This window comes from Pseudonaja textilis, chromosome 7, assembly GCF_049901715.1.
Source record: "Pseudonaja textilis isolate UNSWEBS1 chromosome 7, rPseTex1.2, whole genome shotgun sequence".
NCBI lineage: Eukaryota > Metazoa > Chordata > Lepidosauria > Squamata > Elapidae > Pseudonaja > Pseudonaja textilis.
The window spans coordinates 31,431,170-31,498,688 of record NC_141996.1 but is presented as its reverse complement, the minus strand read 5'-3'; the positions used below and the strand labels follow the sequence as shown (position 1 = coordinate 31,498,688).

The window sequence follows — 67,519 nt, the reverse complement described above, 5'->3', positions numbered from 1 at the left end:
GATGCTATGACCTGTGGTTTTTTTTAATGTGTTGGACTAGTGAGGAAGTGTGTTCCAGCTTTTTTACTGCATTTTTGTGTTCATCAAGGCAGGTAGTTATTCTTCTATTGGTCTGTCTGATGTATGCGGCAGGGCATGATGTGCAGGAGACTTCATATATGCCCTGGTTTTCCAGGTCAATTTTATCTTTGTGGTTTCTTAGGATGGCTGTTATTTTTCTGTCTATTTTGAAGGCAGTCTTGTGATGTGATGCCTGTGTAGTATCTTACTGATTTTTGTCTGTTGTACCTCTTATGTAGGGCAGGACCGCTGTTCCATAGGTCTGTTCATCTTCTAGGTCTCTATTATGTCTCAGTGTGTTTTTGTGGATCAGGTCTGTGATTTTGCTTTTGTGGAAGCCGTTGGCTCTCAGTACTTTGGTCAGGGTGCATAGTAAAATAAAAACTGAATAATAACTGTAAAATAAAAACACATAAAAACTGAACTATGCACCCTGACCAAAGTACTGATGCATGGCTCAGGCTAAAAGAAAAAAATATATAAATAAATACAAGAAACCAAGAGCAATTGATTTAAGTATATTCTTTCTGTGAATTCACATGGAAACTTCAGTTGCTTTTATTTACTTACAGCTAACCATCAACTGCAAACAAACCAAACTGTCATGACACACAGATAAAAATGATTTAACCTCAATCATATCCTCATTCCATGCTGCCAGTCTTGACTTAAGGGCTGATGAAAGTACGCAAAACATGTATTTTCTATTATGCCATCAAGCATGTATTGTTATTTGCCTTCTCCCACAAGTGCTTTTGTATAACCCTGACAGCAGAATTCTAATAAAATCATTCCATTTTTTTTTATTAGTAGAGTTCAGAAATGCTACAGGTGTAGTTGTTTAAAGATTTTGTGCAAAGGAGATTTATTTTATAATATGAAATACCACAGTCTCAAGTAAAACAATGCTAAAAGTGGCACTAAAGTTTCATAAACCCACACTCAGTCATGATGACTAAAATTTTAATTCATTCACTTCAATTCCTATTTTTGCAAAATTTTAAAGAAATTATTACTCTGAATTAGGTTGCCACTTCTTTCTTACTTGTGGCAATTACCTGGTCTTTAGAGTTTCCATATCATGAAAAGAAAAGATATGGTCCCTTGCTAGATAGGTTAATTTCAGCATAGAGAAGGCAATAGGAAGGAAGAAGGGCGTGGGGGACAAAGATAATAATCATTGCTAATATATGTTATTAGAAGTAGAAATGAATATTTTTTCCATTCTCTAAGGCTAAGTCAACTTTTAGTATAATACTCTGCTGTGGTCTTATAATATTTAATCCTATTTTTTTCAGCAACCATCTAGATCAGGGCTATCAAACTCGCAGCTCCCATGCCAGATACATCATCCCCTGGCCATGGCCATGCCTGGCTTAGCAAAGGGGGAGGAAGGGGGGGAAGGTCACAATACATCACATGACAATGCCGTGATGATGTGAGTTTGACACCCCGATCTAGATAAGCCAAACAGATCTTGAAATCAATATACCTCTGCAGCAGCAGAGTCCTCTTAAAAATTTGATTTTCTAATATTTAGAATTTTTATCAAAATTCATCTGATATGCAATACCAAACACTTTTTCTAAATCCATATATATTGCACTTCTAGTAATGTGTGTGTGTGTGTGTGTGTGTAGTGCTCAATGGATACATTTATATTCATATTTTTTTGTCTTCACTGTGAGTTGTATTGTGTTGGGGGGGGGGGGTCACGAAGGGAGGCTCAGCCAATACCATTGTACACATGTCATACTCTGACAATAAAGGTTTGAACTTGACATCAATAGATCTCACAGAGAAATTATAATAGGTAATGAAAATCACATACCAAACACTTTTTACCTTTATTGACATTTTAATCAGAGCAAAGTTATCAGTTTCCAAAGGAATTAATAAAGTAATGTAAGTAAGTAGATAAATCAAGTATTCGACATTATTTTATACTGTATAAAATAAAATACAGGAAGTTTTTATTGCAAGTACTGTTTTATTATTTTTTTTCCCCTTTTTAGTAGATATTATATTGCAAAATAAATATAGTTAGATAAAATGTATTACTATCAAAAGGATTAGGGGCATACATTTGCTTACAAACAACTGATTTTCACATAGATACAAGCAACAATATATTAAATTTATCTTCCAAATATTAAAAATGTATTTCACTATCAAACCAGAACAAATTAATTTATCTTTATCAGTGGCTGCAATGTGGAGCAAGTAAAATTTTAGTTAGCTAAAAAAAAATTAGTTATTTCTCATTTTCTTTCTTTGACTTTTATAGATGTAATGGATCATCTATTTAATTTTTCAAATAAATACAATTATATTTTGCTCTCCTGCCAAAGAGAAATGATAATAATAATATGGGGCATAACCTCTTCAGTTATGTATATGATTTACAAGGATAAACATTTAATCAAACTTTCGTTTATAAATACTTTTTTAACATTTTCCAACAATTTATAACATATCAACACTTTCAACAATGTTACAGCATCATCAGCATTCATATTCATATATTAGTTATTATATTGCTTTTATATCTATTGTCTAACCAGGTGTACCAGGTGTTCCAGACTAAATAATATTCTGATTCACCTCTATCTTTTAGCTCTAAGGTCAGCCTGTCCATCTCTGTGCAATCCAAAATCTTTCTTATCACTGTCCCCTCAGATGGTATCCTGTTTCCAGTACTGTGCGTACACAATTCTGGCTGCAGTTGTTATATGTAAAATGATGTATTTTTCTGTCTTAGTATAATGTCTCCTTATTATTCCCAAGAAAAACAGTTTCAGTCTGAATCAATTTTTTGTTTCATTATTTCCTCTACCCACTTTTTAATTCTACTCCAATAACTCTTGGCTTCTGAACATGTCCACCACATGTAGAAAAAGGTGCCCTGTTTACTATTGCATTTCCAACATTTTAGGTTTCTGGTTGGGAACATCTTTGCCAATCTAGCAGGGGATAGGTGCCATCTATAAAACATGTTGTATATATTTTCTTTATACATTGCTGATAATGTTAATTTATAGTTCCCCCGCCACCCACATTTTTCCCAATATTCTAATTCAATGCTGTATCTCAAATTTTTAACCCAAATTATCATTGTTTCATTTACAATTTCTTCCTCCATTTAAAAGTTCAAAAGAAAGTTATATATTTTAGATATCATCTTCTCTTCCATTCCCTGAATTATTTTATCTAGTTTTTGTTGATCCTTATAAAACCTATATTCTTCTTTATCTTTTTTATATCTTGTCTGGATTTGCAAGTAGGGCCACGAATCAATAGGTATACCTTGTTGCTTTAGTTCTTGTGTTGTTCCTTGTAAGTCAATCAGTTCCTTGCATTTTCTCATTTTATTTAAGTCCATTGCATTGGGGTATATCATTGCCTCCATTGTTGATAGCCAGCCTGGTATTTTAGTGTAATGGGGTTTTTTCCCCCCACTCCTGAATAAGTGTGTCACTGATCTGATGTCTTAAGAGTGGTTTTTGCTTTTCCTTTCCCATAAGAATCCATGCCACCCTCATTGCAAGAGGTAATAATATTCTTTTATTATCCAAATTAACCCAATCTCTTATCCATGTCAGGGCCGCTGCCTGATAGTATAATTCCCAGTCCAGAAGTACAAAGCCACCTCTACTTCTTTTATCCTGCATTAATTTCTAGGTTTTTTTCCCTGCCCAAAACAAATTTGACTTTCAGTTAGCTTCAGTTGGCCATTTCCTTCTCAACCAGATATTTTAAATTATCTCTCATTCATTTCTAATTACATATTTGTTGTGTATTTTAAAAAGTTTTGGTTGCTTTTAATATTTCAAGTGGACTTTCAGATTCATTTCCTGTTCAAGCACACACTATTTCTTACTATTTCCAGTGGTGTTTCTTAAGAAGAATGGACAAAATATGTAAAATCTACATTAGAGGAAGATTATCTATGGAAGCTTAGATCATCTACAGTACATATAAGCATAAAAATATCACCATTCAATTATTTTTCATAGTACTTAACATTGAAAGATAAACTCCACTGCAACTCTTCCACAAGCATCTCAAGTCATATACTTTTGAAAATGCAGGCCATGGCCCTTGTAGATAGACTTTTTGCATTAAATAGAAAAAATGGACTTATGATTTGTGATTTTGATAACTAGGAAAAAAAATCCTATATAATAAAAATGAGGGTTTTTTTTTGCAATCATAGCACAAGAAATTACTTCATTTGTAGACTACCACTTATTCCTGTTACATTAAGTTTTACTGCAGTAAAACAATATAATGGCTGTGGATATAGTTTTTGTTTCTACTTTCCTGTATAAAACACTTCTTTTCTGGTATTCTTGTGCGTAGCTTGGCCAAATTGCTAGAAGCAAGCCTTTGCTTTTCCCCCTGCAATTACTTCTCATAATTACTGTAACTGCTTTCTCCTGCAGCTTAGCTTAAAGGTGTTATAACTTTCTTTTAATTCCAAGGCCAATCACTTACTGATGAGCTGGTACTTATGTTGCATAAATGTTTAATAAGAGTTAAATAAGAAGTATAAACAATAAGTATGGTTAATTAGAAGCATGAGATATTGCAATGGAATTCCATATAGGCTGGGAAATCCTTTCAAGAATGAGCTTTAGCATAGGCCAGCTTTGGAATGGTGCCATGCATTTGCTGTAATATTTGGGGAACATCTGCCACTGACTACTGGTGTGATAAGAAGACAGCACTTTCCAGTTGAAAGGAATGTTAGGCTGTTTATTTCAGTCTTATCACCTTTAGTTGATAGTTACTGCCTATACTAGACTTTGTCACTTAAGTTATACTTTTCCTTCGCTTTGCATCTCCCACTGTAGTACTTTTGCAGTCAATTATTCTTAATGTATCCTTTCATCTTCATCCTCATTTCATGCTTATCTATATCTACAAATCTCCTGTTCACATTTTACTGTTTCAAAACATCCAGGATACATGCACATCGCAGATAGGTCCATAGATATTGATACTAGCTTTAAAAATTAAGTATTTGTAGATCAAGGCTTCCGTACAGACAGAAGTGCTGAGTAAGGTACCAAACCAATCCTACCCATTTTGAATGGCAAATGCATGAAGATTTTCATTCTTTTTTTAATTAAAATAATTACTTAGTAACATGGATAACAAAATAGACTGGATTTATATCTATCCATATTCTTGTAATTAATCAAACTCTATTATAGGATTGTCCTAGAAGACAAGCTACCATGTCAATCAGCCCCATAGATATATATGTGAGTAGACAGTGGTGCAGTCTGAGAGTGCAAAAGACATTCTCTTGGACTTTGTGCAGTTAAGTTGTGAAATGTAACAGATAAACTGCTGAACCAGAGCATTTTGATTCAAGCATAAGGTAACTACTGGTTAACTCGAGGGGAAAAATAAGAAGAAAAATAGTTTCAGGAAAAAATATCTCTCGTATCACATTTCAACTGACATTGAATCAAGGAAACAGAATTGACCTCTTTTGACCTTGATATTGCCTAGTAACTTGCCTTTGGATCTTCCATTTCCTTGCTCTGTTGAATTCATCAACCAACAAAGGTTAGTTGATAGCAGAAAGCTGGGGAGTAAATATTTATCTTTATATCTTATAGAGGTGAAAATACAGATTCAGATGAATAGATGTTATAAATCTTCATATATTTCAGTTCATATTTTTAAAGAGAATTAATATGATGGAATTAAAAACCAACATTCCCTAATTATTTTATTTCAGCTGGAATGAGAAGCTACATAAAGTGACAGTGTAAATAATGTTTACTTTGCATGTATTAAGCAGTTATTGTCCCATATTTTAGTATCAGATCTTTGCATTAAACTCTACACTTGGTATCTTTGGTCTAACTAACAGTAGCAAGCTGTACACATATGTCATATAGAGTTAGATCTCTTACCTTGTTTATTTCAGTTTGCCAGCATCTATTTGTTGAAATTGATAGGTAATGGATGTTAGACTTCAGTAAACAAAAAGTAGATTAAAATGTGCAGTTATGATTTATAACACAAACGAATGTATGCTGATATTAACCACTAAGTAATAAGTAGAAGTTATTTAAAGCCATATTGGGTGCTTGTAATTTAATTTTTAAATAGAGTAGGATGAGAAGGTAAATACTCCATTTTAAAAATCTCTATCCAGTCTTTAGAGAGTATAGAATGAGTTCTACTACCTTATAAAAGTAACCAAGAGGTCCATTGCATTAATATACCCAGAAAGTAATTTACTAAATGCTTTTTTTTAATAGTTCATTTATCTTGCTGTAATGGTTTTTCATTTATACAAAAGACAAACACTGAAGTAAATAGAGTGTCCTTCTTATTGGTTATCTTTTAAGACAAAATACAAACTTATCTTTCTTTTGGCTTTATTTGCTATGAAATGTTTGTGGCAGTACTTATTATAAGGATAAATAGGTGGTTCCTTAATAGTGCTGAAATTGTCTCTTTATATCTACCATAGAAGTGTTTCCTTTTTATTCTGCAGTATTTCTAAATGGGAACAAATACCCCTTTGAGGCTTATTGGCTCTACGGGATATTCCAACTTAACAAAAAATTATGCTATCTTTCAAGGAAAGTTGTAGGATTTTAAGCAAACTTCCTACTCAATATACTTCATTGCCACAAATCCATCAGATTCCCTGGTGACTACCAAGAAGAGATGAGAAAATAAACTAAAGTTTTCACATCTGTCTTTTTGGACAGGTGTTTCCTCTTTGCTACAATTTTTCTTTTTCTTTTTTAATATATTCTATGGAAATGATGTTGACTGAAACCATCTGTTCTCAAAATATTAAATATGCTTCAGAATGTTGTTACAGTCACTTCATTTCCCTGCATGGCTTTACTGTAAGCTTCTTCATTCTTGAATCCATAACTAAGAATTTTTTTTAGTAAAAAATACCACAATAAAAGCTAATTCAAGCTAAGACCAAATGAAAAGAAAAATATAATGGGTAGAAAATGAAAAAAATGGAAAAAAGAGAAAAGAAAGAAAAAATAAAAATATAATAAAGAAAAATATAGATAGATATAGATAGATATAGGTATAGGTATAAATCAGTGGTGGGATTCAAAAAATTTTTACTACCAGTTCTGTGGCCTTGGCTTGGTTAGCATGGTGTGGCTTGGTGAGCGTGGCAAGGGAAGGATACTGTAAAATCTCCATTCCCACTCCACAACAGGAAAAGGATACTGGAAAATCCATTCACTTCCCCACCCCACTAACTTGCTTTCCAGCTCCGTTCTCCTGTGCACAGCAACAAAAGAAGACCTAGCCGATCAGCTGGGACTCGAGAGGCACAGAATAGATGGGGGTGAGGCCAGTTAGAGGTGGTATTTTCTAGTTCTCCAAACTTTTCAAAATTTTTGCTACCAGTTCTTCAGAACTGGTAAGAAACTGCTGAATACCACCTCTGGAATAGCTATAGGTCTAGATAGACATAGATACAGATAATACAGATATAGATAGAAATGAATTCCCCCATCATCACGAGTATAAAAAAGAATAAATTATAACAACTGACCTCTTCTTCCTATAGCCCATCTATTATCTGCAAACAAATCCTAAAATTCTCTACATTTCAGTCCTGATGTCAGCAAAAGTTTATCAAAGGTTAATAGAGATAAAACAATTTTGATCAAATAAACCCAATTTATAATTCTTCTCAAATATTGTCCTAGCATTTTTCCCTTTCTCACAAAATTTAGTTTAGTTTATTATTATCCATTTCAATTATTAAAAGTATTTAAATGTTATTCCCCTTCAATTATGATTTTAGTTTTTTCTAGGTATCTCTAGTATAGATAACTCCCATTTGTTACTGTATGACTGTAACTTTGTCGCTTGCATTCTTATGATTTATATTGACTGTTTCCTAGTATGATTTGATTGCTTATTGTATCCTATGACTATTATTAAGTGCTGTACCTTATGATTCTTGACTCTTGACTAATGTATCATTTCCTTTATGTACACTGAGAGCATTTGAACCAAGACAAATTCCTTGTGTGTCCAATCACACTTGGCCAATGAAGAATTCTGCTATCTATCTAGTGTACATTTTTAAAGTCTTTTAAAAATTCAAAACAAGAGCATTTTCTCATAAGAAGGATTATTTTAATTACTTTCAAAATCTTATTTAAAATGTATCTGGACCCTAATCCATTTGTAACTTTCTAATATTAAAGATTTAATCACCCTTTTGCTTTTTATTAAAAAAAAAGTTCTTGTATTTCTCCAAGTAAGGATGAAGTAAACTTGCCCAATGTTTATAGTCTTTTCAATCAAAAGATTTCTGAGCCTTGCAATACAGAGTTGCTTTAATAAATAACAATCAACAGCAAAAAGGTATTTACTATGTATTCATGCACATTAGTCTCATACAGTTAACATATGTGGTTAGAATTGTAACTTTAATAAATAATTAGATTTATGACCTGAGTTTTATGGAGAAGATCCAGAGAGTGGATGTAGTATTTTCTCTCTCAATTTTGATGCTCACAACGTTTTGAGGTTGTGCTACAAGACAATAATGGATCCAAAGTTTAATGTGAAATTAAACTGAACTCAACCTAGCTACTGTAGTATACTTTTGCATTTAAAAGGCTACTTTTCTACATACTTTCTAGGTACTGAAATGAGTGAACCTGAGGCTGATGTTATAGCTGAGGTGAAACTTATTAAATACATCTAATGGGAAATTCTGCAGTTTCCACTCAATTCTTCAATTTCCACCTCAAATCCATTTTTTTAAAACAAAAATCTTAATTTTTATAAAGGGAATACTGAAAAACTAACAGTATTCTTTTTTCCACTGTCTTATGCAGACTTATCCAACTCTCAGGAGGCACATATTTCACAGTTATGTATCATTTGTTTCCAGATCTTCCTGAATATGGAACTCTTTTACTGTTCTTTCACTGCTAAACTATTTATTGACCTACTTTAATGGATGTGCTTAAAGTTTAACAAATCCCTGATTAGTGCTAATAAGGACAACTACATGTTTTACTAAATGACTTGTCTTTTAAAAATAAAAATAGCATTGAGATTATTAATAGAATATTATTTGGGGTAGTGTTAGAGCAGTATTTCTTAACCTTGGCAATGTTAACGTGTGTGAATTTCAGCTCCCAGAATTCCCCAGCCAGCCATGTATTACACCATCCACAAAACCTTTGCATCATCAAGACAGAAACTAGCTGTTGGTCTGATGAGTAGCAACCATCTAGTCTCTCTGTCTTAATTTTATATATTATGTAGAAGTATGTGTTAGAGTCTTTTAAAATTCTGACATGTCAGAATGTTAACCAAAAGATGATTGACATGAATGAATTATGCATCATGAACAGTCAGCAAGGGGGGTGGGGGATCAGTTTTATATATTAGATTCTGGAAATGCAACACTATTGAGTTCCAAACTGTCATTAGACACAAAGCATCTATCAAATTAGTTTGCCCATATAATAGCTATATATTATCATTAATGCATTAGCATTTGTTTATTAAATAAATAATAGCTGAAAGTAATTAAGGATGCTGTCAGGCCATACCATAAGATATTTATATACTGTCGTTGCCTTCTAACCCCATCTAGTGGCCAGAGAGAGAAATATTTCCCAAGTATGTTGTTTGAAGCTGATCTCATCCATTTACCCATCAGCCCACACTCTCAAACAAGTGCATGCTGGAAAGTCAGACTCCATTTCCTTTAGCATTTGGAAAAGGCAGAAGCAGATGGTCATCCAAAGACAAACTCACATCCCACACAGATCATCACTGGTGAGATTTAAATTGCTTGTATTTATTAATTTTTATGTTCAGCAGTAACATAATACTGTCTATCTTGTATTTGGTTCTCATTGTATGTATCCCTATTTTCCCCAATTTCACCACATCCTGTTCAATAGCATTCAGATCTATGTACATGTCTGTTTTATTGGAAAATAGTTGGGTTTAGCGATATGTCGAGCTGCACACAGACTAAAGTGTAGTGGGGACAGAACAGATGCATAAGCATTTGGGGATGGTGTATCAATCTGGGCTCTAAAAACCTAATTGTGGATATTAGGTCTCTAGAGCCCAGTATAGAAAAATGGTTTTCACAATAAGAGGGTATTTTATACAATATTTTATACAATATTTTATGCAATAGATATTCACATAATTGATATCAGGTTTTATTAGTCATATTTTTTTAAAAAAATAAGTCAATTAAAACAAATTATTATATAGGCTGTTTGTAGAAAGCTTGGCCATTCAGCAAACATTGCACTAAATGGTTGCATACAAATTGGATAGTCTCTTTTTTTTTTCCAGAGATGAGCCAAATGATCTGAATATGAAAAGAAGTGTGTTATTTAATTGTCCTTTTACGACCTCATTAATTTGAAATTACTTTACTAATCATACATAACAGTCATCCTTATTCACCTCTAATAATAAACATCGGTCTAGATGAATAGAAACATCACTAGATGAATAAGAAGCCAAATTAGAGTTTCTTTGTTTCAAAAATACACATCTTTGCCTAGAACATAAATGGAATCATTTCATATTATTGTATAAAAATATAACACCCCCCCCAGCACCCATTGTTGAATATGTGTGTTGTGACTGATGATCACAGCACTTTTATTATAATATGATTAGTATTGAGTCACACTATTGCAAGCTGTGACTGAAGTATTTTTGACACTTTAAACATTTATCTTATTTCTGTTATTAAATTCTGTAAATTTTGCTTGTCTTCGTGCTGTGATTCTTCCCCACCCACCCCCCCATCTAAAGCATCATTTTTCAATCATGTAAAAAGACAAAGCTTTATATATTGGCTGGTCAATCTGAAAGTTATTAATCACATCCAGGAAATTCATTTTCATGTGGGAAAAAATTAACTGTTCATTACACAACTATGTATTCTGGAGTCCATAAGCTGTAGATTGATTGCAGCTTCTAAGTAACAAAATTAGCAATGTTTGTTATTTGAAATATTGAAAAGTATGGTTAAGAGATCTCATTTGAAAAAAATCAGATACAAATGAGTTAAAGAAAAACTTTAATCTGAATTATTAATCTAGAGAGTAGAAGGAATAATTAAAGATTGGAAAAATAAAACTCTAAAGCATGATTCCTCTCTCAAGTGACTTTTTCAAAAGAAATAAGGGAATCTTTGCTTTTGATTTGGAACTATTTTCTCAGGCTGGTTCAAAGCCAGATTACTAAAATCCCAATCAAAAAGATGGTTAGAGAGCCAGGCAAAAGATAGTAAGGTAGAACTAGTTGAAGCTAGACAGAAATAAGAATTTTGATTTGATTTTATGAAAGATGATCTGAATTGCCATTCTTTATTATTCTATATTATTTGTTGTTCCATTTTGTCCATTTACATATTGAGCTCTGTATATTCTTTTCATAAAGAAAAGAATATATATTCTTTTGCTATAGAAGGTCTTCAATTGTTTAAAGATTATCCACTATCTTGACTTTTTTTTTAAAAAATGTCCCCCTACCACAGACCTATAAACAAGAACTGATTAGAGCAGCATACAAGTCTAGCAAATAAACAAATAATAAATGAAATGTTTTATTGTCCTCTGTGGAGGGAACATGTTTTTGTTTCTTGCAAAAGAATAATGGCTAGGTAACCAGCTATCATTGGTAGATTGCTATTCAAAGCCCAACTGTGGTCTTAAGTAAACCTGTCCAATCTCCTGTCCTATTTGCATATATCAGAGAATGGATATATATCCTAAAAAATCATAAATAAGTTTGAGATGTGGGTAGGAGAATTGACCAATTTATAGTTATTCTGCTTTGAATGTTTTTCATTTTTTATGTTTAATATAATAAGAATGAGTGAAAACAAAATGGGTTACCTGTCAGTCAAGTATATCTCAAAACAAAGTCATATTGATGTTGGCACCAGCATTTGGGAAAGCCATGCTTTTTAATATTTAAGTAAGACTGGCAGTTTTTTCATTTAGCCTTTGTCAGATTGAAAACTATGGGAAGTACAAGACACCTCTCACTGTTTGGAACTTGAACATCCCAGGGGACTTTTACTTGGTGACAGTGATGAATTGATCAAAATATTTACTTCAAAATAAGCTTGAAGTCTCATTCATTCATTCACTCATGCACTCACTCACTCACTCACTTGCTCATTCATTTCTTTTTTTCCCCCATCAATCCCCCATTCCAATTAAATATTTATTTCAAAAATAATGTATCTGATATGATTAATATTTAATCAGTATTCTAGTCTGCCAACTATGTGTATCATATGTAAGAGCCAATAGTTACTTCCTTCTGTTCCTTTGCAATGATAAATGCCTTGTTCAGTAGAAGAGACATCACAGATGAGCTATCCTTGGTGGAGAGATAATGTAGATCAATAAAGATAATAAGTTTTCAGAATTAGCTAATCTTATGAGAAAAAAATATTTTTGATTATTTAAGTTAAAATACCCAATTTTATATTTTAATACTATGAGTGCCAGTCTATCATTGCCTGTGGTAGATTTCTTTTGTAAAGGAATGACTGTCTGCTGACATTGGCTTAAATAAACCAAGCAGACAAGTTATTAGTGGAAAATCAAATATTAGAAAAGCAGGGAATTTCTCCAAAATGTACTGTACATTTTAGACATGTGAGACATGGTACACATTCTTCAATATCAAATAAGTAGCAGTTGATTAGTGAGTAGTCAACCAGCTATGGCTGAATTTGTGGAAACTAGAAACTGGAGCAAATGGAAATGAATGAATGCAATCACTAATTGGAGCATCATTGAGCATACATTCCACAGGTAACCTAGTGCTTTAATTAGATTATCTTTGTCAGTAAAAGCTTCCTCAAACTCGGAGCCAAACCAAAACCCAGAACGTTATATCATAGCCATCCGCTCAGGATATCACATCACGGAACTCAGGAGGTTACACCACAAACCCTCAGGATGTTGCAACACAGCCAACAACCCAGGAGATTACGGCACAAGACCCAGGATGCCACAACACAGAACTCAGAAGGTCATCACACAGCCCATTACACAGGTCGTTACAATATATATATTGGGGTGAGTGGGGCAAGTTCCCCTCTCGATCTTTTCCCCCATTCTCCTCACTATCTTGTGTTGTTTGCAATGCAAGCTACGCAAGCCTTGTGTTCCCATGGGCCATGTGGGCAGTTCAGCCTTGTGTTCCCGCATAGCCTGAATTAATTGCTTTTGGAAGGTGCTTTGGAGGTGACATTTTTCTCCGGACCACCAAAAGTTTCTTGCAGACCATCAGTGGTCCCGGGCCCACTGGTGGGCAACCACTGCTCTAGACCAAGCCAAATGCAAAAACACTGGAGAATTCCTGGAAGTCTGTCACTCTTATAAAATGGCCATTAATAGGCACATAAACATAAACAACATCTGCAAAGTATTAAATATACCTTTTACAACAACAGTTAAACTTAAGCTATAAGAGTCTTGTGAAGTCACTTTTAATAGCAGGCATTTCTTAATTACTCACCATTATATGGTTAAATTTCTATTCTCTGTAAAAATTATATTACATTCCTAAAAATTTTACTGTTCAAATTTTTCCTAGTTACTCAGATCTAACTTAATAATGGCTCTGGTGAAAGATGATGATGAGATAGATAGAAGATGTTCACTTGCAATACTGTTTTCTGATTAGAATGCAGATAAACTGAAATCTTTAGGATACTATATCATAGGAAAGAATCTTCTCTTGTCCTTTATATTTATTTGATTCCTGTTAATCCATGTATATTAAGTCTCTAAAGATTCAAGTCTGTCACTAAGAACTTGCATAGTTCTCCATTCCATTTGTATACTTCCCATTCCCCACCCCCAAATGCATATCCTTAATAACAATTCCAGAGATTAAATATTTAAGAATCAAATAAAATTTCTTTTCTGAAGCAGATTTTGAATTAGGAGTAAATTGCTTTTCTACTATCATCTGTGATGCAGGATTCACATTATGGCAATGACAATATAGTGTGCTGTCTTTCTCTCAAATGCAAGAATTAACCCATGTGTACATGATCTTTCTTTTGTTCTTCCCATTTGTTTCTTGGAACAGTTTACTTTAAATGGAAAACATTCATTATCTAGAACTGTGTTGTTCAGCTATCACACATAATTCGTGAAGAGGAATATCTAAAAGTACTTTCTGTTCAAAAGAGCCAATTCAGCACCTGACTGCTTTTATCTCTGAAGCACTTTGTGGGCACTTTGCATTGCTCGTGTTGCTTAAAGCTCAATGCAGTGTTTATTTTTTTAAAGATATGTGTTCAATATTGTATTAAAGGCTCATGTTCAATTCAAATCCTTTATTGGATGCATTTTGTTGAGAGTCCTTCTGGCAAAGATATTAATGTAGACACCACTGCCTGGAAACATATGCACAGAGACTTCAAAGTTTTCCCACTGATGTTTCAGCATCTGGTAAATAAATGCATGCATGTTACATTGTGGACTGCATAAAGAAAACAAAGTGTTCCAAGTGATATAATGCTTAGATAGGGAGAACTTTGAGGAGGAAATGGAGATATTAACTGGCCATGTACCTTTATTTTAAATAATGTTTCTGAAGTCTTGTCATATGGAGCTCAGCAGCAAATCTGACATAAATCAAAATATTCATCGCAACAGTGAACCTTTAGTTTTGAAATATTGCTCCCACTAGATCTAATTTTCTATTTGGTTGCTTTGCAAGTTGCTAAAACTGTGGGAATAGTTGTCAAAAATGTACATTTATAAAGAGCTGCCCTCCTCTTTTCTTATTAAACTGTATTTGTTTTAGGAGCATAGACAGAGTAAAAGTGAGACTACCTTTGGAACTGCAGGCGATTGCAGGAAATGATGAAAGCTTTTTAATTTCACAATACATAGACAGACTTAATCATAGTTTCAACAGGGAAACTGGGATCAACAAGCATGTCAAACTCGCATTATCACGGCAGCATCACTTTTTTCATTAAACCGGATTTGGGCATGGCCAGCACACTGTGCAGCTGGCCCATGGGCTGCAAGTTTGACAGCCCTGCTCTAGACCAGGGGTCATCAACCTTTTGGACCACAGGGACCACCAAACTCCTAATTTTAAATCCCACAGACCAGAGACCCTGGGAAAATCCCCCAAAAAGTCTGCAGGAAAATTCCCCATCCTATTTTCTTACCGATCAATCACTCTTTATTTGGGATCACAGGATACTGTTTCCAGATCCATTCTCAGGGAGAGAGAGGGGGGGGAGAGAGAGACTTCTGGCTTCATTCAAGGAAAGCAGCAAAAGCAGAAATGAGTCTTTGCCAGAATGACTCATTGCTGGCGCAGCCTCTTAGAGGAAGATGCCTTGCAGGGTCCCAAAGACTAATTTCCGATAGAGTTTGGGAGAGAGGAAGAAAGACTTTTGCTGCTTTCCTTTCATACAACCAAAAGCAAAAGAAATTGGTCCAATCTAAGTATAGTATATAAAATCATATATTGCAATGTCCTACCTGTCAATGAATACTTCAGCTTCAACCATAACAACACAAGAGCAAACAATAGATACAAACTCAAGGTTAATCGCACCAAACTTGATTGCAGGAAATATGACTTCAGCAACAGAGTGGTCAATTTCTGGAATACTCGACCTGACTCTGTGGTTTCTTCCCCAGACCCCAAAAACTTTAACCTTAGACTGTCTACTATTGACCTCACCCCTTTCCTAAGAGGTCTGTAGGGGGCATGCATAAGCGCACCAACATGCCTACCGTCCCTGTCCTATTGTTTCTTCTTATTTTTCTTATATGTATCCATTTCATGTATTCATAACTATGTTTATACTTATACCTATTATCTTGTAAGCGATTGACAAATCAAATAAATAAATAAAAGAAAGAAAGAAGCGGAAAGAAGCAGTTTGGTGGCCAGGCCAGGCGCATGGGGTGAGTAGGGCAAGTTCCCCTCTCAATCTTTTCCCCCTCCCCTCACTCCCTTGTGTTGTTCACAATGCAAGCTATGCAAGCCTTGTGTTCCCACGGGCCATGTGGGAGGCTCAGCCTTGTGTTTCCGCATAGCCTGGATTAATTGCTTTTGGGAGGTGCTTTCGGGGTGACATTTCTCTGCGGACCACCAAAAGTTACTTGCAGACCATCAGTGGTCCCCGGCCCACTGGTTGGCAACCACTGTTCTAGACCAAGCCAAATGCAAAAACACTGGAGAATTCCTGGAAGTCTGTCACTCTTATAAAATGGCCATTAATAGGCACATAAACATAAACAACATCTACAAACTATTCAAAGGAGACAATCAACAAGCCAAAAAGGGAACAAAAAGACCCAAACACGTCCTCACTAGCAATCAATACCCAGATAAATAGAAATTAACACCAAAATTAAATTAGACCAACAGACAAGAAGCAAATAATGCACCAATCAAGGAACTGCCAAACAAGCTAACAGTAAACAGCACAACTAAAGACCACCAAGACCACTCCTACAAACACTGACAGAATACAAAGTGAGACCAAACTTCACTCCCTGCTAGCACAGACATTATGAAATGTCTGCAAGAAAGCAACCAATCCCAAAGAGCATTGAGGACTTCTGCCTACAATTAATGAAAGTCTAATTATTGAAGCACAATATATTTTGTACCCTCACTTTCTGCATGCCTGCTTAGTAGGTATGTTAAAGCCACCCTAAATTTCTATTAGAATGATATATAAACTTTACCTTTCCTTAACATCTCAGAGAAGACAGATACAAATGTTACATAATAATATGTAATATCCTCGTGTGGGGGGTTTTACATTACACCTACTTCACTCTTGTGAAAGAAGGCTGTTTATATTTATAACTTATATCCTATTTAGGGTTTTAGGTTATACTGATCACCAGGAGTTAGATACTATATGAATGGTTTTGACCTTATTCATACTCCTCAGATGAAGGTAGCTTGTTGAGTTTCTTTGGGGTTCACTTGGAATCAACTGGAAATCAACCTTTGCATTTTATAAGTAGAATGTAATAGAATGCCAAACATGGTATCATGTAAGTCATGTTAAATACCCAGGCACATGAATCTGTTTTGCAAATCTTTATCCCTCTGCACTGCTTCAAATGAAGCTTCAGGGAACATAGATTATCCATATCATTCAGATTGCTTCTTGTTGGAAGTGTTGAGTCATGATGTGGATATTGTTGCATATTGCTCCTGAATATTGCCAGAGCTCCATTTGGGTTGTAATAGTATATGAAGGAATCTTAGTAGCAAATAATATCGAAGTTTAATACTTCATTTATTTCATAACAGAATAATCCAACATACAAAGAGCCAAGGAAAAAAATCATGAGTTCAAGTCCTGACTTAGCTAGGAAAGCCAACTTGGCGACCTTGGGGAATATCACAGAATCAAAGATGGCCTACAAAACTGAACAGTTACAACAGCAAATAAAAATTTTGGAAGGTAAAACCTCTGTATAATCAATAACTAAAGCAAAAGTAAAAAACAAAATGAAGAGTAAAAATCGTGACAATGGCTGCAGATCTGAACTGTCAAGAAGAAAATGGAAGAATTAGCATTGGAAGTCAAGAACAAGAGCCAGCAACAAATGCCATGAATACATAAATGAGGAAAATACATATTATACAAAGAAAGATTAGATTAGATTCAGATAAATTCTTAAACAAGTTATGATTGAATGGCAAAATGATACATGTAAAAGTAAATTTATATTAAAAAGACTGTGTGGATTTTGAGTTTCAAAGTATTAATATGATCCAAATATTGACAAAAACATGCTAATAAATTTTTTGTTGTTGTTCATTGCATAGTCAGCCAGACATTCAAATTAGGTTTGCCATTTTTGTCTACCTAGTGCGTCCTTTCTAAGGACTGGCATAGGCGCACCTGGATGTTTGATGGTGTTACAGATATTGTGACAGGATGTAAACTCTTCTGAGTAAAGCCACCTTAATGTGTTGAATCATTTATTTAAATCAGTAAAATTACTCTTCATCTAAGAATGCCCTAATGTGGGTTATAATGATAATGTGATAATATGCTCTTTTTTTATTTGTATATCCATGACCTGCCAGACATTGTGCATCATCTCTGGCACATTGCATTAAACTCTTGTGCACTGGTAACCATACTTAGCAATATCATTAGAAGACAACAATCTTTCATTTGGCTATGGTCAGGATGGTGAATAATAAGGTCCTTCCTATTCAGCAAGACAGTCCATTACAAGATTAAATCCCAGGCCAGCATGGAAAACAGCTATCCATTTAATATTTATTCCATTTAACCCTGAGAATGCCTGGAGATAGGAATGGTCCATAGTACCTTCTTATGGTCTGACCATTAGTGTTCTCTCTACCAAGCCACCTGGGGCTTTGATCTATGTTACTCTGCCTGATCTAAATAGAACAGAATTAGGTGTGATACTGTAAGAAGTGCTCTGACCTTATCAATGGGGTGGAAAGATTCCCCTTGTTGTAATTCTGATCTGACATGCAAACTATTAAACAAGATTATGTATGACGTGCATAATTTCCAATTTGTTACAGGTTCATCTGTGTAATTAATTGTAAAGATTAATTTATTGAAAAATGTTTTAATAAAATCTAAATAGATGTTGGTAAAATTCTACTATCTGTATATGTTTATTTCATAAAATGTACAGTGTTTCAAATGTGTTGTCTATTTGATCATATGTAATTACTACTTTATTTAATATTTTTATTCAATTGGTCTGAAAACTTTAAGTTAATAATGGTGTAACTCAGGGGTGTCAAATTTGCATTATCACTGCATCATCACGTGATATATCATGATTTTTTTCCCCCTTTGCTAGACCGGGTGCGAGCGTGGTTAGCGTGATTCATCCAGCCACAGGCCACAAGTTTGACAGTCCTGGTGTAATCTAAAGCATGGTATTTAATGGATATCTTGCCACAAAATATAATGTCCAAGCTGGGACATGTTTAGAAATCTGCTTTTACTTACTAAAATTTAATTAGATTTACATTAATAAACTAACATATTAGGATTACTCTTGATATATTTAATAGTTCTCCTTTTTCTCCTTTTTCTATAATTTAACAGTGCAATTTGACTGCAAATTTTTTATCAGGCAATGGAACTAAACACAATAATTTTGAACACATGTAGCCTTTGGGTCACAGATTATGATTCCTGGCAATAAATCTTTGATACTCAAGCCTGACCACTGTATGTCAAGAGTTAAAGCAGGTGAAAGCAGCAGATTCAGCATCCTCTTTCTAAGAAAATGATGAAACCCACTGCAACAAATAACACTATTTATTCATTTTATCCAATTTATATAGTTACTCAATGCCCAGAGCAACTGACTCTGAATGATATACAATTTAAAAAACAAAAACAAATCTGAAATAACCATTAAAACAAACATAAATATAAACAGGACCACAGCAAAATTGATCAAAATCCTACAAATATGTGATCTTTATGTAGGTCTTTAATCTAGAGTCCAAACTCTCCACAGTAATCCAATAAACAGGCTAGATTTTTTTTTTTTTTGCTTTGGATGTTGTATTATATACATCCTCAAAATTTACTTAATCATGCTGTTGCCAAATAAAATTTGTCTGATTTCTTGAGTCCAGTTAATGAATGGATGCCTGAGATGCACTCCATTATGCTCCCCCACCCCCCCTCACATTGGGCTATAATGCTAAAATATTTTGTCTAGTAAATGTAATTCCATTTAAGTAAACAGCAAGCTCCACAGATATATTCTGATGAACGATCTGGCTAAATAATATGAAACATTTGCCCTTGCAAAGGGACCCTTCTGATTTATTGATGAGGATGACATCAAACATAAAACAGCAGGTCTCTGTGTCTTTATCTCTTTTCCATTATTCATTTAAACAATAATATTATTTCAACTGAATGCAAACAACATTTCTGCTTTTGGAGCAGTGAAGACAAGGAATGGGTTCCAAACTATTCAAAAACAGGTCACAATAAAATAAACTGTTCAAAATGGCATCTTGTACAGAATTGTCAATTCTATTTACAATTTTAAAAAAAGTCCATGCCTTGATTTTTTAATACATTTTTTTTAAGTTTTCTATCAATGTGCATGAACCTGGAACATAGCCCTGCAGGGGGCATCAATTCACCTCATATCTTTTTTGAAACAAGTAGATGCAAAAAAAAAAATACAACTCTACAACAACGGAAACTCTGCATCATACAAAATAAGTAACTCAAGTCTGATTTGAGAATAAAGCTCAAATATAATACTATTCATTTATTTCAAGAGGGTGACCAGTATGCATTTTGCTGCAAAAAATCCAGTTGTTTGGCTGAAAAAAGATCCTTATGATATGTCTTCTTTATGAGGCATCTGCATTTGTGTGTGTTTTTGAGTGTTTATGTAGTCATAAAATACAATGCAAGTGAATATATCCATAATAAATGTCCCCAGTAAAATACTAAAAAATATATTTATTAAGTATCAAATTGTACCTGTGTGAGTTTTTCCACAGGTACAATTTGATACTTAATATGAGCAAGCTTGTTAATTATGTGAGTAAGAAAGCTAGCCAATATTATTCAACATCATATGAAATGGAGGAAACAACACACACTTGTTTTATACATTGAGCAAATAGATTTTTCAGATTTTGTCAAATGATCTAATTCAAGTCATCACTATATTTTCTTCTTTCTCATTATGTGAAATATAAGCACTTGAGTGAAAAAAAACATAGGACAGAATTAGATGTTTTTATCTTATCAGGATACATGAACAGAATTTTTATTTTTCAATGTGATATTCATGTTGAATATCACATTAATCATGTTGAAGTACAAAATCTAACCAACTGCATATATGAAATGTGCAACATTAAAACAGTTTCTATTCTGACAGATTAAGTAATCTAATCTTTAGTTAGATTCTTATAATTTTATAACAAAACATCTGTCATGGATTCTCCCAATCTGAAAAGCATAATATACAATATAGTTTTAAAGTATTTTTTAAAAAGCAACTTGATTGGAACCTGCAATCAGAGTTGTGGTAATGTTATGTTATTGCATGTCCTCTAATATTAATTTAATATTCTATTCATTGTAAGCCACTTAGAGTCTCAATTTGGCATAATACAAATTCATATATAATATAATATGAACATTGTTTAAAGTAAATGCTCATGTGATTGTACCAATCAACAATTCTATTACCATATATGCAGAAATTGTTTCCATTGAGAAACAGAGGAAGAAGCTGAAAACTTCTTGCTCCCATCCTTTCTGCATATTTTCCAGGTACTAATCTGACCATCTTCCAAATGTTGGTTTCTTTCTTCCTCTGATATTTCTACATGTTTCTTCCTGGAATTTTCTAAAGGGTTTAAGTTTAAGGGAGAGAGGGGTTGACTCCTATATCATTTTAATCACCATGCCAAAGCTACAGACCAGTTAAATTTGGGTTTTAACTTCATGGTGGTATGAAAAACCATGGAACTCTATTCTGAACACCAGCCATGGTTTGACAATAAAATAATTTACTGTATAATCCTAGTTTCAGTTGTTACGTGTTGTTATAATGGATAGCATGCACAGAAATCAAGATGGGTGGCATTATTCAGTCATTCTACTCCTGCAATGACAATTAGCCTCTTTATAAACTATTAAATACTCAGTTTGTTATAGTTATGTTAATAAAAATATTCTGCCTCCCCCAAACTTAAGCTTAATTTATTAATCCTTATAAACTATTAATGTATCTTCAATTCAAGCAAGAGTGGTAGAAGTATTAGCATACACCTTAAAGTGGAGTAACACAGTTTTAAAAATAGGAAAAACCCTTGTATCCTAAATTTTTTGGAAATGTTATTCATTAAAAGTTTATTTGCCATTGCTTTTACATTTTCTCATGGGATGGCAACAGTAGGACCGTAATGTTTGTCACACTTAACAACTGAAACTATTATTACACAGTAAATTATTTTATTGCAAATTTGTTTATTATATTTATATTCTGTCCTTTTGTGCTTAAAATGATTTTTGAAAGCAAGGAAAAACTGACAGAAAGGTAAAAATGAGCCAAGTTTCTCCAAGCCAATATTTGTCTTTCTGACAGAAGACAAAAATGTAATAGGTTTAGTTTAGTTTGTTTTGTATATAGATAATTTTGTTATCTATAATATAATATTGTTCTACTACAACGGTCTTGGCCAGAAAATGAATAGTTACCTTATACATCCTACTTTTCCAAAGCTATGCATTTTTTTAATAATACATTTGTTTATTATTACATAATTTCTTTTAAAAGGATCTCTTAATTATCCAATTATTCACACATATTTTAAGGCTGCCACAGCAGATTATAAATATACCAGCTATAAATGAAAGGGAGGAACTACACTATGTGTAATTTATGAAACATTTTTCTTCTTTTTTCTTTTGATATTGTTTCATTGTATTTATTTGCTACTTCATCTTCAAAACTCAGTAATTTGCAATGGGTCTCCCAGTCAGTGCAAATTAGCATGGCTCTACTGTATTTAAATTTAATTGCTTTTTAAATTAATTAATTTATTTTAATTCTCTATAATAATTTGCTACAGGATATTACTTTTCCTGAGCGGGTTCATTTCCCTGAACGAGTTTGTTCTGGTTTTGTAGTTTATTGCATATTTAAGAGCTTTTTAAAATATTTATAGGCAGTGTTCTGTTTTGACTTCTAATACAGTATATTTGAACTTCATGTTTAATATACATATATTTTAAATATTCTGATACTTTTTGAACCTTAAGCCTAATGCTAATGCTTTGGGGATTCTATTAATTGTAATCTATGAATCGGCACTAAGCATAGAAGCCAATTTGACTAAAATATAAAGCTGTAAAAATGTTTATATTTGGTTTGAAGGTACTTACAAGTGTTCTTGAAAATTATTATGGGACTAGGTGGTTTATGAAAAAAACATGATCTTTATTGATTTTTTTTTCTTCAGCTATAAAGGTGTGACCAGATGAACTCTTAATACATGATTTCAAGGGAACTGGATTTTGTTCTTTTGGGTCCAAAACACAATGCTAGTTCTTGTTGATATTGTAAAACTGTGACACAGCTGAGAACACAAATATCTGAAGGAATTCTCTAACCATAAATTTCACAAATACATAAGCAATTAAAAACAAAGCAAAATAGAGAATTTCACATGTATTTATGATATATAAATTATCATTAACATTTTTTTATTTAGCTTCTTTGCTTTTGCCAATAGATGCCAACACCTCAAGTAGAATTTAACTCCTGGGGGCTTCATGGACAAAACTGTTCAATTTCATTGGCAACAATATAGACAACTTCTCCCCCCCTCCCGGATTTCTAGTGAGGTCTATTCACCCTGGTATTCATTTATTGATATCTATCCAACCTTTAGTTTCCAGGTTCAAACAGGATTACCTAGGTCCTGCCACCTCTGGAGTTTTGGATAGAAATGGGGAATAAAAATGGAAAGTAATCTATTTCAAAAAAAAGTTGAAAGCAATCTTCTTGCCTACAGAAGATATGGGTGCTCCAACTCTGGGTGTTTTTAAGAAGAAATTGGCCACCATGTGTCTGAAATGGTATAAGGTTTCCTGCTTGAACAGGAGGTGGGACTAGAAGACCTCCAAAGTACCTTCAAAGTCTGTTATTCTATTATCACTACCACTAGTTCCAGCACTACCATCACTATGAAAAAAACCTACTCAGCAGCAGAAACAGTTATAAGTTCTAATATATATGTTCATTACTATATGCTCAGTGACTGGCACTGATTACTAATTGGCTTTTGGGTTCAATTCATCATTCTGGAGTCCATCTATGAAGAGATACATGCCTCGTGTCCTGGACTTGGGACATCACTTATCACTGGTATGAAATGCCTAACCTGGCATGCTCATCAGTCCCATTCATTAAATAGAATACAAGCATCCCTATGGTCTTGTCACTGCCAGCCTTAAGGAAGGCCATCTTCCAGGCACTAAATCAGGGTGGGTATAAATACACTGCAAATATAAATGAAAGAGTACCATATTCCCCTCCCCCCGCAATGTTTCCCACATTTTTATTTGTTTTTACTGTTGCTTTTTATATTATGGTGTTTTAAATCAGCTGAATGTATGAAAAATTGGACATGAGTTCAACCTGTAACCTTAACACCAGGTATGGCACATTAGAAAGGATAAAGAAGATCAGAAAAAATGAGCAAACATTTAGAAATACAGACAATATACAGAAAACTATTCTAGCATCATGCAGTCTCATTAAGTAGACATTTTTTTAAAAAAAATGCCTTAATGGCTGCTTAATTGATAGCCAAACATTTTATTTCATTCAGAGTTTAGACTTAATAGTGTGGTGAAGAAAGAAAGGAGCACAACTGTGAGAATGTAAATAACCATTTATTATTTGAATGATATTGTCTTCCAATTTGTGAGAGAAAATGGAATATTCTTAGAGTAAGAAAGTACATTTACACCAAAAATTAGGTTCCTTCTACAAGGTTTCCTGATAGAAAGATTGGTTGCTAGTTGTACAAACTCCATATTTGACTGGTTTCTTAGAAGGGCTTTCTTTCTTCCAGGAAATGGTTATGGAGAGATGTGACAAGGGTTCTTCTAATGAAATAACTTCAAAGAGAATTAAGTGGATAGTTTCGATTGTCAGTGTAACAATATACTGTAGAATTTATGTTTGAGGTTTTTATGGGTGGAAAAATGTGAATGGTAAAGTCTTTTTCCCCTCTAATGCATGCATTGCATTTATATTTGTATATCAGATATTCATAGGTTGAACTTTTGTTATATTTTATAATATCCAATTACAAAATCAATAGCTGTGACCTATTTCTAGTGTTTGTAGCATAATGAATAAAATAGTAACTGCTTTAGTTAGCAGTACTGGTTTCAATGGAAATCTCTCTCTCTCTCTCTCTCTCTCTCTCTCATGCGCGTGTGCATGCACACACACACATACACAATCATTCTGACTTGGTAAGGAAAGAGAAATATCCTATTGCTTCTGCTACTTTTTGTTTTACTCATAAGGACAATTGATATGGAATGCCATTTTGGTTGGTATTTGTTTTCATATGTTAATCGATTACAGATTAACACAGTTGGAAGGAATCTGTAAGTCATCTAATCCACCACCCCTGTCCTACACCATTTCTGACAAATGACAGTTCAATCTCTTAATAGTCTCAAGTGATTACACTCTCACAACTTCTGAAGGTAAGCTGTTCCATTGGTTCCATCCATTATTCCTTGTCTGGCCTACAGGTGCTTTGGAAAATAGCTTGACTTCTTCCCCTCTGTGGCAGCCCTCAAATAATGGAAGACTGCTATCATGTCTCCCTTGGTCCTTCTCTTCACTAGACTAACCATGTCAAGCACTTGCAACTGTTAATTGTATGTTTTAGCCTCTAATCATCTTGGTTGCTCTTCTCTGTACTTTTTCTAGAGTCTCAACATCTTTTTAATAGTGTGGTGACCAAAACTGGATGCAGTACTCTAGATGCAGTCTTACTAAGGCTTAATAGAGTGGTATTAGTACCTCACTTGATCTTGATTGTATCCCTCTGTTAATACAATTTAGGATTTCATTGACTTTTTTTGACTGCCGCTGCATACTGCTGCTCATATTTAGCTGGTTGTCCACTAAGACTCCAAGATATCTCTCATATTTACTGCTATTAAGCCTGGTTTCACCCAGTCTATATGTGTACTTTTGATTGTTCTTGCCTAAGTGTAGGACTTTACTTTTCTCTACATTCAGGGGTGGGATTCTACTGGTTCTGACCAGTTCTATAGAACCTCTTGTTAACTTTCTAAGCAGTTTGGACAACCGTAGTTAAAAGAAATCTCCTTTTGTTTTTTTTCCACCCTTATTACATTCTTGGCAGTATGCCTAGACTTACTGTCCCTGAAGGAGGTTTGTTTTCTTTCCTGTACTTTCTTAAAGGGGAAAGGTTGTTTTAAGCTTTTTACACTGCTGTTGGAAGGAAATAACTTCCCTGGAAATACTTTCAGGCAGCATGCAATGATCAGCACTTTGATGAAATAATTGAATAATGAAGCAGAGCTTCTGGAAAGGAGTTTTTAATGACAAGGAACCAAGGTGAATGACATTCAGCAAGGCTTCTTAGCTAGCTATAAAAACTTATGATCTTTTTTCACACTTATGACCATTGCAGCATCCCCACTGTCATGAGAGGCTAGGCGAGGAGAAGCTTGCCTTGATGTGAGTGATGTTTAGTTGGCTATGCCCACCCAGTCACAAGACCACCAAGCCACACCCACCAATTAAGCCACGTCCACAGAACTGGTTGTTAAAAAATTTGAATCCCACCCTGACTACATTGAATTTCATTTTGTTAGATAGGTCCCAGTGTTCAAGACTAATATGCATTGTCCTGTTTCATGTGCCAAATGAGACATGAATTTGAAGAAACTGTAGAATAATGGTTATAATTCTGGTGGTAGACTAACATTTACTTACCAGATAATAGAATAATACCAAATAATAGATTATATATTTAGGATGAGTAGGTCAAATGTACTATGAAATTTTTTTAAAAAAAATACTTTTGCTGAAAAAGGTGTTTATTGGAAACAATTAAGAGATTTAGGACACTTTTAGTAGCACTTAGTAGATTCATTCAGTCTGTTTGTTTTTTATAAATTCAAATCAAGATCATTTTATGACTATCTTCATGCAAATTTATTAGCAAAGTATAGGACTGGTTTTGCTATTAGCTTTTAAACATGATCTCACTCTTGTTTCTTTTCTTTCTCTCTATATTCCCTTTTGCTCTCACATTGAAGTTCTGACCAGCTCTAACCCTTAGAAACTTAGCTCGTACAATCTCAGTCAGCTGCTGCTAGAGAATCAAAAGTTGAATATTAATATTATTATTGGACTTTTATTTTGACTGACAGATCTTTGAAACAGCTATTTCACATCTTTACTCTAAAATATGTGATTTTCTATTTATTGTGCTAGATGAAGCTGTCATTAGGTCACTCAATTATAGGTTTTGATTATTTTTTAAAAGTCAGCAGAATTCTATTCATAGAAGGGTATGAAGGAAGATCACCCTAAAAAAATTAAATGATTGAAACTAATTGTCCAGAGTAATTAAAAATGTCACATATAATGAATTGACCTACTTTTTTATTTGTTCAGAAGTTAAGATTAATGGCAATTCCCTACAATACCTTTCAAACCTCTGAATAATAAAAAAAATCAGTGGCAGTTGATTGAGTCAAAAATATCCTTTTAGAATGCTTCCTTTGTTTTAGAATGAGCCAGACATATTCAATATGTTGAATGATGGTATTATTTTTATGTAAGGGATGAAATGTAACGTAAGGAGGAAATGAAAAAAGAAAAGGAACAATTTATTGGGTTGCTGGATCACTCAATTTCCCATTCAGTGGACAATATTACAATTCTGTTTTCTTCCAAGTTAAAAAATAAAGTCAATAAGCAGGATCCTCTTGCACTCTTCATAAAGTTCAGGCCACATTTTTAGATTTCATCATATAAATGACAAAAATTGTTCTTTTTCCTTAAATACTGCTGAATGCTTCCTGCTGGGAAAGTGTGTTGAACATTTAGACCAATTATATACTTATCAGAAAAAACATTACAAGGGCCAGGAAAGATTGGTAGCTCTCCAAAATAAAATAATGTGCACTGCAGTGGATAAAGTGATGATATCAGATATACCTGGGTTGAATCTAATCTTTGGATAATATCTTTACCTACTGATTGAATTACAACATAACCATAGCAGACTAACTCATGTAGTATTACTAGACTGCTATAAACAGTGATCCAAAAGAATTTTTATGTTTTTTCTAGTGATGCCATCATAATCTTTTTTTTTAGTGATGCCGTCATAACCTTTGAGTTAGATCAAGCTAGATCAATTCCAAGGCAAAGTTTATTAGATGCAGAAGGTAAAACAGAAATCCCTGCATTCCCACAGTATACTTGTAAATAACTAAATTTTAGTGTTTGAACCAGCCTCAGATTTATATCATATCAGAGTCCCCAAATATAAGAGAGCTTTATCTTTATTTTGATTTAATCTTCTCTCCATATTGGAAAAGAAATATAGGAAAATTCCATATGAAACCTGGTATGGCCCTATAATATGGGTGACATAAAAACCACAGCCCCTGGTCTTCTGAATTTCCAGTTCTACAAGGATATTTGCCACTAGTTGATTTCTGCTCTTTTATTGAAAATTTTGGGGCACTCAAATAGCTTTTATCCTGATTAATTATTAAGCAATCAAGATAAATATACTTATCTAACAGTAGCAAATTTTTTGCTATATTTTGTATAAGCTTTGTCCACAAATGCTAATAGTTCTTGTTTTAATTGATAGTTCTTATTTTTATTTTATTTATTTTATTGATTGTATTTTATTAGTCAAATATATAAAAATAAAGTTCTGTCTGTTGTCCAAAATATCTGGGAACAGATATCACTTAGCCATAAAGTTATCTTAGAATTTTTCTTTGTGCAAAGCGATAAGCTCTGTTTCTAAGTTGCAGTACTGCCATTTTTCAGAAAATGACAGTGACATTCTAAAATTTATTGAAAAAAATTCTGTTTGACAACTGGGAACAATATGATTTGTCATGAGGGAATTCTTGGGAGTAAAACAAAGCCAAGATAGTGGTTGTAACCATGCAATTGGAGAAACATTGGAGAGATTCTTTTTTACATAATTGAAGACTTAACCATTCTTTATATGTCATTGTCTGGTTATGGTCACCAACTTGACTTTTTTTTAAAACCCTCTTCTGGTGGACACCCTTAGCTGCTTGCCATCAGCAGAAGAATAAACAGTATTTGAATATTTTTAATTGGTATTCACTTTTTCTTCTTACATTAAATGATTGATCTGTCCTGAATTTAATGCAAATGAAGATCTTTGATACTCAGTGCACGGAATGGTTTCTTATAGACATGTTTTAAAAAACTGAACATATTTTTGCAAATTTCTTTTAACTATAATCATTGTTCTTTCCCCACACTTTGAAAATGAGATTTTAGGAGAGCTAGAAAATAATCATATGGCATCTTTGCAATTCAAAATGAGCATTACTGGAATTAAATGAATGTAATTTCAGAAATGATCTCCAAAAGCATCTTAAGTAAATTCTAGACTGTATGCCTACTTTCATCTCTAACTAGAAATTATCACCTGCATTTCTCCCTGTGCCTCTCTTCCTAAAATGCCTGTTCTTGTTTTATGAATACAACGTGCCAGCCATTATTTGAATCTTCCCACCTGATTCCCATCACTATGTATTTATTCAGAGGCCCATGCATAACCACTTAAAAGCATTAATATTCTTTTGTCAAATCCTATAATAAAAAATCACTAAGGCAAAGCCACAGTGACAGGCCTATTTCAGCAATCAAAAAACACATTTGCAAAAGCACCAAACTGATGGAAAATTTCAATTTGTTGATGAAACCCAAAAATGCTTAGATTTTTTCTAAAATGAAAAAATGTTTTTTAAGCAACAATATATCCCAAAACAACTATTATTTTAATTTGTAACTCATTTTATGCATCCATTTTCATGCATCAAGGATAAACATACAACATGAATTGTATGAACATACAACATGAGCACATGTCATTATGGATTCTACACAGGAAAAACAAGATAGTTCTTGTGGCTTTTCCCTCCTTTTCAGTCATAGCAAGCAAAGGTAATAAAATTATTTATCGCTTTCCCACCCTTTTATGTCTCATCCTTCCCATGCCGCCATTTTGATACGCTATAAGAAAAGTGGATAAATTGACATGATTTATGAATATCTAATCAATCAGTAAAAAGTTATAAAGAAGTGCCAGTGTTGCTTCAAGAGGTATCTTTGAAACTTTTATTTCTATACTCTGTTGCTATTCCCTATTTAAAGTTATAAAGGATGTAATCACTCTTATAGCTTTCTCTATCATAGTTATGCATGTTCTCCTAAGGAAATGGAGGACCAACATAATTTCTCTTTTCTGCTTCCTTCATCTTCAGGCAAGACCAAGAAGCAGGAATTCAGGGATTCTTCATTGTAGTATGCTGCAATAACCAAAGCTTGACGCTATGGATTTTTATTTCTGTGCCATTTTGTACAAATTAAACTAAGGTGGTGTTATTTTGAATTTTTCACGTGATCTTTTTAGGACTTTGTAATATTTTCTGAAAAACTCTCTTTAAAGGCTGTAAGCCTGTTATAGATATAACACAATATTATCAGAAATAGATTCAACATTACTATCATTTTTTCAGATTTTTTTAAAAGTCCCACTGTTATTACTTTATAAATAATTTAAGGTAGAGAATATACATGGTACTTCACTCTCCTATTTTCCCAAAACAACAACTAGGTGAGATGGGTTGGGCTGAATGTTATTGCCCCAAAGTCATCCAACCAGCTTTCATACAGCACCAGAACTCACAGTCTCATGGTTTCTGGGAACAACCAGAAAGGGTGCAACAGACACTCAGGGCTACCTGGGTCAGTTTCATGAATGCTCTCCTACAGGTTGTTTGAGCAGTTTCTTCCATTCAGTCCATGCTTCCACTTTGTTGGTTGACATCAAGTGAATTGTGGCTGAATCATGGCAAGTGGACCAATTGCCATGATTCAAACTTGAGACATTTTTGACCTGAGTGATTGAGTCGTCATCAACATACATCAAGTGAATTGAGATTTCTCTGCCTACTAACTCTTTTTTAATATTTTTGAATCTCTCTTCCAGAAATATAACTAGGAGATATTGCCCCAAGGAGCTGAAGGCATCTTGTCATTTGAGCTAGTCAAATAGCATGTTGGATTTTGAAGTGATTTTTGCAAGCTGAGCTTTTTGCAGAAGAAACAATGTTAATTAATTAATCAATGTTATTGTCAAAAAGCTGCCACAGAAAAAGGGAGTAAGGTGTGTTTTCAAGACCTCACTTTTTTACTTCTCAATAGCTGAGCAAAGAGTCAGAATTTATTGGCATTCTATCTTGCACCATGATGTTGAAGTACTGGTATGTGTGACTGGCTGTATTGAACAGTCACAGCACATGAGATTATATTACATATTTTCTGAATAGACCTGCAAATACATGCTTTTAAAAATATATACAATGTCCCTAGTTTTTTTTTCTTTTATTTCATTTTCTTTTACTTCAACATAAACTGGTACAGATTTCTTAGGCAACCTAAGCTAATGTGGAGCAGAGCTATGGTTCCCATTCCAAATGCATGAAGAAGAAGATATTAAAAAGATACAGAAAAGAGAAGAAAAACTTTGTCCTAATGTTTTAGCAAGTCTGGTAACAATAGCAACCTTATCACTGTAGCATTCAAGGGCTTTTAGGGTATGAAGTTATAGATATCTCTTGATTAGATACTGACTTCAAACTTGTCTAACTGTAGAGTTGTAATTTCAGGAATGTTCCAACCTCGGATGGCAAACCTCAGATAAAGAATGTTTCCAAGCAAATACAACTCAGACAAACAAAGTCACTAATCTATGGATAAAGGAGGATTAGAGAGGGGAAGTAAACATATGTTAGACTTTAACTAGAGATAATTAATTGTATGGATTACTGTACTAAACCATAACAAAAGTTAAGCAGTAACCAAAGTTAACCAATGATGGAGGGTAACTAAAAATGTATATAAATGCAAGACTATACTCCAATAAAGATCATCATGATTCAGTTGTTCATGATCAAACAACTCGACTGCCTCATCATTAAAACATCTAACAACAAGCTAGACAGGACTGACAGTCATAGGCAGCAATGATAGATTAAACAAGAGGTCAAGAACTGAATTCTTTGAATGAAGCAAGAGCGGCTTTGTTTGCCATAGTGCAGGAGTGTCAAATTTACCGCCTGCAGGCTGGATATATCACGTGCTGGCCCTGCCCCCATCCAGTTTAGCAAAGGAGAAAAAAGTCCCAATATGTCATGTGATGCTGCCATGATGCCACAAGTTTGACATCCCTGCCATAGTAGCACTCATCATTTCCTGGACCCTGTGATTTATTTAAGAAACAACAAAAAGATTATTACCTTATGTAATTCAGAGTAAGACAAGTGCAAAACCTCTGATGAATCTGACCTAATTATTAGGCCTAACAGTATAATTACTCTGGGGATATTACTTATTTGTAACTGAAAGATAATGCATTCTTTTTAAGCAGGAATGCCTCAATGTGTCAGCAGTTTGGATTATATACCTAAAATGTACAGAACAACAATTTTCAATATATTTAATAGGGACATAATTTTGGAGACACCTGAGAGCATAAGATTAGAATAGTGCAGTGTCATATTGGCACTAACATACATACATATTACAGACATGCATAGCCCAGATTATTAAATAACAAGTCAAGGTAGTTTTACAGCACAGAATGAATTCTGTTTTTCCTATTTGCATGCTACTTTGGTTGGATGAATATCCATGGACTGTTGCAGTTATTTTCTGTTTCAATAATGACACTTTATGTAAATTTTTTATCAAGTCCTGTATTCATGTCCATTACAACTTGTATCGAGATGGCAAACTATCAAAGCAGGTGTAATAACTAAAGTAATACATATGCATTCTATGGGTGTTGTGGAGTAGTGGGAAAAGTAGGGTTATAAAACAAACTATCTTATTCAGGTATACTTGTAATTTCAGGTAGCATTTTCCTCCTATTATAAATGTTTGTATACAAAGTATGGGAGAAAGTATATATAATTATTATAAGGACTTGACACCAAGAAAATAAAGAAGATTATCATGACTTATTCGCCAGAACTATAGAAATAAAGCTTCTAGAAAAATGGTATATGTTTAGAGACATGAACTTTTGATAGCTGAGTGTTATTAATAGCACTTAAACTTATATACTGCTTCCCAGTGCTTTACAGCCCTCTCTAAGTGGTTTACAGAGTCAGCATACTGACCCCAACAATCTGGGTTCTCATTTTATGGGCCTCAGAAAGATGGAAGGCTGAGTCAACTTTGGGCTGGTGAAAATCGAACTGCAGACAGCCAGCAGTCAGCAGAAATAGTCTACAGTACTGTATTCTAACCACTGCGCCATCATGGCTCGTAATCAAGGACAGACACAACTCTAGCCCAGATGAAGACCTAGACAGGTTCTTCAGATTTGTCAGATAATGCAACTGCTACTTTTTAACTACAATTTGTAAAGGTTTCTACCTAATTTGTTCATCTACCTATTTAGCTTCTAATAAGGTTAAAAGTGGTGAAAATAAATAGTCATGTTCAATTAAACACTTCACAAATATGTGCTGAAAGATCATTCTTTCTTGCATCCTAAATGCTTATTTTTAAAATAAACTAATGGAGGGATTCAGATTATGAAACCATGCAGGCATAGGACCCTTCCCAGGCAGAAATCCTCAGATCATTATTTATTTATAATCTATTTATAAAATTTATTGGCTGCCCATTTTACCATACGGTAACTCTGGGCAGCTTACAGGTACATATACAGTTAAAATATGAAAAGTTAAAATCAGACATTAAAACCAAGGACATACGAGGAGGATAGGGGCAGAATGGGTGGAGGTGATGTCTGTTATTACTCAATCAACTACCTCCATTGCTCTGTTCTCCCACTGAGCCACCACCCGACTGGCAGAGCCATGTCTTTAGGCCCTTACAAAAAGACAGGTGGGTTAGGACATCAGGGGGCAAGATGTTCCAGAAGGTGGGAACAACAGCAGAGAAGGCTGTCATCCAAAACATCAGGCTGATGGGACCATGCCAGCCAAATGACTATTCCAGTCATGGACATCCATCCTAGGATTCAGGAAATTCTTTCTCAGTAAAATTTCAACATACTGGTTTGTGTCCTACATGTACCCTATAGAGAATAAATCCCTATGACAGCTCTGTAAGTATTGAAAGTCTGCTATCATGGCTCCCTTTAACTAAATTTTAAATTGTTTTTCAAAGGACTTAGTCTCCACGAGTTTCACCATTTCACCATAAACTCCATGAGCTTCACCATTCAATCTATACTCTTTTCAGTTCTTCAGTATCCTTTTTAAATAGTGATGTCCAAAACTGGACAGAACCAAGTTGATGAGTAGATACCTCTATCTTGCATTTGTGCATCTGCTTTCCTAACTAAACAACTTTCCTACTACATTATGATAATGAGCCGTGGGCCCAGGACAGAATTCTGAGTATCACACTATCTACCTTGCTCCATGTTTTCTTGAACCTATTAATGGCCATACATTGAGAATAATTCGTAAATCAGCTATGAATTAAAATAGAATGGGACCATCCATCCCAAATTGTTCCATTTAATCAAAAACAGGCTATAATTAGCTTTGTCAAATGACTTACCAAAGTGTAGTAACAATATATCAGCAGAATTCACTTGGTCTGTTGTACTAATTATTTTGTAAAAAAGAATGTCAACTACAACTTATTTTAATGAACTGATTTTTAATCATTACATTTTTTCTCTCTAATCATTGCAAACTCATAGCATACTTTTTGTGGGATTTTTCATGGTATAGATGTCAAATTGATCAATAATATAAATAACTTTCTCCAGACTAAAAAACATTTTTATTGTGCCCAAACTTCTAGTTTTAATATATTGTACCTAAATATCTAGTAATATATTTCATGCTATGAATTAAATACAAGTTTCTGATGGGATAACTAAATGCAAGAAATTGTCCTGTTCTCTTAGCTTGTCTGTTTATTTTGCCTTCAAGACAATCTAATAAAGGTTGTTTGGAAATCATGTTGCATCCTCTTATTTTATAATGCCACATACAAAGTTTGCTACAAAATATGCAGGCTGTTGATTATATTTTCATCAGAGTAATACATAAATGTTTACTACATTTATCACAGCTCCCCTGAGGACATTATTTCATGCAAGAACAGTCCTGTTTATTTTTATTCTTACTTTAAAAAATATATGGAACACAGGAATTTACATGTGCTTATGGATACACCAACTAACAAAGGTTGCTGGAACAGAGATTTTATATATGTATATAATACAAGTTTAAATGCAAGGTACCTTCCAAAAGCTATTCCTATTCTCTAAAGAAAATAGATTATACATTAACTAGTAAATTACATATAAATTTCTCCTACAGAAGAAACAAATCACAAAAAATAAATAAGTTAGCTTTTATTTTCAGATACATAAAACATTTAAAGAATCATGTAACATTAGTCAACTGGTTATTTCTTTTGGCCATTTCCAAAAGTGGCACTCCTAAGATCTTATCTTCTACATCACACAGTACATATTGCTGATGTACATCATATCTCCTGCACTGGGTAATATAGTAGACCAATACTGCTACTAGTTCGATCCATATGCCTCTCTGACCAATTTCAATATTTTGTGCTAAAGGTTGGTTTAATAATTGTGGATTCCATAACTTAGAGCAGGGGTGTCAAACTCGATTTCATTGAGGGCCTCATCAGGGTTGGGTTTGACCTTGGAGGGGCAGGGGTGGGCATGGCACCACTTGTGTTGGGGACACCTGTATTGGCCAAATGCTAAGACAGGACTTCTCTGAAACCTCCCTCTCATTTTCATTATAATCTCCTTCCTTTCTTCTTTCCTTCATTTTCTTCTTTTCCCTTCTCTCTTCATTCTTTCTTCTTCCTCCCCCTTTCCTTATTTTTCTTTCCTTGCTCTCAGAACAGATAATGTAATTGAATAGAAAATTTTCATGATGGTAAACCAAATCACAGTTTGAATTTATTGCCATAGGTACAGTGCTATTAACATTCTATCACATTTGTCTATTGTCAGCCTCTGTAAGTTGACAATGATAGCTTGATAAGAATTCAGCTTAAACATTGGGCTCATCAAAAAGAATGATTCATAAACATTTTCCAACCTCTAGCTTCAACAGCATCTCTTGCATCAGAATAAAATGTTAATTGGTATCAATAAAAGGCTATCATTTTATTTTAGTATTTTGGGGGGTATTTGGATGGAAGACTGATAACCTAATGTCTAGGAAAATGTAAATGAAATGTTGTAGTGCAGTTGCAGAGATTTCATTCTTTTTGTATAAAAGCCTAATTGATAATTTTTCAAGTTAATTTGTGGAACTTATAATACAGCTCATTCTCAAATATTAGTATAAATATGTAGTTCTTTCTCCATTTTTTTTAAAAAATAGAATGGCATGTTAATTTGTTTCCTTAAATTGCTTTGTGATGAGTTATTAAGTGAAATCAGAGTTCTCTTTTGCATATGGAATATAAACTCTGATCCATATATGAACTTATCTGGTTCTGGAATTATATAGTTTATTGAACTCTATGTATTTTGACTCAGAAGTCCTATTGGGCTGGGCTAAAGTAGTGTATTGCATAGGAATGGGAGATAAGGTCCCCCGTTTTCAAAGGGGGAGAAAGGTTGGATGATGAGAGAAGGATAAAGACAGCAAAAAACCAAAAAGCCTGATAAAACTCTGAATGGAAAAGAAAATGGGAGCTAGAAAAGGAAAAAAGTTGAGAGCAGCTGATTTCAATTTCATTGTACACATGTGCATTGACAATAAACGTTTGATTTGATTAGAGGTCCAGCTTAAAAGAAAAAAGCCTGAAAGACAGCAATAGAAGAACTGCTACGTGGAACCCTATGCCATGCCAAGTAGAATTAGTGCATCTGCAAGGAAGATAGGAGTGTTGGCTTTAATATGTATAGAACTTTGTAAATGTGGCGCATTCAGTCTATTACAGGAAAAGTTGATTGATGGCCCTGGGCTATTCCAACTTAATGTTTAAGTTCCTGTTGTACCTACATTCTGTTTTTCACTAAGTAAGAGGTCTAAAAGGTCATACTTCAACCAGAGGTTGAATTTTTTTTCTTATTGGATTTCTGTCCAATAATCTTAATGATTTCCATCTTATTGATTGCAGATTTGAGAAAGTGAATCTGAACAGAACTAAAAAGTCTATTCTTTGAAGATTGTTTGGGAAAATCAGTTTTCAAACTCAGAAGTTACACAGAGCAGACTAGAACAATTAATTGCTATGCTGTAATTATGGGTCTACTGATGCAGAGTAAAGGTATGTTTGTTCTTTTTCAGCTATATCACACCACAGATGTATCCTGTTTAATAGTTAATAATTCCAAGATCTTTTCTGTATTTGTCAAACTAGCTCTTTAAGCCTAGAGTATGATCAAGGAAGAAACCCTTGGACTTTCTAATAAAAAGTTTAATGCAAAGAATTAGTGGCATTACAAAACCTTGAGAACTGGTCTTCCATTCCTCTTTTATTAGTGAGGTGGGATCCATTTAAAGCTTTTCCGCTTTTCTCCCTCAGGGTATTTACCCAACAGACTAAAAATTAATTTCTTTAATATATTTATACTGACTTCTCCTATCCGATGATGGTTTTTTTGCTAGAAGTAGTCCTCGACTTTCAACAGTTCATTTAGTAACTGTTCAAAGCAACAGCAGCACTGAAAAAATATGCTTATGACCATTTTTCACACTTATGACCATTAGAGCTTCCCCATAGTCATGCGATCACTTGGCAATTGACTCATATTTATGATGGTTGCAGTGTCCTGGGATTACGTGATCCCTTTTGCAACAACCTTCTGACAAGCAAAGTCAATGAGGAAGCCATATTCATTTAACAACTGTATTACTAACTTAATAACTGCAGTGGTTCACTGGCAAGAAAGATAATAAAATGGGCAAAATTCACTTAACTACCTCCCTTAGCAACCTGAAATTTTGGGATCAATTGTGATTGTAAGTCAAGGACTAGCTATATAGATACTGTAGTTCTTTTTTTTCCCTCGGCCTCGGCATGTCCTTGCATAATGTTCTAAGTGCTGAAAAGGATTGGAAGGACCTTCGAAAAGAATTATCTCTTCTTCCCATCTCATTATAAAGGCCATAAAGATTTACAAATATTTTTAGGATATTTTCAGTCTGAGACTGAGGCAGGTAGAAATGCTAATAGAAGTATGTAATGATTAAATAGGTTTTTTGTTCTTTTGCTAGCCCAAAATAAATATAATTTAAAAAGCTGTGAATTAAGAACTGGCTATTTACTGCCTGAACAATAAAGATAAGCTATGGGGAATAACAGTGCATTGGATAAGGAATAGTGAACTGAATATGGTAAAATTAAACTCACTTCCTGCAGCTATTTTAATGTCAAATGTTTTTATAAACTACATTGAATACTCATAGTATGGGTAGAAGCATTGTAAATAATATGAGAAAATAATCAGGACTATTTTTCTTCAGTCATTTCATTGTAACATCCAGGGTATCAAAAGAGTCAGAAAACAAATTAATAAATGGAAAACTTGTATATGTATATTTTAAGGAGGTTTAATGTGAGGTGCTAACAGTTTCAGAATATTACCAGCACAACATATGTGAAATGTTCTCACTTAGTGAATCTGTGTTATTGAACACAAATTGCTGATAAAAGGTAGTCTGTGAAAAGCTTATCTCAGACATTTTAATATAAATAGTATTTTTGTCTGTTGAAAAACTTCCTGTGCTATAAAACTGCAGGCAGGGCCGTTTGTAGTGGCAATGATAGTTATTGTTGCTGGCTTTGGTATATTTCAGCTAAAGATGGGACATAATATTTTATATGGTTTATTATACAGTTTATACTGATTTGTATCTATTATATCTATATCTATTATATATGTATTTTTACTGTTTTATATTGTTTTTTATATTGTGTTTAATTTCTGTGAACTCTCCAGAGACATAAATTTAAGATATGGGTATGTATATTTAAATAATTAAATAACATAATTTTCCTGTATGTAAAAAATTTAGTGTTAAGCGTCCCTCCAGTACTTTGCCCAATAAGCTTTTGTTGATTAGCTGGCAGTGCTTTCAATGCAGTCTGAAATTTTAAGCATCTGTGCCACAGATGGAAAGCTGAATCAGAAGCTTTAAATCAGACGAGAAATTTGGGCAGAGATTTTTTTTTTAACATCCCATAATCACATCTTGTTCAATCGTAATACCTAACTACAATACAAAAACTAACTAAAATCATTTGACTGTGCTTTCTTAGTCAAAAAAGAGAAACATAAAAATATTTTCCCAGCAACATGAACAAGAATGCTGGTAAGTATGATTCAATTCCAAAATTAGAAGAATGAAATTTAGCATTTAAAAAGCAAAATGGAAAGTTAAAAATTAATTATGGAAATGATACCAGGTGTTCTTCTCCTAATTAGGAAACAAACTAGATAATTTATTATTTATCATGTGTATGAAACGTTATGGCTCCACGAAAGGAACCTATAAGAAAATGGAAATTTATTCTATTGAAATAATCCCCCCCCCCCCCGACTATGTTTAAAATTATTTAAAATTGTATTTACCATTTCAAAACCTTTTGTTTCAGAAAAGAGGACATTTATTTTCATCTAAATAGAGAATGCTGCAATGTTATATTAAATTTTAACTTAATTCTGATTCTAAGAAAGACAATATTTGCTGACTTCATTACCAGGTTTATAATGATATATCTGTAATTCTGTTCTTTTAAATACAAGGTTATAGAATATTATGAAAGTTGGAATTTTTCTCAACTTTTGCTAATTAAATGAACTTTTAAAGTAATGCTGATTATTTGTTTAACAAAAGTAGCAAGGCAGTTTATGCAATAAAATATAGTTGCTTACAAGTCATTTATAAGCTGAAACTTTTGTCTCTATCAGCTGACTGGTGAGAAACAATGACAATGATTCTTGAACAGTGATCAAATTCTTCATTTCAAAGAAGAATAAGGATATAATGACATAAGGATAAACTGGTATAGCAAACTTCATGCTGGTCAGCACTATCCTGCCTGAGCTATTAACTTTATTGCTGGGTTAGTAATTGATTCCATCCATTTTTTTGAGGTTGAGGGTTGGTCAGGGTTGCCTGTCTGGCCAGGCTTGCCTTGGCACTGTCTTGGTACATTCGAGACAGTCTGTTTCAGGTAGACTCTGCCCACCTCTTATATTATAGAATTAGAGATAGATATTGTTATATCTGGGAGGACGGTTCAAGAACAGAGGCAAGACTCAGATAGTAACTAAAGCTCTTTATTTGTGACTTCAGATCTGAGCAACTAACCCCAGCCGCAGCAGCCCCTTATATAGGGCTGGCTGCGGCTAGGCAGCCAATGAAGGCGATTTGAGTTTGCCGCTCTTGGCAGGGCCAATCGCGGCAGCCCGTTTACTGGCCAATCGCATCAGTCTATGGCGACCAATCACGATCGGCTTTCAGCGGGCCAATCAGATTTGCAGGCTACGAGCCTGCTAGTCCGAAACAGATATAGTAGATATCTATTATAGATATCTTCTATCTATAGTAGAATTAGAGATATGATATAGTAAGGAGCAGCAAATCGGGAAGAAATTTTTCAGTATATCGACCTCAATCTAAACTGCTTCCCAAGCCTGGAGAGAAGCTTTCCTTTACAAAGTTTAAAATGGCTACGGAGACAGTACTTGTCATAAAGCCGTTAGAGTGGTGAGTTTATCATGACTAAAGTTATTGTTCATTTAAGTATTTGGGCTGCTTTCTCTGATATGTCTTTATTTGTGATATGTTCATGATTTATTATATAAGCTACTTAGAATCATTAGATGCGATGGCAGATGAATAGATAGAAAGAAATATTTATCTCACTTCCATTTTTAGGATTTTCTCTCGCTCATTCATAGGGACTTCTTAAAATTATTTATTCTATGTATCAAAGACTATGTATTCCACATTTCCTTTAAAAATCAATTAAGCATCACACGAACAAACAATAATAATTAACACAGTGATACATTAAAAGAAACACAAAGAAAATACAGAAAAGGGTCAAAGAAAGAGAAACATTAATAATATATTTAGAGACAAGATTGATTATTTGTTGACATGGTTGAATAGACCATTTGTTGTGTTCCAATTGATTATACAGCAAATAATAGATGAGTGTACAATAAATTCTTTCCCAGTCAAAAGACAAGAATATATAGATGGATTTGTCACATACAAGTAACCAGATCCACAGATGTAGAATTCTTTATTATACTTTACCTTTTATACAAGAATCTCTCCAGATTGCTTGCCTTGTCTTGGGAACAGATAGATAAGGTTCTAGTGAGCTGGGGGGTCGGATGGGATGTCAGTCCTGAACCTCTTGTAGCTGCACAATTATTCAGGGCTAATCCCCTTCATGATTGCTGGGTATTTTGCAACACACCATTTTTTCTTAGTGATTGGTGATATTTCTTTACTCAAGATGGTTCCTTTAAATGATTAATTTAGCATTCAAAGATTACAAAGGATATGTTATGGAATGCAGGATTATGATTGGATAATGGCACTACTAGAAAAGCTTTGGAGAGTTATGTGATTTGTAAATGCCATTCCATTTTAATGAAACATTGCTCAAATTCTGCTTGTAAAGAGCAGCTTTTCTGCTAGTGACTGTTAGTAATGCAATGTTCTGGGGACCAGAACGGTAGCTACGACACCCAATTGCCTATTGCTGTTCTAAATCTTTTGTTGAATTGACTCATTATGGATACAATTAATACTATGCAAAATTGTAAGAAATAATACATAGTTTACAGCGCCATTTTGTCATATCTTCCTACTCCCTCATGCTTCATACTAAATTGAACATGTCATAAATGTACAATGTTTATTTTAGTTAACATCATACTGTAGAAATTCTGAAATCTGTTGATGTTAATTAAGCTTTCCTCTATCCCTTTCATGACCAAGCTGGAGTTATATGGAAAAGATTATACAGGCAATGGTCCCAGTCTGGATTAGCGCCCATGCACTTTAGAATAAAACAAAACAGACACATGGCTCAGTTTCTGCCATAAAAAATAAATATGCAATTTGACCTTGACAGATGAGTAGATTGGAATAAACTGCTAGAATGGTTAAAAAAAAAAAGCAGACTTTTTAAAAATCAGTTTGTCACAGCCTAATGGAAATTAAATTAAAATGTAAATTGTGCCTTATATCAAACTGAACAAATACATGTGTTAGTTTATAACAACAAAATTGCACTGGCAACTTAATTATTTTGTAAATATAAATATGTACATACAGTATATACATAAATACCATTACCACTATTTGTTTTTTGAGATAATGCTATACAGGCTGTGCAGGATAATTAAGAAAAAATAAGCCAGAATAAATTAAAGACATATGAAAACTAAAAGGATATCTTGCTGAAATTTGAATAACCAATATTATTCATTTTATTATTATTTTTTGTACCTTTCTGTCCTTGCATACTGACTATCCTCATGTCCTGTGGGTTCAAGCAATGCTTCATATGCCCCCTTCACTTTATCTCTCTGTTTTTAAGATCTCGTTAATATAATCAAACCTGACTGTCTTCCCCTTCCTGTTGAACATTCACGCTTCCTTCATATTTTTTAAAATATGACCATACCATCTTAAGGTATTTCTTTCATGTTGGTAACTCACTTTTGTTTTCCATCCACATGTATTCAGCATTCATCCATTCATGACCTTATCTCTTTATTTACCAAACATACTTCTTAAATACCTTATTTCCACTGCATTCAATATAATACTCTTATTCCTATTTATCTTTCTAAATATATATCTACCAGCATTTTTATTCTTCAGTTTCATAACAGATCATTTCACCACTTGGGTTTCATTCATTCTGTTGGAGATGTACAGTTTAGCCTCTTCACCCACAATTTGTATCTTTCCTGACATACCCAATTTTTGCTATCATATAACAAAGAGGCAAAAGCTCATTCTTATGCTTCTTTCTACAAACATTCATTCCTCATTACAGACTGGATGTAACTTGAATTTTCATTTCTTACATTTTCAATTTTTAGTGAATATTATGCAGAGGTATAGAAAGCCATCTACTTGCTGTAGTTTTTACCATTTTTGTATAACTTGCAATCATACACTCTATTCACAAATTACTTTGGTTTTTGATATATTAAATTCCCATCCTGTGTTTCTCACTGCATGAGAGCCATAGTGTCATGGTTAAAGTTATTAACTGAGAGACCAGGACTTCTAATCTTGGCTTAGACATGAAGCCAACTAGCTCATTTTGGACCAGTTTCTTTTTCTCAGTACTTTTTTCAACGGTTTGTGAAAAAGTTACCAAGAAAACTAGAAATTTTTTCAAGTAAGAGTCAAGATTGACCCTAAAGCACATGAGTACATGCTTTCACATATACATACTCCATTGTATCGTATAAGCTCAGTCAGGCAAAATAGGCATGCTGCAGATCCCATTAAAAATAATATTGGCTAGTGGAGATTAGAAGATGAACTTTTTCTGCAGTGGCCCCTGTTTATGGAACATTCTCCCTTTTGAGATCAGAATGGCCCCTACCCTGTAGCTTTTTGGAAAATCCTGTAGCTTTTGGGAAAACCTGGCTATGTTACTGAGCCTGGGGCACCAAATGTGCAAAAGGTCCTGTTTCCTAGCTATATTGCTAGCAGGCCAAATATCTTTGTCTTATTTATCTTGAATTGGATGTTTTAATTTTTTTAGTGGTTTTTCTGGTTTTATTGTTTTAAAGTGTTTTTTTTAATCATAATACATTTATGAACTGTAAGCCATAGACTGAGATAGACATAGAAAATGAACAAACAAATTTAATGAACAAATTGAAAAAAAAAATGCAGTCTACTTAACATTTCCTGCAAATAATTTGGATTATCAGCCAGCAATGTAGCATCATGAGTTTACAAAGATTTTCATCTACACTCATTCTTATACAATGCACCTCTAAATACCAGAAAGATTTCTTATATTTATTCATAAATAAATTAAGCATCAAACATTTACTTATTGAGTAATTGTATTTTATTGCTCATTGTCACTTTTTTCTTTTCCAATTTTTATATATATATAATGTGGATCTTTGGTTATTCGGGTTTTCTCCTGAGTAAAATTGGAAGTTTCTAGGCAAAGTTTCAATGAAGTCTCATTCATCATCTTCAGGCTTGTGTCTTCGGCTCTGTGCTTCTCAGAGTAATATATATATATTACTATATATATATATATATTCAGTATTATTTAGAGCATTTCTAAAGCACACAATGGTTCTGACATTTTTGCATTTACTTTCTTTTTCTGTGTGCTAGGAACAATGGTATACACACAATAAAATCAATACATAACCAACCTCATCCATATTTTAACATCTCTCCAATTATACATGTTACGTCTGCAGATTTCCATTTTCCATTATTATTGCAGCACTTCAGACTACTTTTCATAATTTGTTGATTCTTTATATTTCTATGCCACTTTGGTCAAACAAATCCAAGTGACTTAATTCAAGCAAAAATGACCATAAATGGTACAAACAGAAGGCAAGAAAATAATGTGGTTAAGCAGTGGTGGGATTCCAATTTTTTTACTACCAGTTCTCTGGGTGTGGCTTGGTGGGCGTGGTGTGGCTTGGTGGGTGTGGCAGGGGAACGATACTGAAAAATCTCCATTCCCACCCCACTCCAGGAGAAAGTTCCTGCAAAATCCCATTCCCTCCCCACCCCACTAACCTGCTTTTCAGCTCCATCCTCCTGTGCAGGACAACAAAAGAAGGCCAATCAGCTGGGACTCGGGAGGCAAAGAATAGATGGGGCAGGGCCAGTCAGAGGTGGTATTCCAAACTACTCAAAATTTCTACTACTGGTTCTCCGAACTACTCAAAATTTCCACTACCGGTTCTTCAGAACTGGTCAGAACTGCTGAATACCACCTCTGTGGTTAAGCCCCTATTAACCACCACAACCATCTCCAGACATAGGACAAACACACTCGTCATTATTCACTCTGCTCCACCTCTGGTGGTATTCTCCAAAGTGAGTTTAGTTACCTCCCAAAATTTTAAGAGAAAAGGAACTTTTCCTGGTCTTACTGGTTAACCATTTCATAGAAGAGAGCATATAACTATGCACTTCTCTACCCCTACCTAAAAATGTTTCAAATTACACTCACATGATTGTAGGACATAGCAACTGGTCATAAATGTAAGCTACCTGATAAGCACCATAAGTATAATGATGCCAACTTTGCATTGGCAAACAGTATATTTTTTAAAAGTTTAAAAGTTATTAAATAACCAATCATTGAAGACTAAATGTATTTCATTTTCATTTTATTTTCAATAAGTATTCTTTTACCTGCATTTTCTCACCCATAGTTTCTTTCACTTCATTATTTTATTAAACATCCTTTTTCATATTTCTAATTACTACATACTCTTCAGTATTTTATGTCTTATTTGTTTTACACAGTTCCATGCAACTTCTATAAATGATCAAATTTTTAATGTAGTTTGATAGTCTGACAAATGTTAAAAGATCTGTTTAGGACAAAGGCAATAAAAGTTAAGACATTTATCTGCAGGCAAGTGCATCTTATATGCATTCCAAGAAGGAATGGTGAAAAAAGCAGATATCTGGGGAACAAAGATGCAGCCATGCAAATAATGAAAAGCAATAGCTTAATTATAATTTTCTATGGTGAATTCCTATATGGTGAATTCCTATTCCTAGCAACTGTCAAATGATAAAAAACAGTAAAAAGAAAAACAAAGTGGAATGTTCTTATCCTCTCAGAATGACACAAAATAATTTCTCCCTTATATTATAGCATGTTAAAAAAAAAATCTTCAAAAATCTTCCATTATCACTATTGCACTGTTCAAAACACGCAAGCATCATAAACCTATGGGGACCTACTTTCACATCAACCTAAATGTCATCACTTCATTGTTCTTTTATTATATATATAATATTTATTCTTTTTATTATATGTATATGTTTTATATATATATAAAATAAAATTCAAAGGTACTTTCTTAATTCATTTTATTCAATTAAGTCATATTATCTATCGTTTATTCTTCTTACATTCTATTTTGCAATCTGTCGTATACTACAGTCATCACCAGATGGCCCATATATTTTATTCTACTGTTTATAATGGCTTCGGTCAATCAATGCATTAGTTTGCTTGTTTATTGTAAAGCTATGTGCTAGTCAATGGTAGGATTCTTTTTTTTTTTTACTATCAGTTCTGTGGGCGTGGCTTGGTGGGTGTGGCAGGGGAAGGATACTGTAAAATCTCCAGTGAGAAGTTGCCAGTTCTCCAAACTACTCAAAATTTCCACTACTGGTTTTTCAGAACTGGTCAGAACCTGCTGATTACCACATCTGGTGCTAGTTTATCAGCACTCATCCCACCTGCCACTAGCAACATTTATGATAATGCTGGTCAGTTTTGATACCTTTTGACTTGTATCCCATAAGGACAACTAAATACTGCTTTGGCCAAGGATACTCATGCAATTCTATATAAGTTGGAGCTTTGCCAGAAAAAATACTGTTACCTAAATCCCAGTCAGAATTCATAACTATCATTTAAAAAAAGAAATCCTTGACCTGGCATTTCCACCATCTCATCAGGAAAAAAACTATAAATATATAACAGCTTAGAATAAAAGTAATGATGTAATTTAAGCATATGATGATATGCTTAATATATATTGTACATAAGAGCCTCAGTGGTACAGCGGTTAGAGTGCAGTACTGCAAACTACCTCTGCTGACAGCCAGCTGCCTACAATTTGGCAGATCAAATCCCACCAGGCTCAAGGTTGACTCAGCCTTCCATCCTTCTGAGGTGGATAAAATGAGGACCCAGGTTGTTGGGGGCAATATGCTGACTCTGTAAATTGCTTAGAGAAGTCTGTAAAGGACTATAAAGCAGTATATAAGTCTAAGTGCTATTGCTATACAGTATACAAATTAATTTAAGCACACACTAAAATAATGTTTAAAGATCTTCAGTTGTGGTTCATCTCACTTGAATATTTATGTGAAAATAATGCATATTTTAAATCACATTCCTAATATATATATCTGTATATGCATATTACAATGATTATATCCATCTTGATCCAATATATCCATATAACTTACATCATATGTTAGTGTTAGTTTGCAAGTTAATTTACAATGATAATGTATCACTTAAAATGTCAAGGAACTGACTTAAAAAGATGGAAAAATACATTAAAAATACACCCGAAGTCACTCTATTTACCAATTTTGAATGATACACTCACATCATTCATGATATTCATTCATGATATACATTCATGATATTTCTTTCATTATATATTCATGATATACCTGCTATCTAGTAATTGCTTGACAAAATAAAATAAATAAATAAATTTCCATTTTATTTAGTTACAAAATACAAAATCTTCCCAAGGTGATTTAATATGAGGAACTATTTTTTTTTTTCCTGTGTATAGCAGTGAAAAAACAGCTAAATAAATCCTATCTCACAACAAGCATGAATTGGTTTAATTTAAAAGTTGCAATGAACAGAAGAAAATAAATGATTTTTTAATCACATTTTTTATAGAAGGTCACAAGGTCAGATGTCAAGAAATTGGAAAATCAATTCAGAATGCTCTCAGAAATGGAAGATAGATAAATACTAAGGATCCGTCAATAAAAATAATAGGGTGAGATTTATATAATCCCACACAAATAAATATAAAAACTAATCTGTAAATAAATATATATTAGTTACAAATCAAAACCAGAGTTAAGGCAAGAATTTTCAGAAGGCTGTAGAGTGAAAAAAAGATAAGTGGTGAATAATATTTAGTGATGCTTCTGATATATCTGCATTTGGGAGATTATAATAGTAGGGTTACAGAGACTACTTTTTTTTAGACATGCCTTTCTGCCTTAATAGAAATGCTTTTTAATAGAAAAGTACAATTGCAATTTTACATAGTGTTCTGGGGCAAAGATGAGTTTTGACTCCTAAATCCTTGGATGCAATAAGCATTTATATTTGCAAGCCCAATAATTGAGGAAGTATATATGGTAGGACCTAGAAAAAAGACCTTCTCTATGATGTTGTCATCTCTTTGGAACATCATTCCTTCAGAGATAAGATTGGTCCCACCTTGTTGCTTGTTCACAAGGCTTTGAAAACATGTTTTTTTGTCAGCAGGCTTGGAGATTATATTCAAAATGTGTGCTGAGAGGCTTATCTGATTGTGTTGTTACTGCTATGAGATGAAAGTAGGGTTGGTGTTGATTTTTAGCTGTGGATTTTTAATGTTAACCTCTAGTCACTGTGTTTGAATTGGGGGTCATATAAACCCGTTTAATAAATAAAGGAAAGCATGTTGAACTCTGTTGACACTGGGATTTGCCAGCAGAAATATCAACAACCTCAGATAGGCAGATGATACCACTCTAATGGCAGAAAGTGAAGAGGAACTAAAGAGCCTCTTGATGTGGGTGAAGGAGGAGAGTGCAAAAGTTGGCTTGAAACTCAACATTAAGAAAATTAAGATCATGGCATGTGGCCCTCTCAATTCCTGGCAAATAGATGGGGGGGAAATGGAGGTAGTGACAGATTTTATTTTCCTGGCTCCAAGATCACTGCAGATGGAGACTATAGCCAATAAATTAAAAGATGCTTGTTCCTGGGGAGGAAAGCTATGACAAATCTAGACAGATTACTAAAAACCAGAAACATCACCCTGCCAACAAAAGTGTGTATAGTCAAGGCTATCGTTTTCCCAGTTGCAATGTATGGCTGTGAAAGCTGGACCATAAGGAAGGCTGAGCACTAAAGAATTGAGTCCTATGATGCTGGAGAAGATTCCCGCGAGTCCCTTGGACTGCAAGGCAATCAAACCAATCAGTCCTAGAGGAGATCAACTGTGACTGCTCTTTAGAAGTCCAGATCCTGAAGTTTAAACTCAAATACTTTGGCCACTTAATGAGAAGGAAGGACTCACTGGAGAAGAACCTAATGCAGGGAATGATTGAGGGCAAAAGAAGAAGGGGACAGCAGAAAATGAGGTGGCTGGATGGAGTCACTGAAGCAGCTGGAGTAAGCTTAAATGGACTCTAGGGAATGATAGAGGACAGGAAGGCCTGGAGGAAAGTTGTCCATGGGGTCGCAATGGGTCGGACATGACTTTGTGACTAACAACAATAGTTTTACCCTTTCCATGCCTCTTATAATAAACAAAATAAACACATGGTACTGTTTTTTTTAACCACACCAAATTCTATCACCAAAAGATAGAATTTGATAGGAAAAAAAATAGAAGTAAAACATAGTCATATCACCAGTACTTGAATGCTGTTTACATTCCATATGTTTTCAGAACATTTCATTATTTTGTACTCTGGCTTTCTTCTCAGTTTTGGTTTAAAAGCTTAGATCATTCTTAATGAAAACAGAGAAACACAAAAAGAATTATAATTCTTTTAATATAGTTTATCCAGATGATTATGTTTTGGACATGATGTAATTATTTTGCATCACCTTATTATTCTAAATAAAAAACAAACATTTTCTTATTGATTAAGGTATGATATATGATTAATTTTTTTCTATTTTTACTATATTTTTATATCCGTCTAACAGAAGATGCAAAATTCCTCTGGTGATATAGTGAATCATTATCTAAAATCAACTCTGTATTGTCTCCTCTTTTAATAAGTATGGTCTCTGAATTTTGCTTTCAGTGTATGCCTCCTATAGTTACTCTCTTTTATTGTTGGACTGAATCACTTTTGAGATACACTTTTCTCAATTCTTATCTTCCTTTGTGTTACCAGTTATTATTTACATCTACACTAATAGCAATAGAACTGATTATATACAATAGAAGAAAAAAAGCAATCCCAGTCATATCTAGCAGCCCAATATAGCAGCCCAATATAAACATTGTTTGTGGTTAAAGCTATCTAGCCAAGATTTTTTGCTAACAGATAAAAAGGCAAGCTGTCACCACTTCTTTTTTTATACCCAAAATAGACAAGAAGGTACATTTTTTCATAACAATGTTAATAAGTTAGCATGAAACTACTTAGTATTAGGCTTCGACCAGAATGGAAAGCTGGTTAAGTAATGAGTTAAGGTTTGTGTCCCTTAAGAGCATGTTTTATTTGATTATAGGACTTTCTGACATGTGAACTGTTATGTCCTGAGAACTCTAGGAGTTCTCACTCAGGTCCACTCACTTGAGTGGGCATTCTTCCCCTTTTCCTCATTGGTTGGTTCTCCCCAGCAGCCAGCTATAAAAGCAGGCTGCGGGGTCCAACCAGTTGCTGATTGCTGCGAGCCAGTTCCAGGCGTGGCAAGCATGGTCAGCCCTTTATTGCCATAATAAAGTATTGTTGCACTCATGCTCTGGTTCAGCCTCTCATTGCTCAAACTTAACACTGGCGACGAGGATGGGATGGCTACCAGAAGCACCATGCAACCGCTGAGTCACTAGCCGCCGATCCGCAGCCCAGAGAGAGCGATCGGCCGGCGATAAGGGAACGCTGATCCGCAGCCAGAGAGAGCGGTCAGCCAACAAAAAGAGCAAACAAAAAGAGCAAACGCTGATCCGCAGCCAGAGAGAGCGGTCAGAATCGAAAGTTAGAAGCGTCTGTAGCCGCTTGTTAGCCCAGCTACAGGGAAAGTGAAGCGCTGCGAGCCGCAGCCGCTCTGTATCAGGCGCGAAATTCAAACGGTTGTCATTTGAATTTCAAACCTAAAAGGTACAGCACAGCACTGTAGCCAGTCACTGACGCCCACTCAGGCGCGAATCCAAACGCCATCAACAGCTAACAGTCTAACGTGGTTAACCCAGAGAGAAAGAGAGGATTTAAAACAGCCTCTCCCGAGCTGAAATCACTTGCCCACCACGGGCCCTAAAACATTGTCTGCTGTCCCAGAGAGATTTTTTCCTCAGGTTATTCAACCGGTTCCAGCACCATGAGTTCCAATCCAGTCTTCCCGGCGTTTAAACCAGACGAGGAGAAGTGGGAGTCGTATAAGAACCGCTTCAATCATTATATCGATGCAGTTGGTCTGGCGGATGCGGGGGAGCATCGGAAAAAATCGTATTTCCTAATCTACTGCGGGGCCACCGTCTACGATACGGCTGCAGCGCTCGTGGCTCCTCGTGAGTTGAAAAACGTTCCGTGGTCAGAGTTACTTGAAATTCTCACTAACCACTATTCCCCCAGGCCCTCACAGATTGCCAGGAGATTCACCTTCCGTATGAGGAAGCAATCGAGCAAGGAGACCATCAATCAATTTATGGCCGCTCTCAGAACAGCAGCACTGCATTGTGGGTTTGGAACCTACCTGGAGGACATGCTCCTCGACCAATTAGTCTGCGGGGTCAAGGATCTCCACCTGCAAAGGCGACTTCTCGCAAAGAAAGACCTCAACCTCGCACAAGCAGTCGAGGAAGCCTTGGCAGCCGAGTTGGCTACAACATCAGCCACCGAAATCCAGGGCCCTAGCGCCAAGCTGACATCACTTCCAGTCCACTCCGAGGAGGTAGTAGCAGAGGAACCCATCAGTGATGAAAACGAAGTCCACCGCCTATCCAATGACAGACGGCTGCAGGTAGGAGCCAGACAAGAAAACAGCGGTCCTCCCAAGCACCTCACCCTGTGCCTAGCCTGTGGGGGATCTCATCAGAGGGCCACCTGCAAGTTTAAAGGAGCCACCTGCAATAACTGCCATAAAAGGGGACACATCGCAAGAGTCTGCCAAGCCCCCCAAAGCGCAGCACAAAGGCACCCTCCCTCGCACTCGGGACCTCAGAGGCAAGTACTGAACTGTCGCACGCACCACCTTGCCAAGCACACGTGCCACACTGTTAGTAAAATTTCTCTCTCCGTTTCCCTAGAAGGTAAACCGTGCCGCATGGAGGTTGACACAGGGTCAGCGCTCTCAATTATCTCGTGGAACACCCTTAAGAGGCTCCAACCAAGCCTATCCACTAGCCGGCTCCAGAGATGCCAGTTTAGCCTGAAGGACTACCAGGGGAAGACCATTCCTGTAATCGGCAGAGGCAAGTTCCTTGTCAGTTTTAAAGCTTTTAAAGGCCACCTACCTCTAGTGGTAGTTAACGGCAATCTACCCACCTTATTGGGGCTCGATTGGTTTCCCCATCTCGGCCTAGGGCTAACAGGAGTCCATGCTGTCTCAACCTCAGACACTGACTCCTTATTCACTGATTACTCAGACGTATTCAGCGAAGAGCTGGGGTGTTATAATGGTACCCCCATCTCATTCTCGGTTGACCCCCAAGCAGTCCCAATCAGGCTAAAACCGCGTAGGGTCCCATTCGCTATTCAGCCAAAACTAGATGCAGAATTGGATAAACTATTAAAACAAGGGGTCATTGAGCCAACAGATTTCGCCAAGTGGGAGACGCCATTGTCACACCCTCAAAAAGACGGTAGCCTGAGAATTTGCTCGGACTACAAGACGACAATCAATAAATTTCTACAAGTTAGCGCTTATCCTGTGCCTGTCATCCAGCACTTATTACACACATTCGAACCAGGCGCCATTTTTGCTAAATTGGACATGTCTCAAGCATATCAGCAGTTCCCTGTAGATAACCAAACAGCGGAACTCCAGACAATTGTCACTCACAGGGGTGCCTTCCGATGCAAGCGTCTCCAATTTGGCGTAAGTGTGGCCCCGGGTATTTTTCAATCCCTCATGGAGCGGATTTTGCAGGGCCTCCCTGGTGTAGTACCCTACTTCGACGACATCTTAGTCTCGGCCAGGGACAGACCCCAACTCTTCCAAAGAGTTCGAGCTGTGTTAGAGAGGTTCAGACAGCATGGCCTCAAGTTGAAAAAAGAAAAATGTACCATTGCCACTAGACAGGTGGACTTTCTGGGTTATAAAATTGACGCCTCTGGCATTCATCCCCTGGAGTCCAAGGTTAAGGCAATCCACGAGGCACCCACTCCAACCTCCAAAACAGAACTGCAGGCGTTCTTGGGGCTATTGAACTTTTACGCATTCTTTTTGCCCCATAAAGCATCAGTAGCTGAACCCCTACACAGATTACTGGATAAAAAGTCACCATGGCACTGGGGGCACAAGGAAGACCATGCCTTTAACGCCGTCAAATCACTACTCACGTCAGAGGCGGTACTTATTCAATTCGACCCTAACCTCCCTTTAGTACTGGCAGCTGACGCCTCCCCTTTTGGAATCGGGGCGGTACTAAGTCACAGGCTTCCCAATGGCGCCGAAGCTCCCATCGCCTTTTTCTCAAGGACGCTCTCTACCACGGAGCGCAATTATAGCCAGATTGATAAGGAAGCCCTAGCAGCTGTTGCAGCCGTGAAAAAATTTCACGAATTCCTTTTCGGCCATTTTTTCGAGCTGGTCACTGACCACAAACCCCTCCTGGGCCTCCTAGCCGGGGACAAGCAGACCCCTCAAGTCCTCTCCCCTAGGATGACAAGGTGGACTCTCTTCCTAGCAGCCTACTCCTACAGACTGGTACACCGCCCGGGCAAAACACTGTCCCACGCTGACGCCCTCAGTCGCTGCCCCTTACCGGCCCCGGCTGAAGACCCTGCTCCTGTCCACGCTATTTTCGAAATCACCCAGTTGGACCTACCCATCACGGCCATGGACATTGCTGCTAAAACCAAGACAGACCGAACACTCGCCCAGGTGCTCGACTGGGTGAGGAGGGGGTGGCCGGGTGGCAATGTTGATAACAAATTCACACCTTTTAAGACTCACATGCAGGAATTGTCAAGTCTGCAGGGCTGTCTACTATGGGGCACTCGAGTGGTCATCCCGGCCTCACTGCGTACCCGAGTTCTGGAAGCGTTGCACGAAGGACATCCTGGCATCGTGAGAATGAAAGCGTTAGCATGCAGCTACGTGTGGTGGCCGGGTCTAGACGAGGACATTGTCAATTGGGTAAGTTCCTGCAACATTTGCCAGGAATCCCGTCCTGCTCCCCCCATTGCCACCCCTACTAGATGGGAAAACGCCAGCGCTCCTTGGTCTAGAATCCACATCGACCTAGCGGGCCCTCTGCATGGGAAGATGTTCCTGGTGGTCGTGGACGCTTATTCCAAGTGGATTGACGTAGCACAGCTATCCACGACCACCACACTAGCAATCACCAACGTGTTGACACGCCTGTTCGTTACGCACGGGCTACCCGACTCCATCGTCTCCGATAATGGCCCACAGTTCGCATCAACTGAGTTCAGCCGCCCGCTGCCAACCTGGGTATCCGCCACATTTTCACAGCCCCATTTCACCCTGCCAGTAACGGGCTGGCTGAAAGGGCCGTCAGGACCACTAAAGAAGCCCTGGCAAGGTTCAACAAAGATGACTGGCACCACAAACTCTCGCGGTTCCTGATGAGCCAGCACTCAACTCCTTGTTCAGTCACCAATAAGTCCCCAGCTGAGCTCCTGATGGGCAGGCGCCTGAGGACTGTATTGGACAGACTACACCCACAATACTGCCCTGACTCTCCCCTCGCTTCCTCATCGGGGGTTAGACATTTTATTTTACAGGAGCCAGTTTTCGCAAGGAACTTCGCTGGAGACCCCCTGTGGATCCCGGGCGAGATCGTAGCCATCACCGGGCTGCGGTCGTATCGGGTCAGACTGGAGGATGGCCGCGTCTGGAGAAGGCACATAGACCAACTGCGCAGATGCCTCAGCACCATCGCCAGCAGGGACCCAGAGACCCTAGACGAGGGGAGGCTTCATCCTCAGCCTCACATCCACATCACGCCCGGCGATCAGTTCACACCTACAACCGGTTCCGAAAGCCCGAACACAGACAGCGGCGCCCAGACAGTTGACCAGCCCGATCCAGCCTTCGAGAGCACATCCCCAGTGAGCAACCCTACGAGCTCAGGGCAGGCCCAACCCGAGGGGCACACTGGTGACACTTTGCCGACTCTGCCTGCCCAGGCAGACCCCGGACGGACAGACAATGTTCCAGAACTACGCCGTTCCGGGCGCCAACATAAACCTCCTGCCTACCTCAAAGACTATGCATGTTCACAGCTGGGGGGAAGGGGTGTTATGTCCTGAGAACTCTAGGAGTTCTCACTCAGGTCCACTCACTTGAGTGGGCGTTCTTCCCCTTTTCCTCATTGGTTGGTTCTCCCCAGCAGCCAGCTATAAAAGCAGGCTGCGGGGTCCAACCAGTCGCTGATTGCTGCGAGCCAGTTCCAGGCGTGGCAAGCACGGTCAGCCCTTTATTGCCATAATAAAGTATTGTTGCACTCATGCTCTGGTTCAGCCTCTCATTGCTCAAACTTAACATGAACAATCAACAACACAGTATTCATTTGCAGTTTTTGGCTTAAAATAATTCGGTTCTTGAAAATTTAGATAAATAAAGAATGAAGAAAGGGAGAAAAAGAAATATAAAGGCTAAAATATCACATGAATCTCTTTCCTAAGATGGTTTCAGGAACATAGCTAGATTGTGGTTGGAAACATAGCTAGCTTATAGCTGGATAGAAAAGTCACTAATTTCTTTTATGTTATTCTGTTAAATATTTTTTCATATTTCCTATTATTGTCAGTATACACTCTTCAGCACTTTGCAACTTATTTGATTTCACACTGTTTCAAGCAGCATTCATAATTTTTCCATTCATTTTCTCATGAAAAGTGATCAAATGTCTAATATAGTTTTAGACTGACAAATTTTAAAAGATATAAGACAAAGGCAACAAAGCAACTAAGGTCAAATTACCTGCAGGTAATTTCAAGGAATAAAAGCAAATACCTTGATCTTGGACCTCCTTGCAAATTAGAGGAAGCTGTCATAGTCTCATAAGAAAAACCTACTCCAGTGATTTTTTTATCTTGCTATTTTATTTCTATGAAGAGTGATGTCAAAGGTGGGATTTCCATCATACCACTCATATATGGCACCAGATTTCAATGTTGTGTTCAATGTTATGACTTGGGACTGTGGTTTAATACATTATTGTAGAGAAGACTTACTAGATAGAGTGAGTAGTTTATGGAAGCAGACATATTTCATTTTTTTTAATCAGACAAGGAAAAAAACATGAAAAATGTCACCAAAAATTCAACCATTTTCCCCTTATACAAGTAATTAGGGAGAAACCAGTCATGTTTTTTCCACGTATACAACATGTATCTAGGAGCAAAATCAATTTTGTTTTATATATATATATATATGTACAATGACAATAAAGGTTGTTATTGTTATTATTAATAATAACCTTTATTGTAATTATACATATACATATGTACAACAACAACAACAATAATAATAATTTTGATGGCACTATGTCAAGGTGTATTTGTCATTCCTCCTTGATTTAGGTGAATTTTCATCCTGAAAATAATAGTTAAAAATGGGCAAAAACATGGGATTTTGGATATTTTAAAAGTATTCTAAAATAGTTCTTGAAGAACAATGTGTCAAATTATGTCTGCTATAGCATCTTAATTATTAAATAGCACATATAATTACAGACTACAACAGGTCATCTGTTAACAAGAAATTATTCTGAAAGGAATTTTTCTTTTCTTCTTGTGGAAGACTCTGTAAAGTTTCTGCTCTTCTGATGAATGATTTCTGCTTCTAATGAATAATCAATGAGCAGGAGTTCTCAGGTTCATAAAGAAATACATAGGAGAATGCACATATCACAAGATATGCTTACAGACAAGGGAAAATTTATGTTGCTGTTCTTCTCTTATTGTTTTGTATTAAGATTTGGGTCCTTCCCCAATTATATATTTTCACGAACAGTAAAGATGCTCTGCTTTTAAGACCTTTGTGAACTACCATTCAAGGTGTCAGGTACAATTATTCTTCCAGTGTTCCCAGATAACTCATATGATAACAAATTTAAAAATTGTTATGGTAGTCATTTTTTCTCACCCCTGGAAAGAGGCAATAGCAAACCACTTCTGAAAGCCTTGCCAAGAAAACTGCAGGAGCTTGTCCAAACAATCTATAATAATTGAGTACAATTTGAAAAGAAGAAAAGAAAAAGACAAATAAATGTTTCTCATGTTGTTCACAGCTGTTGTAAACACAATTATATTTTAACCTTAATTTACATTATAATTCTCTTCTTTCTATAATCTCTTGTTGAATCATCAAACCATAAATCAAGTCATTTTTATTTTTAATGCAACATATACACACATTGATAAATGTTATATTTATTATATTAGGGTTGTGTAAAAAATTTTCAACTTTCAATTTCCAAACATTAGGGGTGCTCAGTTGTGACCTGCCTTGGGGGTTGTAAAGATATTTTGGTTACTTTAATATGATTTAGATGTGCTTGGTAAATAGCTACACAAATATCATAACTTTTCAGATCAGCAACTCCCCAGCAAACAATTCAGACCACTACCATCAAAGATATACCATCAAAGAAGAACATTATTTTGTTTGCAGTGAGCCAGGTGGAAAATATCTTTATGATTTCACTCTAGAGAAAAACTCAAAAACTGGAAAACCTGCTCAAGTGATTGCAGATAATTTGGTGTATTTCATGAAGACAGGCATTGACAAAAGATTAAAGGCCATTGGAGGAGACTACTGACTGTGAAGGTAGTGCCATACACTGGGTAGAGGTCAAGCCCGAAAATCCAGTCTGCTGGAGCTGACTGACTGGTCTAAAGGTGAATAGGAGCCACCTTTGACATGCAAACTGACTACAGTGGAAATAAAGAAGTTCATTGACAAACCAATGCAAGTACCACAGTGGCCCTGTCATGCCTCAATCAATAGAGAGATGTGTGAAACAGGTCACAGAAGCAGCAAGCAGAGTGTATATACATGAGAAACATGGGAGTTATATCAAAGGCCAAGAAGCAAGCTGGTGGCTGATGTCAGAGGACGAATCAAAACAAGACTTACTGAAACTTACTTAAACATTTTTGTAAATCAGATAATTGTTTTCTGATATTAGTTTATGATTGCATGGGTTATTTTTTGCTTAGCTAGGTAAGATTCATGCAGAAAAAAACTTTAATTTTTGTAGCAAAGTTGTAATTTTGAGAAGATAAAGTTTACAGTATTTGTGGGGTGGATTTACCATACCAAGCTTAACATTGTGTGATTGCAAAAATAAGAGCAGATTTGAATTTTTTGTGTAAACACATATTTTTAGACCCTCTCACTGAAAAAAATGCAAAAATTATTTTTCACCCCATTGAATGATACACCCTAATATTATAGTATTTTATGATTGTAAGCCACCAGAATTATCCTATGGTAAGATGGGAGGCCAATACTTTTTATATAAATAAATAATAAAGTATTGAAAAAATCTTCCATAACTCTTTCTATCTTTCTATCCATCAATCATAACAAAAAATTTCCCTGTCAATAGTATAGTTAAATCCAATGTTTCAAGCATTTTTTCATGTCCATCAAGCATAGTACAACGTCCTTTCATAATCTTCATATTTCCAATATGTACTTTATAATTCTAGATAATTTATATGGCATCATGTATAAAAATATATCATTTTATACAAATTCTTGAATCATCCCAATTTTCTTTTTTTAAAAACAATTTTATTTGGCTTTTCACAAAACAAAAGAAAAATAAATCATCCCAAATTTCTAACTGGTGCATAATGACCTGCAAGTGGAACTTTAGTCAGCAATAGAGTTAAAATCGCCAATCAGAATAATATTACCATTTTCAAATTCTGTTATTTTTTGATGGAGATGTTTAAAAAATTTACCTTGATCATCATTTGGGGCATAGATTACTACCAGTAAGAGTGTAATGCCATTAATCGAGATTTTTACCACCAGAGTTCTTCCTTCAGGGTCCGCCCAGATTAACTCCGCTTTTAAGTCATCTCTCACATAGATTGCAATACCTTTCTTTTTGTGTTTATCAGCTGGTGCTGTAAATAATTTTCCCAATTTCGGACAATCTAGGAATTTCTCCTCACTTTTCCTAATGTGTGTTTCTTGTATGCAAATTATATCAACATTTTGTTTTATTAGTTTGGTTAGAATCCTTTTCCTTTTAGCTCTTGAATTTAGGCCGTTTATATTAATGGAAAGAATTTTCCTTCCTTCGTCCATTTACTTAAGTCTGCCTCGCTTTTTGTCTCGTAACTCTACGGCTCTCTTCTTGTGATTGATATGGAGTTGTTTCTTCTCTTTTCTCATTGTAAGTTGTCTTTCCCTTGAATTTGGACAGGTCTTTCTTCTTTGTTCCTGTGGCGATTACGATCTTCCTGCATATTCCTTTGGATTTTCTCCCTAGTGAGTTGATCCTCCATGGTTGTTAGCTGTTCTAGGAAGTTTTGTGCTTGTTCTATTGAATCTATTTTAATTTTTCTTCCCTTCCACAATATTAGCATCCCTTCTGGGATTAGCCATTTAAATGAGATTTCATTTTTATTTAAGTAATTGGCTAAAAATTTATATTCTTGCCTTATGGCCCTCACTTTTCTTGGAATCTGCTTGAGAATTATGATCTCTTTGCCCTTATATAATATTCTCTCATCTCTGGCCTTTCTATGTATTAGGTCTCTCATGCATCTTCTTGAAAAGCGGATATGGATCTCCCTTGGGCAATTGTGACGCCTTGCATAACTGGTGTTCACCCTATAGATTTCATCAAATTCCTTGAGTAAGTCATCTTTCTCTTTTTCAACTAGTTCAGCCAACAAACCTGCCATTAATTGTTCTGATTCTTCATTTTTGGATTCCTCCACGTTTTGGAACCTTAAGTATGCAGCTGCTCTGTCCATCTCAAGTTGGACCAAGGAATCTTCCATTTCTCTATTTACATTTTTAAAATCTTCCTCAGTCCTTTCTAGGTTTCTCTCCGCTTGTTCCGTCCTCTTCTCTATTTCTTTTATTTTTAATTCAGTTCTTTCCATGGCCAATTGCATTGTCCCAACCTTATCTTCAACTCTCTGTATATCTATTTTCATGTCCATCAAGCATAGTACAACGTCCTTTCATAATCTTCATATTTCCAATATTACTTTATAATTCTAGATAATTTATATGGCATCATGTACAAAAATATATCATTTTATACAAATTCTTGAATCATCCCAATTTTCTTTTTTTAAAAACAATTTTATTTGGCTTTTCACAAAACAAAAGAAAAATAAATCATCCCAAATTTCTAACTGGTGCATAATGACCTGCAAGTGGAACTTTAATAGGGTCAATTGTACATCATTCTGGTTTGATTTAGTTGCAACTCCATCTGCTTTGACCAGTCTGCTTTCTTAGACATAGTTGTTTGTTGCTGCTAGGACAATTGGTATATTTTAAGATGAAGGTAAGCTTTATTTATTTATTTTATTTGTCAATCACATACAAGATAATAGATATAAGAATAAACATGAGTATGAATACAGGAAATAGTTATGAATAAATGGAGACAATAGGACAGGGATGGTAGGCATGATTGTGCGCTTATGCATGCCATCACATACTGTCATAGTTAGTATTCTAAAGAAAATTCTCCAGTATCTTCTTCATGGCTCAATTGTAATCCTGCATTGCCTGAGTGGACCTACAACCAGGTCTCGTCAACAGCCCTTTATAGAGATCCCTTGGGCAGAGACGATTAGTAACTGTTAGCCAGAAGAGCACAGTACACACCAAAGAAGAAGAAAACTATCACAATTATATTTTCCTCTCCCTTAAACCATTATCAACTTGGCTGTAAACAAAAGCAGACCTTTGAAGCTTCAGTCATTCATATTAGTAATTCAAATTATATTGACTAATGAGATGAGCTATTTTAGCATTTGACATGGCATTTACTCTTGCTCTGCCCCTAACAGACTGTCCAGCTTCAGGTAATATTTGAGCAGTTTCTTTCCTTTTATAATATCTAGCTCTTTTAAATTCTTCCAGGCATTTCAGTAAGCTGGTTCAAGGCAAGGTTGCAATGAAGAATGGTAAAGTCTTTACGAACCCAAATAGAGAAGTTTAGCCACAGTTTTGTTTGCCTTTAGCTTTCTGTCTGTCATTGGCTTGCATCCACCATCACCCCCAATTCCCCTCTTTACCGTCACTGCAGCCTGTAAGCTTAGCAGACACCAAGACTCAACATTCTCACTTGCTGCAACCAAAGCTTATTCTCAAGGAGCTGGAGTTTTCCCTCCATGCCAGTCAGGATAAAGGCTAAATAGAATGCAATTTTAATATAATTAAATCTCATTGTGGACTCATTTATTGTATAAGCCACAACTTTCACTTTGTTTGCTTGATTTTTTAAAAAAATTACCACTAATGTTTTATATCACAAAAAGCTAATACAAATACAAACAACCATAAAAGCAATATCCACAAGAGAGACCATTCATTCTTCAAAAATTATCAGACAGAAAATTCTTAGGTTGCCAATAATGAAAGTGAAAATTTAAAAATTTAAGAGGGAAGCATGGTGATTGCAACAGGGAAACAAACATAACTGAGGCCCATTCATTCATTTTTCCCTTCTATCCATATTCATTTTTATATTTTATTTATTTTATTATTTTATCTTATTATTTATTATTTTACTAGCTTGATACCCATGCTTCGCCACGAAATTATGCGGTCGGGGTTAGATTTTGGGGAGGAATATAAGAAGAAAAAAAGTCTGCCTCTGCCTACCAGTATCCATCGGTATTCATCTGGCTAGCATTCTGTCAGTGTGTGAGAGAGTTGAGGGCTGTTTGCAAACTGAAAGAGTATTTGTTGTGTGAACAAGAAGGAGGCAACAAGAAGCCTGGGCATGGCTTAGCTCAACTGTTCTGTAATAAAGCTACTTGATGCTGTGAAACTAAAATTGAAACTGAAATTCCTCTCCTATGCTTGTGTTTTGCATTTGGAAGAAATTTCTTTTCAGGTGGGGAGGAGAAGTAGAACTCCTTTGCATCAGAGCGTGTTAATAATAATATATGAAATACTAATGCTGTGATGGTCATTTTGAAAAATCCTTTCTTAGTGAGAAGCCAAGAGAAACATACGTGCCAAATTTCAAGTTTGTAGGCTTTACAATGCTAGAGATTTTGTGAAGATGCATGAGTGGCATGTCACTTTTATATATATATATATATATATAGATAGATAGATAGATAGATAGATAGATAGATAGATAGATAGATAGATAGATTCTTGGTTATTTGGGTTTTCTCCCGCGTAAAATTGGCAGTATCTAGGCAACGTTTCGGTGAAGTTTCATTCATCATCTTCAGGCTTGTGTCTTCGGCTCTGTGCTAGAGAAAACCCGAATAACCAAAGATCCACATACAAATACCCGTGAGAACCTCAGAAAACAAACACACACACACACACACACATATATGTATGTATATGTATATGTATATATATATGTATGTGTGTGTGTGTGTGTGTGTGTGTATATATAATTTTATTTTTATCATTTCATTTCATTTATTTTATATTATTGAACTTCTATGCTGCTCATGTTGCCGTGGAAGCTCTAGGCAGCTTACAGTCATATTAAAATTTGCATGAAGAAGAAGTCCTGTAAGAAATGGTACCCAAATCCCATAAAATTTTATAGCTAAACCAATAGCTTGAACTACACCTGGAAAATAACTGACTAGTTCATACAAGTATAATTAACTGCTCTTTCTCTTATCATTAGTCATCATCGTTGTTGTCACTCATTCAGTCGTGTCTGACCCTTGACCACTGTATAGATCAGCATTCTCCATGTCCCATTGTCTCTCACTGCCTCTTTCAGATCTGCCATGGTCATGTCAGTATCATCTTTTATAGGGTCCAGCCAGCAGATGCTAAAGCAGCTCCTTCTTCTTTAGCCTTGATCATTCCCAGCATGATTGATTTTTTGAGTAAGTCATTATCATTAATCATTACCATTAATCATATTTCCTTATCTCATTTTTAAAAAAATCATTGCAAGTAAAGAGCTTCAGGTGTCTTTCTTGGAAGCAGATGCAGCTGATTTATGTTCTCTTCAAATGTATATCCATGTCTTTTTTCTGTAGATTTGCTTTTCCTTCTGTTATAAATTTTGGTCTTTGATAATGTATGTCTGCAATGCATGTAAAAAACATGTTACTGCTTTTCAAAAGCTCACAAAATCTTAAATGATTATAACATTGTTTAATGATATATTGATAATGCACAATGCATGAGACTAGCAAATAATATGTGTATTGCAAGTTATCTCAATACTACAGCACACTGTAAAGAATAATTTTAAAAGGTGGAAGGAGGAAAATGTTTGCCTTGTGAATCTTTGCATAAACATTGGTCATTCATGTACACTTAGCAATTTCTATGTAAATGATATTTGTGACAAGCAGCTATATATAAAATGAACTGCCTCTCTTTAAGTCAAGGGCAGTTTGAACATCTGTTCTGCAGATGGCTTTTCAAGAATATATTTAAAACAAAATATTACAGCAATATATGAATATTCTAGAATGGCTGTGTCTTGTAAAGCATTACAAAAGTCAAGTATCAGTCATATGGCATTTCAACTTTCACATAAGAAGGTTAAAATGACTTCTTGTCATGTTTACTGTCATAACATTTTTCTGCAATTAGTTTTTTTATAAATGCACTGCAATGAAATTGGAGAATTCATATTCCAAGTGATCTAAAACACTTGGATGATTCCTAGTATTTGTTTTTTTTAAAGGTGCTCTTTTAAAGTTACAAATCAGGAAGAAAGATTTTAGCTCAGTGGTTAGGTCAATAGATACATGGAACAGAAATGGAATTTATTTTTTAATGATTTTTATTGAAACTTTAAAAAAAAGAAGATAGATAAGGTAAGGAAGAAAAAATCAAAGAGAAAACAAAAAGTGCAAGAAAAAAGAATAAGTTGAAGAAAAAATAGAAAAAATATTTTGAAGTGAACAAATTCACTTTACAAATTTAAAGTTCTGTCTTCACATACCTATCTTTTTCTGCTTCAGCATGACTGAAGAAGGATAATTTCTTTGCATTCTACGACATACAAGATTTGATTCCTGCCTTTCCAGCTGTACTTTTACTACAAAAGAAAAAGAAAAACCAGTCCTCACCTGTGCAAAAATTAGCTTCAGAAGAAAATTTTCTATGGATGCAAGTGGGAAGACCTTTCTTACAGCCAGAAAAAGAATATGAACTGGCTAACATTTCAAAGTCTACTGTACTGCCAACAATTCCATTATGCATCTGCTTTACATGTTCCTCTGTTGCCACACATCTTTCTAAAGATTTCTTAAAACTGCTACTAGAGCACATCACTTAAATAAATGCTACTGTGTAATATCTTTTGAACTTGTAAATTGCACTGTGCTGGCAAATAGTGTTTTTCTGAAGCAATTATAAGCAGTAATAAATATATTCCCAAATTTCTTTTAAATTACCAACTGGTAAAGGTGAGATGTAGAAAGTACATAAAAGCAATATTCCAGCAGCAGAAACATGTTATGTTTCTAAGGCATAGTTTTATGGTCTCATCCATTTATTATTTATTTGTCATCATGTTCAAATAACAGCAATTTAAAGCATGCCATTTTTATACTTGTATAAAAAGCAAGGCTTTGCTTAGCTCTATGTATGTGGTAAGTATATGTGCATGCTTCCTCTGCCTTGGAAAAATTAATCTTACATTACAATATATATCTTTCCGAAAATTGAATATATATTTTCAAAAAGGAAGTCTTACACAGAAGCCTTAGTGAGTACATATGACAACTAATTCTAAAATGTATTTACCTCAAAGATGGGAAGTATAAAACAGATTTCAAAAATGTGATGCACAAACACAAATTAATATAAAGTTATATCAAAAGAATGAATATATTAGACTGAATTTTCCACTCTCATATTCATATTTTTCATGTAAAACAAAATATGCATGTATTTGTACTCATTTTTTTGTACTCAGAAAATTCATATATGTATTTCTACTTTTAAAAAAAGATACTATGCAGTTTTCCCCAATGTATTTATTTTTTAGTATTTAATAACATATTCATTTTTATGCTCATTTACTTTCATTTAGACAGGTAGCTGAATTTGCTTGCATATTAGCTGGGAAAATATAATCTAGGTTGGCACTTATTTTTCAAAAACATCAAAAATACCTATTTAAATGCAAATTGTTTTAGACTATATTTACAGATTAATGAAAAGCCGGAATTTATATCTAACAGTACAAATCAAAATTTTCCTTAGTTACCCTGGAATATTTTCGAAAGATTAAAGTTCTTAAGATCTACATGAAAAGTTTTCTACTGTCAATCAGGAATTTAAAGGATTTTTGTAAATTGCAGTGATATGTTGTATTTTGATAGCACAAGGATAGAGTTCTTTGAAAGTTTGTGTTGAGACCTTTTACTTTCAGTTTTTTTCATTTATATAAGTTAGCAGCCTATATAAAAGCAGCATTATTCCTTTCTGTTGCATACCTAATTTTGGAATCTATGAAATAAGTCAAAAGAGTCAAATAGAAATTTAAGCAAGAATGGCTTCCATCTTCCAAGAATGGCAAATATCATGTAGGAAGACAAATGCAAACATTTACTCTATGGTTTTTCAGGAGGTTTAAATCTTTATAAATTAGTTGGAGTGCAAAGTTAGAAATTATGTACCTGTCTATTTTCCAATGAGCTTTCTTTTTCCTCCCTCCATTTTAATATTCATAAATAAAAATAATATAATACATTAGAGACTTTAGTATGAAGTCCAAAGTTATAAGCTTTTTATATTACATTTTTCACCTTATTTCAATGTCAAGCATTAACTGCACACTTAGGCAATTCTGTTCATTTATAATTAACATTCATATTTAACACAACATTATTGTTCTACTTTGAAAGTTTTAATTTACTGTAATCATCACAGTTCTAAAAAGTTCCAGTTTCTGTTGTATAATACCAATGTACTTCACTATTATTTGTATATCGTAGTATTATTTGTATTTTACAGTAATTCAGTGGAGTTAAAAAAGACCTTCTTCCCTTATAAAAAAATCAAGATGTTGACTACAACAATGCAATCAAAGCCACAGCCTAGCATGTGCAACAGACATAAACAAGATTTAAGATTTGGTTATGGTTATCCTGTTGGTTTTTTTGAACACAGAAACATGCACAGAAACCCTTGGAAAAAACTAAAAAAAGAAACTTAAGCTAAATAATTACAGCATATCTGACCTAGAAATAGGTCAGTCAGTCTTGCACAGTCTTCACAACGAAATCGGGTTGAGACCAAAGTCCTGGAATGGATTACGGTAGTCACTGGAGGTTCTACTGTAATCCTAAGGAGGAGAGGCTCTGTTTATATCCACTTAATTCATCACTATATAATGCTAGTTTTGACAGGAGCTAAATCTTGCTCAGATTATGACAAAAGTACTTTTCAAAGAAGTAAGCCTTTGGAAATAAGGATCTGCAAATTAGTCCTTCTGAAGAATATAGTTCAATTAATGTAAAGAGAAAGAAAATGGAACAGTATAAATGGAAAATAATTTTCAGTAGTGCTATCTTCTATAGAAAGGCACACCTAAAGCTATATACTTGTGAGGAATTTTTATTTTTATTTTTTGGTACACGGTGAAGGTCTTTTCATTTTATCAAGACTTGTTAACATTTTTAAACTTTAATACAATTTTGATTCTTTATTTGAACTTTGGAGAAGCAGGTTAGAAAGAATATTGACACTTTTGAATTTGTTGTTGGAGAAGATTCCTGAAAATACTCTGAACAGCCAAGAAAACAAACCAATGACTCACTGGAACAAATCAACCCATAGTTCCCCCTTGAGGAACAAATGACTAAGCTCAAATCATCCCACTTCAGGCACATTATGTAAAGACCAGCTCTTTTAAAAATTCTGGTTAAGCTGAAAGACAATAGAAGAAGTGGACACCAGCAGTAAGGTGCACAGACTTAGTTACAGTGGTGATGAAGCAGCGTTAGAATCCTTGAAAGAACAGGTTTCGGTTACATTGTCATGGAGAAAAGAACTGAAAACCACTTGATAATCAAAGTACTTTATTACTGTGATTTTATGTAGGCAAACTGTATTTTCATTGCTATTGTTTCTCCTAATTTTTTGTAGTCTGTTGTCCTGTTCGTTCTATTGCTTCATGTTTTTCCAAATTGCCTATATATAGTTTACTTTTTATAAAAACTTTTCATTGATTGGGCTGTCTCTAGACATCTCATATTTCTCAGCAGGAATGTAGGTGTATATGTATACATATATATACATATATGGCATTCAGCTTTGTTCAGGTATTTTCCCACGTCATTGTAGTTGTGCTTTTAAAGTTGTAGCAACGTTTCGGCAGAATCACATCTGCCATCATCAGGCTTCTATAGATGATGGCAGATGAGATTCTGCCGAAACGTTGCTACAACTTTAAAAGCACAACTACAATGACGTGGGAAAATACC

General features: G+C 35.1%; 1 long non-coding RNA gene across 1 annotated transcript; it reads left to right on the top strand.

The window, feature by feature from the left end:
• The first annotated feature begins 9,809 nt into the window (after positions 1-9,809).
• On the top strand, positions 9,810-64,349 carry LOC148125293 (uncharacterized). The gene is made up of 4 exons (XR_015744414.1): positions 9,810-9,882; positions 37,134-37,283; positions 62,877-62,950; positions 64,046-64,349. It is a non-coding gene; the product is annotated as an uncharacterized LOC148125293 (long non-coding RNA).
• The last annotated feature ends 3,170 nt before the right edge of the window (positions 64,350-67,519 follow it).